The 72,089-nt window shown below is 34.9% G+C and overlaps 3 protein-coding genes across 4 annotated transcripts in view; all 3 read left to right on the top strand.

The window, feature by feature from the left end:
• LOC128237972 (uncharacterized) overlaps positions 1-1,034 on the top strand; it is a 2,736-nt gene extending 1,702 nt beyond the window's left edge. The window contains exon 3 of the mRNA XM_052953546.1: positions 990-1,034. Coding sequence (XP_052809506.1) covers positions 990-1,034 — 45 coding nt within the window. The remainder of the gene's footprint in view (positions 1-989) is intronic.
• Positions 1,035-18,874: 17,840 nt separating this feature from the next.
• Positions 18,875-32,717, top strand: LOC128237047 (multiple epidermal growth factor-like domains protein 10). The gene is made up of 5 exons (XM_052952233.1): positions 18,875-18,980; positions 26,683-28,227; positions 28,420-28,540; positions 28,785-28,810; positions 28,948-32,717. Exons 1-5 carry the CDS (start codon positions 18,923-18,925, stop codon positions 29,046-29,048), a joined length of 1,851 nt encoding a protein of 616 aa, XP_052808193.1. The 5' UTR covers positions 18,875-18,922; the 3' UTR covers positions 29,049-32,717.
• A 12,198-nt stretch (positions 32,718-44,915) lies between these two features.
• On the top strand, positions 44,916-69,057 carry LOC128236978 (disintegrin and metalloproteinase domain-containing protein 10-like). 2 transcript variants are annotated; one of them, XM_052952143.1, is made up of 18 exons: positions 44,916-45,116; positions 54,923-55,058; positions 55,410-55,525; positions 58,506-58,668; positions 59,260-59,317; positions 59,622-59,804; positions 60,056-60,211; positions 61,360-61,456; positions 63,158-63,388; positions 63,692-63,831; positions 64,104-64,287; positions 65,109-65,250; positions 65,487-65,594; positions 65,913-66,015; positions 66,306-66,417; positions 66,648-66,782; positions 67,799-67,941; positions 68,232-69,057. In XM_052952143.1, the coding sequence occupies exons 1-18, from the start codon at positions 45,047-45,049 to the stop codon at positions 68,562-68,564; spliced, it is 2,610 nt and encodes an 869-aa protein (XP_052808103.1). In that variant the 5' UTR covers positions 44,916-45,046; the 3' UTR covers positions 68,565-69,057. The 2 variants fall into 2 exon arrangements, with proteins under 2 accessions (XP_052808103.1, XP_052808102.1); XM_052952142.1 differs by lacking the exon at positions 44,916-45,116 and adding an exon at positions 49,145-49,418.
• Positions 69,058-72,089: the final 3,032 nt, after the last annotated feature.

Raw genomic sequence — 72,089 nt, 5'->3', positions numbered from 1 at the left:
TGATGAATATGCATTTCCATCTGATTATTAAAACGACATTTCCCTGTCGAAATAAACACTCATGTCCGTCACTCTTTGTTTCTGTAGCTTTTTGCATAAACACTGAGTGAAACTTGAGAAATCCACAATGCCAGGTGAATGAACACAATACTTCTTTTTGTGTTTCGTTGTTTTGATATATAAAGCCAGTTTGAGTGATTTAATACAAATAAATTGTTATGCACAAAACAAAATTATGGCTGATTGTATTGATTTGTGATAAATAAATAAGAGTATAAAAATATAATGAAGAACAAGAACGAGGAATTGACGAATTTCGTTTTATAAGAAACGAACAAGAGAGGGAAATAGTCTTCCTACATAATGTTGTAAACGTGCATAATAAACAAGCATAAAACTCTCTTAATGTGGAAGGTAGAACCCTGCGCAATAACCTCATATTTAGGGGTTTCATAGAAAACATGAGTAAAAACTGCACACAAATCTTGATAGACGTTTTAAAAAGTCTTATGGTCATTGATTCGCATAGTCTATACATCACCCGGGCACACAGACTTGGCCAGATAAACCCTCGACAGACAGGACAAAGTCCGGATTAAAACTACTCAAGTTGTTCTTTTTTTGTGCATCATACCCTTTGAGGAGGATAAGTATAATGACCTCTATCCATATACCAAGAATTATTAACCTAGCATGCACACGTCTTGAATTACCGCAGGCTCAAGGCTAAAAGTGATATTTTCTTTGTTTTTGTGGCCATAGCAACTATAAAGTTTGTGTTGCGATTTTTTTTTGATCATCTGTTTGCAATCTATCCACAAACTAACTTTAATGAAATTAACTCTTGCATAATTTTACTAGATATCAAGATCAAATAAAAACGGTATGTTAACCATTTAAGTTGCTATAGCTAGTTAACTACATAATGGTCCTCTATAAACATACATAGTTTTTATAAGCTAGTTTGAATGCATACGGTGTTATTGCAGCGTCCAGCTTTCATAACGAACATAGACGACCATAAGGAAACCTAAAACATACTTTTCTTATAAAAGAGCCTACAAAATACTCAAGCTTGTATTGATTAATCGAAATCCGGTCGAACACGGGCATACTGATGAAGCATGGACAAGATTTATGTGGGCGTATATGTATGGATAGATTAGGGTAAGGTCGGTTGCAAGGATTCGGGTCAGTAGGATGTTTGAGTTGCAAACAAGGGTAATGCTTAAAGTAAAAGTGTGATAACATAACACAAACTCACACCGCAGGAGCAACTTATACGTTCAAGAAAATGCGTAGTATACACATAAAACTATACAAAGAAAATGACAGCGACCCTGTTTAGAGGCACAAGGTTCAACAATTTACAGGAATTAATTCAACAATATACACATATCGTCACAAAATAACAAGAAGAGAAAACACATATATTAAATTGTTGCGAATGTGTCGCTTGTCGGATTGTCTATTACTGTTCCCAAAACATTGCAATGACCCTGATAATCGGCGTTACTGATCCAAAAATCAACAAAGGTCATTTACTGGCCATGACCAATGAGAATACTCTGTTTAAAAACTATTTACCAAGTCTTTTAAAAGTTGCTGGATCCGTTTTCACTCACATCGTGAGTCTGAACTTATTAAGACTTAAAAATGCATTTTTTAAACTCGTTGTAAAATTGCTTTTGAAGAGCAATAATATTTAAAAAAAACTTCACATGTTTAAAATAACAGGTTTTACAAAAATCTCATCAATTGTAAAAAATAATTTTATTAAAGATATTATGTAACTTTTTACACGTAAGTGAATACGGACCGATATCGGAAACGAAAGATTAACGATAAAGTGGACAACGACGCCGGACAAAGTAATCCCTACGTTTTTGCATTGCTTTGCATGTGACACAAAATGTAACAATGTCTTGAGGAGAAAAAACTTGTGCTGACGCTGTTTCGAAACATGACTGTCTTGTAAATGAAAGTTTCATTAAAATAGCTTCTCTTCAAGGTAACGTCGGGTGAATATTTAAAGGCCGGGATGCCTGACCCCAAATATCCTACCGGACAGCAATTAAGCCTATTTGGCAGAGGAGGCGTGGTTAATCGGATTTATGAGGTCTGCTCTGGTCAGCAGTTTTGATTGTAAACATGCACATGGCTTGTGGTCATTCAGGACAGAGTGGTACATAAGAATTCATCCATTGGTTTTTCATTTGAGATGAGATAAATAAAGTTTCGTATACCATGACCAATACTTCTACGAATTGTGTTATAATAAGCCATCTCAAACTATCAAACTATGATAGTAAACCTGTAGTAAATAGGAAATGGTAGTGAAATTCAGTTGGCTGTTAGAGGGTCATGAACTTTCAAGATCTGTCAATCAACATTGCTGGGAAATTTGAATTTGTTTGATAGTTACAAAAAGATATTTGAAAGTTGAAAGTTGTATTTATAACTGTCTGAGAGACTTGAAATTCACAAAATATGTTTTTGATACATTTAATGAACAATCTTGCAAATTTTAGGTTTTTTTGTTTGTTAATTATTTGTATATTTGAAAAAATGTACTGGCAGTCTGTACTAGCAGACAGCTCTGTGAGGTCAAGTGAAGTGGGCATTTTTTCTGACTGTCTGCCTTTTATACTATTACCCCTGCCTTTAATTAAGTAAAAAATAGCAGCATTTTCACCCCATTAATATGAATCTGAAATAGTTGTTTCCATAGTGCGTGCTTGCGAAAATAAACAGTTCTACAGAATTCTTCCATTTATAAGTTTTATGTAGCCATGGAATGTGATCTTAATTACGTGGTTTATGTGACAAGATTTCCCCCAGTACCAATGAAGTTATCTTTAAATAAACCTACATGAATCGAGATATTTAATTTTTATTTTTGCCGTAAACTTGACCAATAAGTCACGTGGGTTTTATCTCTTATTCATAAATAAGACGGCAGTATATCGCCGTATTATCAAATTTGATGACATCACGTTAAATGTTATCTTGTACCTTCTGTTTAAACAGTTCAATTGGAGACGTTAACATATTCTTTTTGACACAATGTTTTTTCCCCCAATATTTGAAGTATGCCCCCATTCGAAGATGAAGGGATATATTGCTTTCCAAATGTCGTCGGTCGGTAGGTCGGTCGATCGGTATGTCGGCCGGTCGGTAGATCGGTAGACCAAAGTTTGTCCGAGTGATAACTCGACAATGCCTTGCCATATTGTCCGCAAACTTGACTTTGAGATTTGGCATGACTAGTGCATGATCGAGATTGATTTTAACGTCATCGATTCGAAGGTCAAGGTCACAGCTTGTCAAAGTTATATGCCTGGACCTAAGGTCTTCAATCTTGACATTGAGGATGGGCCTGACTAGAAAATTTATTGAGGTCATCAGGCCAATGGTCAATGCCACAGTGATCTTGACTGCGAAAACGATAGTCCAAGTGATATTTGACAAAACCTGCACCCATGGCCCCCAAACTTTAAATGGAGGCTGGGCGTGATCAGCACATGGCCCTTTTTGATTTGAGGTCATCAGGTCAAAGATCAAGGTGACATTGACCTTGAATGCGATAACCTTGTTCTAGTGATAACTAGACAATGCATATACGGATGGTCCGCAAACTTTAGATGGAGATTGGGTGTGACTAGTAGATGACTCTATTGATAATAAGGTTATGAGCTCAAATCTGCTGGCATTTCGATTCATGCATATTTGATTTTATTGTCCAAATTTTGCTGACAACATGGCGCTCAGGAGGGCATTAGGTTTTATTTTTATTGAAATTATCAAGTTGTCATCCCTTCATAAATTAACAGTTTATTTGATCTGACAATAATAGTGACACTGTAGATATTTTCACATTTTGCTTACTCAGGTGAATAATGGATGAAGTTCCTGGCAAGAAACTCCAGGCAGATAGCTCTGCTCTTGACGTGACCTATTGCCAGCCCTTCTCCCAGGATGATGAAACACTCTCAGCGGAGGCATACTGTACTGTTTGCAAGGAATTTATGTGCTCTACCTGCACGAAAGTGCACAAGAAACAAAGAATGACAAAGTCCCATACACTTCTTGACAAGAGTTCAATGCCTTTTACCATGAGACACTCTCTTATCGAAGAAGAAAGGACAGAGGCTTGCGCAATCCACCCTGGCGAATTTATCAAATATTTCTGTCTAACCCACTCTGTCTGACTCTTAACTGCGGACATTGTTCAGTTCTTAATCATAAATCATGCACTCAACAGATCATTTTTGAAATAGCAGAAGCCTTCAAAAATGGCCCGGGTTATGAAGACATCAAACAATTGCTTGCCGAGTTACTGAATGACATCGAAGCATGTGCTTCGAATGTTGAAGACAACATAAAGCTAGTAGAACAGTTTAGTGAACGGGAGATAACGAAACTACGATAATATCGAAACCAAATCAACAAATACTATGACGAACGTGAAAAGGCTCTTCTGAACATTATTACCCAGATGGAAAACATGGATAAAACATTACTGGACACCCTGAAACCAAGATGTGACAAGCTTAAGTCCCTGGTCAATGAAATAAAACCAAAACTAGAAGCACAAGAACGCAATGCTAGCCAGTTGTTTATAGAGGCCCAAAAAGCTAAGATCTTGCTGAAAGGAATGCAATCAACCCTCGCTGAGATAAACAAGGAGAAGAAAATACAAATGTATCAGTTTAGGAAGGACCCTGTCTCTGAGAGGATACTGGCATCAAAGACTTGGTACTATTGCAGAGATGGGTATAACAGAAGGGCTAGGTATTTGTTTTGTTATTTGGATAATTTATTTATATGATTTCAGATTTCTTAATATATCTTTCCAATGATAACACATATTTGATACATTTTAGAGAGCATTTTTATTACTAAATGTTTTTATCTATAGACCAAAGGTGTGAGCGATCAATTTTCACAAAACAAGACAAAGGCAAGACGAATGCTACTTTATCTGATGCGATAGTATAGAACAAGTAGTGGGGGATTTGCATACTGCTAAATCAGATGCTGTTACCAACGTTAACGTAGTTGGTGATCTTCATGTTAACCTAACTCAAAATATCACAGCCAACACAACGGCAACAGATATTGGAAAACAGAAATCTTCAAAGGGAAGGAAAAAGAAAAGTAAACTTGCTTGTTAAGCTAAACTGATACATTTATTGCATTTCTTCTTTGTTTGAATGGAAATGCTCATAAATAATTTGATCATGATCAAATTATCTTAAATCAGATGATAAATAAAACATCAGTGAGATATTATTCAATTCATAAAATTGTTGAAACTTGAAAGTTTTCTTACCACAGACAAAGGCAGAAAAAGAACCATTACATCTGATGCTGCCATCAACGTACAAGCAGGTGGAGATACACAGATTGTCCAAAGAAACAAGGTCTCGGATGATACAGTGCACACAGGACTACGATATAACCCAATCCATTACAAAGTAAATATATTTACTTTTTAAAGAAACAGCTAGAGTTGTATATTGTTTTTATCTTCAGTGCATAATGCTGTTCATTTAAGAGGCACCAATACGGTTTGAAAACATGATATCATTTAAATAATTTCATAAATAGAATTGGTATTGTATACAATTACAAAAGCATATCGATAATGTCTACTTGTTGTGCGATTTTGTCACTAATTTCCAAAGAATTACATACACAAGAAGCAGTTAGACATATCTAAAAGCTGTTTGATTCCAATGTCGGGATAACCAATACACAAGAAGCAGTTAGACATATCTAAAAGATGTTTTATTCCAATGTCGGGATAACTATGTAAGCCACTTGCTGGAAAAGAAATAGTTTACAAACATTTAAGCTACTTTTAAAAAAATAATTATTGCGTGCTACGATTCAATATTGCCATGATGCCAATGAAGGACATTGTTATTATTTATGTTGTTGTTGTTTTTGTTTTAGAATATTTTAGTCGAATCTGATCCTGAGCATACTACAAAAGCTTAATTTAAAAGCTATGTCGCAGTTCAGCTGAACTAGGTTTTGGTATATGTCTTACATGCTTCGGAGCATTTTTTGGAATGGTCACCTGCAGAAAATGTTAGTTAAGGGGTCGAATTTATCTGTTTTTGATACTCGCATTTTTAAGTCAACCCTTTATGTTCGCCCGGAAAAGAAATATTGTATGGAAAGCACTGATTTTACGCAGAGTTTTATTGTTTTAATGAATAACCGTGTAACTGTATATTATCTGATCCACTATCTGTTTACTGCATGTTGTGGATTGAAGTTACCATTGGCATTAATGTTTATTCTCATCAACTGATTCATTCGCTTAGTACTTAGTGAGCACGTTCAGTCAGCTATAACGCATTTCATCACAGAAAAGGCTTGCTCGCAAGCAGCGTTGCTAAGTGGGTAAAGGCCAGGCCAGTTAAGTGAATGATCAGCAAATGTTTTTTGTTCTCTCCCCTTTCGATATCCTCCTTGCTAACCCTCCGCCAAACATTCAAAGGATATTTACCTCTAACGTGCTGATTTCTGGATACATACAGAAGATCACATCCCGCATGAACCAAAGGTGTTTCAAAGTGATAATATAATGCCTGCAAATCACCATCACCATACAAAGTCAAAGTTTGCCTCCCTTTATCGTTTGGTCAAATTTTCGGATCAAACTCATGACAGCTTAGAAATCGGGGATCTGCTTCAACATTGTCAAGCCTCCTTTGGATACAGTCTGTAACTGATTACAATTCCCCTCCTCTCTCCTGCTAGGATTTCACTGTCAAAAATCTTCAACAAAGCTTCACCTTTGTACTCATTTCCATTTAGATTTTCTCAAATTTCTGTCATACAATCTCCAAGTGTCCTAAACATTCGTTTGCAATTTGCAGTTTAGTTTCGTGCTTTTTTTCCATGTTTCTTGTTTGTGATTTTTTGTTTTATGTTCTATGTCTTTAGCGTTTACCCAGTACCATTGGACCGGGTTTATGTTTGAACGTTTTTCTACTGAGCTTGTTTCTGTAGTTGTTCTGTTGTTGTAGCACTTGAAAAAGTTAGATCTTCTCGTTGAAACTGAAGAGATTGTTTTGATATTTGTTTTAAAAAATCGTTCATAAAATGAATGTACCAGACAAATTTGTACTGCATGACCTTTCTCAGTAAGCCTTCCCTCTTGGCTTTATACCCAACCCTGTTGGTAGCATAGCACTTTAACTCATCATATGCATGACAAGAACATTCCGTTTTTTATCAGTTAAGATATTGCCCTCAATTTGTGGTCCACCCGCATTGTGCCATTGCATCTTTCTGGTTTTGTGAACTGGGTTTACATAATGTCCGGAGTTTCACCGGCTTCCTTTATCCTCTCAGCAGAACCTTTATTAAAGTAAAAGACACTTGTCAGTACATCACCCACTGTTTCAAGATACTCCCCACTCTGCAAGACACCGCACGGCTAAAATCCAAGGAGCCTGGCCCTGATCCTGAACCTTTTGAATAACACCCCGTGTCTTATCCATCATGATGCGCCATCTGAACAAAAACCTATTGTCTTGTTTTTGTAATCAGGCATTTCAAACTCATCAAATGCAGCGTCAATAGCAGCTACAGTACCATCAGCCTTTGTATTTGGAGGTTCTACAAGTTTTATGTAGCAAACCTTTGGTTGAAAGTCATCGAGAACACTTACCATTATGACCTCTTTCTCAGATGTTGAATTGTCAGTTGAACCATCACAGTATGTACTTAGGAATAGAGAATTATTTAACAAAGTTTTCATGTTTGACAAACATACAACCTGCTATCTGAGAAATAAACTCAACACATGCCTTATCATTTAGGTAGGTATCACCTAAAGAAACCTTTCTAGTGCATAATAAATGATAAGGGTTTGATATATAACCCAGTAGTAAATGCTTTTTCAGTGTTAACAAAAATCACAATCTAAAGACGTAAGGTGCATAAACATGGTAAACGTATCGAGTCAGTCTAGTGTTTGACGCAGTCTGTGCAAAATATTTTGCAAACGTTCCCATCATCGTTTGTGTTGAGGGTCAGTTTAATGCATCCCGATCTGGCCACTTCAGATGATCTTATGGCTTTTGGATCATTCTCTGATCTTCGGCCAAAAGACGATATTTTTGGTACGTTATTTTAAGATACTGTACATAAGGTTTTATTGAAGATACATTTAATAGACGTATCTGAACGATCTTTTAAGACAGTTTTAGATAAAAGTTATTTCGAAAGTGCTTAGACGTTTTCTTTAACATTTAATTGTATTATAAATTCAGATAGGCAACTAATGAATACTAAAATATGATTTATTTCAGAATTTGATAATGGTATTTATCAATCTTTGCTACAGCTGGATGGAACGATACCAGTCTTATTCAAAGGTGAGTGAGACTTACAGTTGAGTTGAAAATTATTAACATTACACTATAAGTAGTCTTAATAGTGAAACTCAGTCAACGCAATCTTGCCAGGAAAAAGAACGAAACATATTTACAGCACATTTAAATTTCTTCCAATAATGTAACTTAAACCAAATATTTAGAAAGATCACTGGCGCATCTAATGCATGGGCTCTCAAGTTTTTATTATAATAATTTGTACCCTCTAATATCTGTATTTTATCTTTACCGGTAAAACAGAACAGATTATAAAATTCATATTAATTATATTGAATTTCACATGAAAATGTTATTTGCTTAATCACATATGCCTTCACTACTTAAATAGAACTAATTTTCCCAGGTTAGACATTCAATATGGTAAATAATAGAAACTTTATTTTATAAAGGTTACATAAACTTTGTTACACTTTAAAACAAGCGGTTTTGAATTATGCTGAGTATTCGTACATGTCTATTAAAATTAGATTTGGACAGTTGAATACATATTTTAAAGAGTATCAAACCAATGTATCGAAATGAACAATTAGATCATTAAAACACACACACAAAAAAACAACATATTTTAAAGAGTGTTTTGGGGACTTAAAATTACAGATAATAAAATTATTTCCTGAAAGTTACAAGTAAAATAATTTAGGTTGTGAAATTTGTAATATTCACATTATAACCTACGTTTTAGTTACTGATAAACGTTGGTGTACTTAGCAATACAGTTGGTAGACCGGACACAGCCGGGCGCCATTTTAATTGTTTAGTAGAACAAAAAGAAGTCTAACCTTCCTTGTGTTGAGCGCGAAATGCCCCAAAAACATGTAATCATGATCCAGCCCGCATGCTCGAGCTTCTTTAAAACAAATTAATGTCATTATTGAATATGGCGATTGCAATAGAATTTTGGTTGTAAGAATAGAATATATGGTTATTATAAATATGGTTATTAATATTGGTTGTTTAAATTATTAAATTTGAACGAGTCCGCCAATTCAATTGGCCTTGGGTTGAGTCGGAACTATAATAAGTTTCATCTAAACATATTTATTACCTTTTTTAACGAAAAATGGATTATAAGAATGAGGATGTCACTGGGCGTGCGTGCGGACTAGCGGCATCATACATTAGTTACCGCCCAATAACTTAGTTGACTGTCCGGTTGGCGCAGTGTCTAGCAGTCTAGTTTCTCACCTAATCTACCCGTCTTTGATTTCTGGCCTGGGCAAATGTGAGTTTGGTTTGAGGTCATCAAATCCGACAAGTGGGTTTCCTTCTTGTACTCCGGTCCCCCCCTACAACACCAAGACCATAGTCTCGAAAAAAGCGTGCCAGCGAGAGTAATTATGATACTGTTGGAATATCTTGTTCAACAATCGTTGTAAATATAAAGTTTAAATCAATTTAATGATACAAGTATTGATAAAAACATTTATTTATAAGAATACGACCTAATCGTCTGTATTCTTTCAATCAATGTTCATCATTGACTGTTTTTGTGTCGCCTGAAAAGACGACATATAGGGGTTACTTTTGTCGGCGGCGTCGGTGGCGGCGTCGGCGGCGTCGGCGGCGTCGGCGGCGACGTCCGCGTCCCATTTTCGCTTGTCCGGGGTATATCTCGTGAACTTTAGGAGGTATCAACCTGAAACTTATTTCGTAGGTATATCTGATTGAGGGAAAGTGCAGTGCACAAAAACCGTAACTCTTGCATCAATATGTTTAGAGTTATTGCGCTTTAATGTCGACAGTAAAGAATTCGTCAGGCGACACATCCGACTCGCGGAGTTCTAGTTATTATTTAAAGCTGTTTTATATTTGAAGGTAAATACTTTTCGAAGATAGGACGCTACGTGATACTTTTGCCCGAGTACCTCATTATGGTCTCCGAGACGTAGTCGTGCTTACATGTTAGGATAGCATTCCTAGGTTTATCATAATATATTTGAAAACCATTTTTAATAATCAAGGGTAATGCGACAACTATATTGTGGTGAGGATTTGCACCAACAATTGACTTGATAATGGAAAAAGTGACATTACACGAATTCTTAAGGCTTTTTTTATTAAACTGAGTTCGAAGACCAGTCTTCATGTGTGTTTAAATCAACTATAGTTAACTGTGTAATGTTTAGTAGAACTGCAGAAATAAAATTATACTGTAAAGTATGTTTTCAAATTATAATTAGCTATGCATTCACCTTTTCACTCCAGGGAATGTATACAACATCCCAATCTGTATCTGGTTGATGGAAGATCATCCATACAGTGCTCCGATGGTGTTTTTTTAAAACCAACAACCACCATGCGTATCAATTCAGGAACAAATGTTGCCATGGATGGGAAAATATCGCTGACATACTTACGGGATAATATGTGCGTTCATTGAATGTTATTTGCATGTTGGTAGTTTTCATCAATTTGTTATGGCTTTGATACCTTCATCATAGTGGGTCAATATATATTGTAAAGATTGTCTTCAGACGTAAATGATATAAAAAAAACCAATATGTAGAAGACTTTAGGATTAGTATGCATTTATTTTTGAAATAAGTATATTGGATGTCACCACGCGGGACAAGTTGTGTTTTCTGCAAGGCACTGTTGTATAGCATTTTTGATTTCAGCCCGGCTCTGACCTCTGTGGGATGATCGAGAGCTTGACAGTTGTATTTGAGGAAAAAACTCCTGTCTACAGAGTTAAGATGAACATTGATGCCATGGTGGAGACAGTTTAAATGTTACAATACAGTTAAGTGAAATCATGGATCAAAGAAAAATGGGACACAAATACGTATATATGTCCGGCACACTTAAATGATGCATTGAGTATATAACAGAGTGTTATTTATTTAAGTGTACTTAATGTTGAGAGTTAACAAACGAAATCCATGAAATCCCCGACATTGATTGCCTAAAAAGCATGATCGTACTCAGCTTTAGGAAAGACATTCAACGTTAGCTAAAAAACTAGTTGCCCAAATACAGCTCACTTCCTGTAATCTACTTTGTATATGTCTACATGTATCTATATCAGTGCAAAGTTTGATGTAGCAAAAATTGCTCAGACACCGCTCCACTCTGCCTTTCCTTCTTGCGCCCAACAAGCCATAATTCGAATTATACAACCACATTATCGATGTTCGATATAATGTTATTGACAATAATGATCAAACATGAGCATACAGTTTTGAAATAACTCGTTATAAATGGTTATGGTATTATATTATTAACGTTAGGTTTGACATATGGTGACCAATATAAGTATATAAGGAGAGATTATTAAGACCATTCATTTGACCCCTAGGGACAAGGTCAAGGTAACTGCTTATAAAATAGAAAATGGTTGGTACTGAATATCTTTAGTTCGGGTTATATCGCAACCGAACTTATATAGGAAAGAGCTCATTGAGACCTTTCATGGATTTTTTTCGAACTCCGAGAGTCACGATGAAGATCAAGGTCACTGCTACTAGAAATAAAAAATGGTTAGTATGAATAACTTAAGTTGGGTTGGCATATTGTGACTTAACATGATATATAGGAAAGGTTTATTGAGAACTTTCAAGGGATTGTGTGTGGGGCCCCTTATGATCAAGATCAGTGCAACTTGAATTAAAAAATAACCATAGTTAGGGTTGAAATATTGCATCCAAACTTGGTATGTAGGAAGAGTTGATGTAGTACTTTCATGGGATTAATTTGGGGCCTCCATGGTGAAGATAAAGGTAACTGTTATTAAAAAACAAACAGAATTGAACCGCACAGCGAAGACTGAAGCTCTTCTGTCAATCATTTTAAAACTGGTCTCATCGAATCTTATCGTTACTATTTTAATTCGTCTTTTTTGCCTCTGACAGGCACATATTACATCATTATTGTTTTCATTTCTTAGACAAAGCGGCATTTAGTCGAGCGTGCTGTCCTACGACAGGAAATCAAATATTCCCAAAATAAATTATTCATACCTTTTGATGGCGTGGTTCAGCCAGTTAGTGTTATGGAGCGCAGATGTGAGGTTATAGGTATATCAATACCATAGACACAGTTCTAACGATTTTTTATGATACCTTTACGAAATAAAACACTATAAATACATGAGTAACTCTTGGTGAATATGGACGTCCACCCGTTAGTGTTACTTACTTTGTTTATTGTATTTAATTAATTGTGTTAGTGCTATTAACCATGTCTGATCATAGTTGCTGTTGCTTTTCAATCCACTTTCAATCGTTCATGACTCAGTAAGGAATTGTTGTGCTACCAAAATAATTTTTTATTCGCGTAAAGTTTTGGATACATTTGGTTTGACCAACATGTAGGATCGATAGATTTATTTATATGTTCATTGAGACAACGTATAATTGTCTGTTTTGTCCAAAGCTAGCACAATAATATAAACAGAAATTCTCCAGAGGTCACTATTGAACAAATATAAAACAATAAGGACATTTGCGACATTCACTTATTATTTAAAGTTCTTGACCTGTAGATATTTAAGCGTTCGCATGTTGTTATGATAGCTCTATCATATTTACTCTGTATTCATCTGTAAACTATACCAATGATTTCTTCTCACTAATGACTTCTGAAAATGATGGAACGATATTACAATTAGCAATAAACATGTAAATATTTGTGTTATTTGTTTTAGTAATATTGTATTATAATGCATGCATTGCAACTGCAACTATTATGATTGATGTAAATAGCGTGTACTTGGAGAACCATATCCTTTGTCAACTTCAATACAATTGGATAAGCTAAGTTGAGTTAAATAAAATAGTAATCCCCATTTTTCGAGAGATGTCGAAATTTCTTTGTAATTAATGTGTAATGATTGGTTATTAAAATAATCGCCTCATTTCGGAACTCCAATTTTGCAAGAGAAGTACGCGACGGGTTATCTTGCGATGCTTAATTACAGAAAACTATAAAACTGAAAAAAAATAATTTCAGTTTGAAACGCTAACTTTAAAAAACAACTACATATATACTGAATATGGCTCTACTGGAATTTCGTGTCAATACAATCAAGATTTGAGATTCATGTACAAAATATGCACAATGAAGTGCTATATGGTGATTTAACGTGTATACATGTATATGTAATACAAAATCAAGCAATTGACCAAAATAAGACTTCAACGTTCGCGCGTGTTTAAAGGTTCGCCTACTGGCAATCATCTGATACACACTCCCTGTGTCAGAGTTTGCGTCGGCAATGTATCAGCCAATAAGTTTTAAGAAGGCCTCGTTCGCTAAGCTCACTCCGCCCATTCTTAATAATTAAGAATTCACTTCATGTCATCTAACTTTTAATTAACAGTGACAGTATACCACGTGATAAATTGCGTCATAAATGCCACGTCATGAAGTAAGATTAATAAAATAGTAAGCTTATTATATATGTACGAAATAACTTTTCCAAATTCTTTTTCGATATGATGGCATGTTTTCAACTTCGTCATAACTAAATTGATTCGGTTTACTTCTTGTAATACCTTACACACTCCTTCATATGTAATCAATGTATTTGCGCTACGGCATTGTCTTAAAAAAAGATTTCACTTCCATAATTATGAAAGGGAAGAATAAGCTTTTCAAATAAATATAACTTACGTTTAACAGAAATGTTCGTAAATTTGTACAATCACATCGTTCATCTTAAAAATTGCTTTTCACTCTAAACCTATTTTGGGCATCTGAAAATAAGCCACCTGGAGTAAAAACCGTTCCCAGATAAGTAAACTGATTAAAAATCTGAGTTTAATTACAATCGATTTTCCTTTGCCGGGAGTTTTACTTCCTTCCTTAAAGTCATTAGAGTTTGTTTTTCGCAATATTCACAACCTATGTCCATTTTGAAAATAAAAATGAAAATAAACACATTCTGACCGAATATGTCAGACCCAACAGCAAATGTATGACAAGCCAGTCAGAATATAACGGTAGGGGCGGGGTCACAAATATGTCTCAAATTCGAGTTCATAGTTTTATATGTCCACAGACTCCGCTTGATCGGCAATCAATTTTTCCAAACCAAAAATAGGGTTACATATTTGCATAACGTAGCTATGTTTTTTTTAAACCCCAACATTTGTAAGGCTTGATAAGTTCCCTCAAGGTAATGCATACTTTGATAAGAATTACCTTTTGCGTTTTATCTTTATTAAGGATTGTTGGGATAAGAGTGAGGTTTGTGCACATAAACTGGTTTACACCCCCAGTAAATTTACATTTTACTGACCGTTCCAAGGCGGTACCTAACAATTCTTAATAAACATAACTATATTTTTTTACATATAGTATATATGCACTCTGCTGTTTGTGGAGTGTCGTGCTCTTCTTTCATGTTTCTTGTATGTGATTTTGTGTTTTATGTCTTTGGCGTTTGCCCAGTGCCACTAAATATTTATGTTAAAACTTTTTCTACTGAGCTTGTTTCTGTAGCTTTTTTGTTGTAATTATCTATATTGTGCGCCATTAAAGGAACATAAACATGATCTGAACATCGAAGTTAACAACATGAAAGAACAACTTTCGACTATATCTCTTTTTCATGGAAATCTTCAGCAACCATGAAAACCTGACCAGCTGACACTGTTCGCCACACTCCGAGATACTTCAGAATAACAGATACTTTATACATATGTTTTCATTAGTCTCTTTGGTTAAACTTAGAGCAGAAATAAAGCAGAAACATAAAAAACATCCTTAAAACAGGGATTAAACGGTGTTTAAATCAATCGTCTCATTTATTGATGTCATTGTTTTAGACGCTGATTAAAAAGTGCAAATTTGGTCAAATCATCTTTATTAAAATAAGTTTGACAGTTTGTTAGTGTTTATTGTTTTGAGAATTACATTCAATTAAGCTTTGTAAGTCGATATATTATAGGGTCTAATCACAATTTGGAATTGAAAATAGAGATAATTTGTCCTTTTGTAAACCAAAAAATAATATACCTAAGATAATATTCAATTGTTCCGTGAAATGAGTGTGAAATGAACTCAAACACGCTGTTACATGTTTACTGTGTTAAGTACGATTTACAAGTGCTATTAAAGTGCACAACACCATTTTATAATAAACAATACATGCAATAGAATTTATGATAAAATGGAAGTAATGCAATTTAACAAATTGTATATCGAAGTGTAAGTAGTGAATGTATTCTTGCACACCGGACGTGTGTTTCCGGTTTTGTGACCAGTGCTGGAAAACCCAATCGTACACCCCTATTTAAGATGAGTCACGCGCAACAACGCGCCACATCTTATTTCTTTTATTGTATGGTTTATGAAAAGTATATTATGCCATTTCAATAAAAATTAAAAATAAATAATCGTAAAAAACGCGATATTTAGTTTTTAAAGTTACTACGCTTTATGGCGTAGTAAACAACGTCGCTTTTTGGTGAAATGTACCGAAGTTCGTTTTCTACGTCTTTTTTTCATAAATTAATATTTAAATATGCAAGAAAAAATATCAATCATGTTTTTTCCGTCCGGATCGAAAAATCCTACCCTCGGGTACGCTGGGTGGCAAGCCTCGTCACCCGCTTACACTCGCGCCTCGGCCGGATTTTTCTATCCGTGCCGGAAACACATACTATCATTCCAACATCTCTCTCTCTCTCTCTCTCTCTCTCTCTCTCTCTCTCTTCACGATTTAATTTTGTTATATTTTCACTTTAGAAAGCAGATTAAAGTTCTGCCTTATACAAAAGAGAAACATTTATTTCAACCAGCTCTGTTTTTGTATGAACTACCTAGCTTTGCCTTACAGTGATAACAAGTGATAAGATATCAGGTGTGCTTGGAGAGGAATTGTTTCTGGGTGTTCCCTGATAGATCAAAGTCCCGGTAATTGCTCAAGTTTTCTCAATAGGTTGTAGGTCTGAATAATTCTGGCTGACCCTTTATTTTTTCACCCGTTGAGCAGATTATCACTTGAAACATTCGAATAAGTGTTAAATGAACACGTGTGTTTAATGTTATTATAAATCCATTGCAGAGTTTATCTAGTTCACACATAACAAATAAAAACAGATTATATAAATCACACAATATAAATAAGTACAAACTAACTGCAGAAGAAGCACTGTTTTCATTAATTAACTTGTCATACTTAACAAATCCAGCCGCTTAGTTTTCCTGATTTGTCTTCCTAGTACGAGTGAATCATCAATTTTATAATTATTATAATAAAGAGTTGCCTTTGCAGTATGTTCGGCTTAATAATTGGCAAAGTCAACGGTTGTGATGTCATTGACATTTGTTTCATAATTTCTGGCGTTTGCGATGATGTACTATTATGTGATGGTATTTGAGCAGGTAATTTCTGATCAGGAATGTTCGGACTGGGTGACTGTGTATAATGTGATTGTGGTGTGTGTACTGAAGTTTTGTTTTATCGGAAATGGCTTTTTATAAGACTTAAGCAAGTGCCTTCGAATTCATCGATACGAACCTCCTTCGGCAGTCAGTCTCAACAATGTATGATGTACCGTCAACTATTTTCCTTACAAAAGATGGACCCATTTCTCACCTTGTCTAAGGCTCATTTGTTTTGATTTTGTTTTTGTCGTGAGTTTTGTCGTGAGTAGGTAATCTGTTGTTAATGGTAATATTGACCTTAGTTGGCGTGACATCAGTAGTTCGGCAGGGCTACTACCAGATGAACATGGCGAGTTGTAGTACTCAAGTATGGCTATATATGGATTTTTTTTCATCATTTTGGCTTTTGTGAACATGCCCTTGACAGTCTGCATCGTTCAGCTACGACATTGCCTTGTGAATACAATGGTGAAGATGTAATATGCCAAAAATTGCAAATTGTTCAAACTCTTCGCTAGTGTATGATATGGCATTATCAGATATTAGTTATATATTATCAGTTTTATTGTGTATTTTTGTTGACTCGAGAAAATGTAAAATGATGGAATCGCCGTATTAGTATAAAACGGTAAAAAGAGTCTTGAAATGTAAAACATTCATATTTGATTACTAAGCAGATTTCAGATTTTAAGAATAACAATAGATCTATCTATCCAACCATCTATCTACATACCTACCTAACTACCCACCCACCCAAAATCCCAAAACCCCACCTACCTACCTGCCTGCCTGCCTGTCTACTTGCCTGCCTGCCCGTCTGCCTTCACAGCCATAAAGTGCTTTTGATTTGACTATATTCCTATATAGATCACTAGAGATCAGTGGGTTGATTCCATGGGGACTAACCCCCTGCGCAGCTATGGAAAAAATGCGTTTCTCGCAGGACGCAGAACGTCAAAAGGATCGGATCTTTCACTCTTATCACACATTTCAGGTCCTTGTACAAGCGCAATAAAAGTCTAAGAATTTTCCCAGTGTATCCCTACGTACCAAACGGAGTCAAAGGCAGCTTTCTTGTCCAAGCAGACAGTGTAAGCATTGCTTACACTTTCAAATTGATGGTAATTCGTCTCTTGAAGGTTAAACGAGGTAGTTATACAACTGAGGTATTTATGGAATATTTATGCGAAAAGCTACAGAAACAAGCTCAGTAGCAAAAAGGTTAAACATAAACCAGGTTTAATGGCACTGGGTAAACGCCAAAGACATAGAACATAAAATCACAAACAAATAACGTGGAAGATCAGTACAAAACTCCATAAACAGCACAGTGCATACATACTATTGCTGCTTTGGACACCTTGCTGCTGAGCTGATGGAAATTGTTGACTGTACAGATTGATACCTGTGTATAAAGAAGTATAGTTTCAAACAATTTACAAGAAGCGGTATTAATGAAATCAGCCAATAACTGCTTGGACATGTTTTGTCTTTTCCTTTCCCTTGCAGAGTGGTACTAAAATAATATATGGGATAATATTGCATTAAATAGCTGAACTAGCGCCTCTTGAATGATTTGTCCTCCCTTAATTACGTGCTCGTTGTCGATCCCCGGCGATTTCTGTGTTTTTGTAGCTTATGGGACTTCAGTCAATGTGATTGTAATGTTTAAATGTTTGTGTATATAGTTCATTGTCGTTTGGGCGCTTGCCTTTCGCATCTTTGAAATTTCGACTATTGGGCTTATCCCTGTAGTTATTTCTTGTATTATTAAAAACAAAAAAAGAAAACTTTGTAACGAGCCGAACCCAAGTTGTTTATGAATTTAGTACCTACGTCAGGTTTCAAATATTGGTGTAATTAAAAAAAAAACTGTTTCGACCTGTGCTGGACATAGACATATTTTGATTAAAATTGAATCTCAAATGCTCAGAGTTAATTACATGTAAATGTGGTATGCCGTGAGAATGAGTTGGAGTGCGTTTTCATTGACATTGAGTGTTTGATAGTACTTCTTGAGAGTAATACTTATGGTAAGTACATCTCAATGACAGTCACGTGATTATATAGTATAATACAAGTGGACATCATCTCATCGCTTGTAAAATCAGAGTTTTTAACTCTTCCTGCCTCATGTTTAAAAATCGTCATTTAAGATTTCGTGCAAAATGGCGACAAGGTCATTGAAGGATATTGCTACTATTCTCATTCTCCTGGTGGCTTACGGTAAGTTATAATATACATGTATAATTCGAATGTTTCTAAAATCACAAAACGATGACGAGGTTAATACAAACATGTCAAATGTAATTCATAATTCTCCGGTTTCTTACGTAACGAGTATTGCTAATATTGATCGCTATAGCGATGGAACTCTCCTGCTGAAATCGGCGTACATGACATTTTGTCATTACTCTTATACTGGCCACATCACCGAATAACCAGTAATAAAATGCATCTAAGTAAAACGCTCCACATTAAATCGAGGTTTTGTATTTATTCAACTTTTCTCAATTTACTTTAAATTGGTTTGTCCTTTTAGAAAGACTTTCACATAACAATATAATTGTGATGTGTTGTAATTGCTTAACAAAAATTAAAGAATTTTGAAGCTGTTCTTCTATAGTAACCCTACTACAATATTTCCATATCCAGGTGTTCTCTTGGGTTGGATTGTTTAAACTTTGATTTTGAATGGAAGTTATTTGATGAAAAAGTATTTCTAGATACAATTATATAGCTATAAACAAGGTTCGTAAAAGTTTCTTAATATCAAGTGAGTGGCACAATTCAAACTTTCAAAACCTAGATTAATCCCAAGGAAGATCGAAATACATATTATAAATATTCAGAAACATTAGTTCTGAAAAGCGATCCGATGATACGTGCATTGGTGTGATGGGCCCTGTACATTTCTCGGGACGTGTCTCCTTATATCTCTCTGTTTCTCTCTCTCCCTCTTTTCTCTCCCTCCCTTCCCCATCTCTCTCTCTCTCTCTCTCTCTCTCTCTCTCTCTCTCTCTCTCTCTCTCTCTCTCTCTCTCTCTCTCTCTCTCTCTCTCTCTCTCTCTCTCTCTCTCTCTATCTCTCTCTCTCTCATTCTCTCTCTTTCTTTCTGTCCCTCCCTCACCCCCCCCCCCCAACCTCTCTTTCCCTCCGTCCCTATCGATCTCTTCCTCTCATCTCTCTATCTCGCTTTCGCTCCCCCCTTTTTCTCCTCTCTCTCTCTCTCTCTCTCTCTCTCTCTCTCTCTCTCTCTCTCGCTCTCCTCCCTCTCTCTCTTTCTCTCCCTCCGTCCCCATCTCTCCCTGTCTCTCTCCGTCCCCCCTCTCTCTCTCTCTCACCAACAAAACCGCTAAACACAGCTTCAACAATTATGACGTTAATGCAAATGTTTTACGAGTTAAAATGAAGTTCGTTACTTTTTAAACTCGTATAATATCAAATGTGAATATTATTTGTATAATGATTGATTAAACAGCATTTCAGTTTGATCAATATTCACATAAAAAAAGTTTTATGCAGATGGGTTTGCGCTAAAAAAGGACTGATGAGAGAAAATGTCATTTGCCGTTTTTTGACCGCATTTTACTTGCCAGGGTCCTACTCTCAAGTTTTTTAAATTGATTTTAGGTTGTCCCTAATATAGCTTTTTGGCAATGTTCTAAAACGTTGCTATAAACAAGGTGGCTATTCTTACCACAATTTATTGATGAAAAAATATCATTTGACCTCATTGAGATGCTTCGCCTTGCTTTGTCTGATAAAATTTTAACTGCGATTAGCTAGAGGATATACTTTGTAGAAGCTATAAATACAAACTATAAGTCCACATGTGCCCGTTCATGACCTTTCGGTACATATAACTGGTGAGTGTGTTTTTTGTTGAGGTTACAATGAATTGTTCAATTAAGACACTGCAATTGCAATTAAGCATACTGTTGTGAATATATGCACATAAAATATAAATATGAAATCTCGATAATATGGTTTGTATTCATGGATTTGATTATTTGTTTCAGTTTTGGAAAGGACAGGCTTATCATTAAGATATGGTTTTAATTCATTTATATTGTCATCAATACTGCACATTTTGAGATTAAGATAAATACACATAGTGTTGCAGGATTAAGTGTTAACAGTCGAATGATATGCATGCACTATTTGAAAGAATTTTATCCAGATTACGGAAAGACAATATAAAGATTTATTCTTGACATGTACATTAATCCTTAAATGAGTATAAAATATTGCATGACCATTTGTTTATTGCTGGATTGAATCGGTTCTTTTCCCACTGCATCAACATATATAATCTTCCGGCTTTGCATGTGATTATCAAAAGCAACTTCCGTATCAACAAATTCTCTTCCTGATTCACTCGCCACTGGTTTCTGACTTTAATAGGACAACCTTATCTTCATGACTTCGTATATTATAATGCATCATTATTCGTTTGATAAACGCAACATTTTATTATATTCTTTCCGGTGGTTTATAGAAATTTAACAGTGAAATAAAATTGACACTCAACCGAACAAATTGAAAAAAAAATCGTTCTCAAGTCGAGATCAAACATCAGTGAGCACAGAAGTGGGCAACCAATTCTTTTTAAGGCATATTCAAAATAAGAAAAAAGAGAGTTTATTTCAGCGTGCGATCGCAAATATTTCACCTCGTTAACATCAAAAGTAAATCAAAGTGCTGAAAGCACTGATGGACTAGGGCTTCATTCAGGGGAATGTTGACAACCATGTTCTAAGCATTGACAAAATCGGCTCACATCACAAGGGGTCACTGTTTGATGGGCTAGCTTAAACTTTAGACTAAAACTATTTGCAAGCTGCAAAGGTTATTTGAAAAATCTAGTTAAGTGTGCGTAGAGTGAGGAGGGTGTGTGTGTGTGTGTGGGGGGGGGGGCTAAAGCGTTAATTCAGATAAAGTCATAGTTCTTTTGAATTTCTCAAAGTCGTTAAACAGACTTGTACAAATTAATTTACGTGGTTGGCACACATACCTCTTTAATTTGATCAAATCCTTTTATATCAAAGGTCTGTTATTTGAGTTTCAGAGAAGATTTTCAATGATGTAATTATATACTATATAGAAAACCTGGCACCTCTTTTTCAGGGGAGCTTTAAACCACAGGGCTGTACTTTGAACAATCTTTGTAAAATACATTGTACACCTATGTCAGACTACACAATGCTATTAGGAAGTAGTTTTTATTTAAAAAGTGAAGAATTATTTTCTCCCTCTTAATTTGTGCTTGGTATTCAATTCATATAACATGTTACCATGATAACTAAGTGCTTTTGATGAATATCGTTTTTAAAGTATGAAATATTGAAATGTCTTTTAAATACTTTGACCATCAAATTTCACTGCTAGTGAGAATGGAATACCAAACATAATTTTATTCTTTATTATATACCCATCATCAATCCACATGCAATACATATCACAAAATACTTTAACCCATATTCCGCTCCAGTGCAATACGGCCATATATACCACTCTTGTGACGTCAAGTCATAACAAGTATGTTGCGCAATATTAAATTGACGTCATTAAAGCAATGAGTGCATCCTTAAAATGAAATTTATTATGCAAAGATGTGGCTTCTAAGTGATCTTATCAGTAATGTGTATAATAAAAGGGTTATTAGTACTGCGTTTTGATCCGGATATGGCCGAATGTCATATTTGATTCTGGTAGTTTTTTTTGTAGATTTTGATTTTACTCGGCTTGTGCCTTGTGAAATCCAAATCTGCAAAAATCTACTTGAGTTGAATACAACCTCCTGGATCAAAATGCAGTACTTATAACCCTATTATGTACAAAACAAGTTACCCCGTGGACAGATCATCTTTAACCCACATGGCCATTGTAACTTTGAACAATCATTGTAATAGTCAACTACATACAAGATGCTTAAGGAAGTATTTTGGAAAAATTAAGAATTATTTTCTCCGTTTGTATGCATTAGATAACTCAATAAATGCAGCAGTTGGCCATTCTTGTATTGTCCTCTGTCACTGTCATGAACGCTCCCTATCTCAATAGATTCAAAAGGTTGTAGGTTCGTGATTCTCCTGGTCCAATATATCATATGTCATTTAGATGGCAGATTTTTATATGAAAGTTAAAAAAATGATGTTTTAAGCATTATTCTTAAACTGTTAGTAACGGTTTAAGCCATAAATTTTTTTCGAAAGGAAATATGACAAACTACGAGCTGATTGTTTGTCAGCAATCTGATATCATTGTTTGAAGACGTTAACGCAAAAATTTGCTCTTTCCAAGACAAAAAAAGTTGTAAAAACGGTAAATCTGTGAAAGTGGAGCTTTAAACTATGACAGGAATAATTCAATGGAATGATTTTTTGTGATTTCTAGCATTAAAATTGTCTGAATCGCATGCACATTTATAAATTATGTAAGGTATTCTCACATTAGTCACACTTTTTGAACTTTGTGCTGTCTTCTTTTTGTTTGTCTCAAATTCATACAGCATTGGCTTCACTTGTTGTTTATGAAAGGGACTGTACACCAGATTGCACCAAAAAAGTTGTTTTTTCCTGTAACAAATCTAAGGACACTTTTTTAATAACATATTTTACTCTTTGATATCGTTATTGTAAATAAAATACCAAAATGAAAAAAAATGCAGTGAAGTGTCGTATCTACTATGCTATGAAGACTTACTTTTACTGGGTGTATACAGATGTATACCTAACACGATAATATCATGTAATAACATCAACGGCAGATCACGCATAAGGAATGAATTCTACTCGGTAGACATACCTAGTAATCTTTTTTTAATGGAAAAACACGAAATAACTGATATTAATAAATCATTTGTAAACTATGGGGATTATCAGTTAGTAAGTTTCAATGCATTACTTGTACACATCATTACCAAGTTTATGTCAATTTTCTACAATTTTCTTTACATTTTTGCTTTTTCATCATTAACTGAGTACAGCCCCTTTAAACTGTACCTTATAATGTCTGTGACTTATCAAATATTTAATAGTTATGGTCTACAACCAAGATTTGTTTTAATTATCCGGGTTTCAAACTGCATTGTGTATGCGATTGGAAAGGTAATCTTGAAAGCTCACTTAGTATAATTTTAACAAATAACATTCACCCTGCAAGGTACTCATATTTGGATGATACATAAAGATTTGCACAGTCATTTATGTATACTTGCATTTATTGATACAGGATACCTTTTTCAAATCTTTGATTTAGATTGCAAAGTATAACTTATATAAATAAATATATATTCTTAACTTTATCTGAATACACAAGCTAATGCATCAGTCAATTGTAACCATGCCCCCCCCCCCCCCGGTCCCGGAATAGCAAGGACTTTTACTTACGGTCCAGCCAACCCCAGCTAAAATCCCCGCCCTATGGAGATAATCTGATGGTAAAGTCCCCACCAAATGCCCCCGCACCCAAGGGACATTAGGTTAAACCCCATCCACACTGTATTATCCGGGAAGACCCGGCACTGCGGGGCCACCTGAAAGGTAAAAACATGGCCCATTTCGCCGGCTATCCCCGGTATACCCCTGGATGTAAGACCCGTATTTACAATTGACTGCATAATGATCCATAGTGATCCAATCTCATGCCAAGATGATTTCTGGTCTGACATCGCGAGGTTAGTTATTCTTAAGCATACAAAAACCTGGACAGCATTTGAGAAAGACTGTTGTGAGGTTAAATCTCCATTACTTCACTTTTCCACAACATTGGGTGATAAGGGAACTTTATTGAATATTTTGATTTTAATTTTGTTCCCTAAACGCCACAAGTCAACTGATTAATGACTTTATAGTCGAGGGATTATTGTTAAGCATATATATTTTTATAGTAATTGGTTTGCATGATATTGTCTTAAACAGAGTCCAACGGTAATGAATAAGTTATCGGTGTTTGTTCGTTGTTATTGTTGTTTTCATACCAAATAATACTCGAATTTGCTCAACAAAACAAAGCTAAAATATCAAATAATTGGAAAGAAGCTCGTTAAATAATATGATTTTCGCACATATCCACTGATTTATAGCCTGCATTCTGCGGATGCTTTGAAACGGTTCTGCATAACTGGTGTCCATGTGTCCAGAATATGTTTTCCCCAGTAAATAGGGCCCACTTCATTATTCTTAAACCGCTTGAAGGATATTGAAATAACTCCCCACTAACTTTATCACATTGAAACGATGTGCAGAGCTCATATAGCAAACTCGGTTCCAGGTTAAAGTCACACTTTGAGGTCAATGGTCATACATGACTATTTTTCGTATCCACTCCATCGCCCATGTACCCCTTGAAAGATTTTGAAATAACTCGCTACAAATGTTCACAATATGTAGACAATGTGCAGAGCGCTCGGTTCAAGGTCAAGGTCGCACATTGAGGTAAAAGGCAAAATGACTATAATTTATAATATATCATTTGACTTTTTGTAGTGCCAGCTGCATATGTCTGAAAGCTCTTGAAGGATTTTAAGATATCTCGCGACTAATGTTCACCATAATAAGACGATGTGCAAAGCGCATATTTTAAATAGCTGGTTTCGAGGTCAAGATTGCACGTACAGATCAAAGGTTATACTTATTCAATATAACTTATATTCGTGCTCACTCCATATCTCTTGAATCCCTTGAATGATTTTGAAATTTCTCGCCATAAATGTTCACCATATTGAGACGATGTGCAGAGCGCTTGGCTTAAGCTTAATGTCAATGTCACACTTCACGGTCTTGATTAGTGTTGGGAATCGGACAGAAAAAATACTATCGATAATCGTTTCTGAAAAACCGATCAATGATCGATTATTAAACGATTTAATCATTATTTAACTATCTTTGGTCATGCTAGTTAAGGCATACAGATGCAGTACATGCACCAGTTTTAAGTACCAATGTTCACTTTCAATATTTATGTACATTTCTTTGTATAAGTTACACACTATTTATTCAGAACTCAACTATCTTCTAGTGTTAACAAGTTACTTTTACAGATAATGAGACCACAGACTCTTGTTTTTGTCTTATATTTAGTACTGTATACATGTGTAAAATTAACATAAAGCATGATATAAATTTCTTTTTAATTATCAGTCAGTAACAAGTACAACAAGCAGTTGAATAGTCTATATGTTTTAAACGAGTATATTCTTTCAGAAAACTCAGAAAACCGAATTCTTATATGGTAATAAGTAAACGGTAACATATTTTAAAAATCACATTTAAACAACAAACATGAGAAGTTGAAAACTTATGCTTGAGCAGTTAAATTACAAAGAAAATTTGTAATAAGGTAATGTAGGGATATACTGACATGATAAGACTAGATAAACATTAACTGGCATTCACCAAAAATAGAAAATTAGCCGGCAGCGGTTTGGTCCATTGTTTTTATAATCAATTGTTCAAAATTCACTATCGATGCTCGCCGACGCAGGCCTTTCCGACCAATTGTCGATTATAATCGATCATCGGCACAACACTAGTCTTGACTTTTGTGTCCGCTCCATATTTTTCGGTGTTTTCTCCGGAAAATGCATTTGCATGGAAGACATTAGAAAAATAAGTACATGAAGTGTATGGCACGATTAACACAAGTACAAGTTGCTGAATAAGGATACAAATAACCCTAATTGTAAAACAAAACAATATATTCACAGAACAATTAAATCTGCATTCTTTCTTTTGCAACTGAGTGTATGTGCATTTATGAGACAATATTTTATATTTGTTAAATACGTTTATTTTTTGAAATTGCAAGTTGAAAAATGGCAATGTTAAGATAAAAAGGGAATTGTTCTTGTATTTTAAATCACATTTATTTTTCTATTTAAGTATTGCAGTTTAGTTTTAAAAGTTATTTTATATATCGCTAGCTGGTGCGACTTGCCTCCATGAAAACTGCGCTACATGTACCGACCCGACCCAGTGTAACTCATACAATGATGGCTGGTGGGGTCCACAGTGCACATACAACTGTAGAGCGAATACCGCGTGTCCGGGTTCATGCCAGATGGATAACGGATATTGCACATCCTGCTCTGATGGGACTTATACCAAGAAAACTTGTCAAGACTGCTCCTACGGTTGTAAGACATGTAGAACTGCATCCTATTGTCAGAACTGTTTTGATGGTTACTTCCTAGTAGATGGAACATGTCATAATCAATGTTTTGAAGGGTGTTCTCATGCATGCGACATGTCAACTGGACATTGTGCTTGTAAAGGCGGATACTGGGGTAGTCGATGTCAGGAAAAGTGCGGAAACTGTTCAGGAGGGACATGTGTACAATCCACTGGGTATTGCCAATGTAGTGACGGCTTCTATGGGAGCCGATGCACGTCTGTTTGTGGATCTGGCTGCCTTGATGGTAAATGTGACGCAAGTACAGGCCACTGTCAATGCCAGCCATCCGGATTATGCAAGTGTAAAGATGGTTATTACGGTGAACAATGTTCCTTACAATGTCATCCGTATTGTGCTGTCTGTGTGACGAGTAGGATGCACTGTAGTACATGTATACCAGGACAATGGGGATTACCATACTGCATTAACAGATGTAATGCTGGTTGTAAAAATAGAACGTGTGACGAGATATCTGGACACTGTGAATGCGCACTAGGGTATTGGGGGCGTACGGAAGCCCCATGTATAAACAAATGTAGTAAAGGCTGTCTTAATGGTAAATGTGATGACGGTACTGGCTATTGTCATTGTATTGATGGTTATTATGGTGATAAATGCTCCTCAAAATGTTATCCAAGATGCACTGCCTGTGTCACTAGTTATACCAATTGCAGCGATTGTAAACCAGGATATTGGGGAGCATCTTGCTATAAAAGGTGTAATACTTACTGTCAATATGGTATGTGTGACCATTATTCTGGACAATGCGACTGTAAACGAGGTCATTGGGGACCTTTACAATCTCCGTGTTCGAACAAGTGTAGCAATGGGTGCAGAAATTATAGATGTGATGCTTTAACGGGACAATGTGACTGCAATCTTGGTTATTGGGGACCATCATGTACAAACAGATGCAATGTGAATTGCAAAGACGAAACATGTGACGCCTCATCTGGGCAATGTGAATGTAAACAAAATTATTTTGGAATATTATGTAAAAATAGGTGTAACGAGGGTTGCGAAATTGAAACTTGTGATTTAAAATCTGGCCAATGTGACTGCAAGCCGGGTTATTGGGGGCATTTGGCCAACCCTTGTACAAACGTTTGTAATTATGGCTGCAAAAATAGAACTTGTGATTTAGATTCTGGATATTGTGATTGTATTATAGGCTATTTCGGCAAAACATGTAACAACTCTTGTCCAGTTGGTTGCGCCCTGTTGGAATGTGACAAGGAAACAGGACGTTGCAACGATTGCTTGGAAGGGTATTATGGAGAACGTTGTTTGCCAGGTAGGTTAGTCGGCACACTAGCAAAGACACATCTTCAACTGATAAAACTGTTTTAATGGACCTTCCTTTTTTATTAAGCTCATTTTGTTCAAACTCATAACCTCAGACAAGTAGCATCTATGTATTGGTATTTCTGATAACGCTTGTGTATGTTCAAAGCAACGGGACTATGTCTTTTAATATATTTTAAAGGAGGTATCGAAAGTCAAATCGCCATCCAAAAGCACGTTGTGATTACAGCCGTATCGGGAGCAGTTGTGTCGGTATTTATTTTGACAGCTGGTGCGATAGTCATAGTCTGGATTCTTAAGAGGTATGGTTATGTTTAAGGGATTCAAAAGTTAGTCAAAAACATTTTTATGCTAACATTAATTATTTTAGTCAAGTTACAAAGTTACAATACGTCCGAGTCAAGTCGAATTACTCATTCAAAATCATAAGAAAATGTCTAAATAATAATTCTAATTAAACATCGTGTTTCCAATGAAGCAAATGATACCAAACATACACATGCAATATTTTCAATTCATATTATTAACCTATGTACTGTATTCCAGGAAAAGGGATAAGAAAAAACATAACGGTAAGAATGAATAAATGCAATATAAACTCAGTCTTTAGGTTAGTCATATTTTCTTGAATTTAATGACTTGTTAACGAATTGTTTTTAACGATAAATGATTAATTGTTTTTAAAGTTTTACAACACATTTGTACACAGAAACGAACAATGAGGCGACTAGAAGTCAGGAAGACCGATACGAACAACTACAGCGGAGGAATGGGGGTATTGGGATGTATGAGATTATTCACGTGGGTTAACTACTCAATACACAAGCATTTCTTAAGCGACTTCCTCAAAGATATTGTATACGAGTATCTCTCGTTGAGTGTATGCTGAGTCTGTAGTTCCGTCGTATTGGTATTGTTGTGATATCTTTTACTGTAAAAATTATTAACATTCTCAAGTGTAAATTAAACCCTTTTCTCACAATCTTGTCCTATTTATTTTTAAAGGACCATTCACTTCGTTAATTGATTTTGCTTTACCTAATCTATTTAAAAATACCACTGATTTCGACAATACTGATTAACGATTGTGGCTTTAGGCAGGAACAGGCTGTTATGTCCGTAACGTATTCGGTATTAAAGGCATCTATCTATTTGGGAATAGAAATGAGTATTTGTCATGATATATGTTTTATTTCAAGCTGATAAGGAAATAAATAAATACTCTATTATGTATTAGTTTGATTTTAAGCAATTTAAAGCATTAACTATCCGTGCTCTTTGTACGTTAAAATGCATGCTTTCTGTTAAAATTGGCAAGGTTTTATAAGAATGGTTCTCACAAATTGCAAGCAGAATAGCCGTAATGTTATATACATTACCAGAAAAATGTGATCTATTAAAAATTATAGATGCTTTTTTTGGAAACGTTATTTTTGCAATTTTGTAGTATGTTTTGCAATTTATGGTGAACAATAATATATTTCAAGCAAAACAAAACATTTAATACCCGAAACTTTTTCGTCAGCTAATGTAAGTAACCTAAAATATATGTTTCCTACAGAAAATAGTTTATGGATTTTTGTGAAAGAGATTTGAATATAATCATATGTCCATCAAGATCCTAACATTTTCACTACCTATGTGACCAATTATGATGATGTACACAAGCAATACATTGATAATAGTGTGTATTCCTGACTAACATGTATCTTTTTAAAAGGTTGTTTGAATTATTTTATTATCCTTATTCATTTTTAAAATCGTAATACATTATTTTATAGTTCTTATAATAAACATATTGTTTTAAAATCAGAAAATAGCATTTCCATCCATTTTTTATAATATAATTATTCTTTAATACTATACATGCTACTTTTTTTATAATCTTTCTATTTGGGACTTTTGAGTGGGTGGAAGGGGACATTGTTTTTGTTGTTATAGGTCACAATTTTATTTGTAGAGCACCGCAAGAATTTAGGTTGAGTTGTAACGAGCTTGATGGTTATTTGATAGACATAATATTGACTTTTATGGCACTAAAATTGTTATATTATTCAGCCAAGGCCATGAATCACCACGCAATAATTGAGTGGAAGTTGATGTTTTTGTCTGCAACCACATCTCGATTAATTGGACACTTTAGGAATCTGGAGCCGTATTCAATAAGCATCTTAGTGAATATTTTCAACTTAGTGAGAATTTCGTAATATTTGACATTGATTATTTTAAATACCCACTACTTTTCATCCGATTTATTCATATGCATATATTGTTTAGACCATTTTCTTGCTTATTTTCATACTTTTGGTGTACAAACATTGTTCGTTTTCTTAAAATTCAAATTAGAAAAAAGGCAATTTTTCACTAAGTTGAAAATTGTTACTAAGATGCTTATTGAATACGGCCCCAGGACAACAAATAGCTTTTTTAGAAAAAGTTGAGCGTTGTCTATGTGTGCTGTTTATAATATGTGTTGAAAAAGAATTTGATATGGATTACAGTGTGATTATTTGGCATTCAGTTCAAACGTAGTTGTTTTGCTTACCTGTTTTATAATAATTGGTGCACAGCTGTAGATTAATGCATTTGGCTACATCTTTTATAGATTAGGCCTTTGTAACTCTGAGGCAATGTTATTTAATTAGCTTTGCTTTTGTTTTATTTTTATTTGCTTTCTTATTTGATAAGGATGTATCGATATCATGTTAAAGCTTATAAAATATCGTGCCTAACGACAATTTGTTTACCAAGTTTATATAATTCCCATCTTTATGTATCATACGTCATTGCTTATACCACTTCAAATCCACTGTTAATATGTCTCACCCGTACATGATATTAACATTCATTTTGCTATATAATGAATATTTACATATTTCTAACCTGATGCATTGCACTTAATATTTCATTATACAAATTAAATACTGTGATGCTGTGATGTCGTTGATGCTTTTATAGAACAGAACACTCAAAACAGCCCGAAAAGAGTTTCAACCTCTAAGTCGTGCTCGCACTTTTCTATACATACCCAGCACAATTTCAATACCTTGCTACGAATTCCCAATTTATATAACTTAGCTATAGCCCAGTTCTATATATACCATCAAAAGCTTGTTTTTTTATCAAGAAATACAGATAATATTTTTCATTAAGAATAGTACTTACAATAGCGCTTAGTACAAAAAAAATCCTCCACTGTTGATGTACCTTTTCTTTCTAAATCATATTTTGCATCACTTAGAATGTTGTTTGTTCAACCCAATCAGATTTTCAGTTATTAATAATTTCAGTGAATATTTTCGAAAATAGCTTAGAATGGTAATACTTCTATGTTTGTTAACATCGGTAGGATCATGTTTTTAAAATAAAGGTACTTGAAGACTATCCGTCCACTAATCGGGAAAGAAACCAGCATCGAATATATATGTCATAGATAGGTCCACGAGGTGCGGCAGGAATAATGTTGTTCTCCTCTGATTTTTTCATTATATTTTAATGATCTAGAAGAAATTGTCTTACTAAATGGCTATCAAGGGATTAAGTTGTATGTATTCTAAATATGTTTGCTATTATATGACGATGATATTGTTCTATTTTCTCAAACGCCAGATGGTTTTTAGGTTTCCTGTTTGTGATTGTATGTTCTATATCTTTGGCGTTTACCCAGTGCCAATAAACAGGGTTTATGTTTAAACGTTTTGCTACTGAGCTTGTTTCTGTAGCTTTTCGCATAAATATTAAATTTTAATAATATTACTTTTTCGTCTAGCTACGCCTACGATATGTTAGTTGTTTGATTTTGTAAGTTTCTATGGTTACCAAAAATTATTTTGTCTATTTCATGCTCAATACTTCTATCAAATATCAAACTATATCAAACTATATCTGCTGTCATATATATGATATTTTAATAAGATCAAACATGGTTGACCATGATTTTTGGTTGATAATTGCCACAGTGAGAAAAATAATTGCCCGAGTCATTTGTCAATGATTTATACTGGTTTTGAAAAATAAACCGTGGAACAACATAGAATATGAGAAGCAGGAAGTCTGAACGAAAAGAAAATGAAACGCAATAAATTTGTTTTAAATGGCATTAGCTATTTAGAATAACGAGTGCATTGAAATTAAAACGTAAAACCCTTTATCACGTGTTTTCGGAATAAGATGCAATATTTCATTTTTAAAAAAAAACATATTTCTTATTTTTACTTCGGCTGATTTTGCCATTCATCTCAATATGTGAAGACAGCTAGGGTCGATCAATCCCAGGAGCAGTTTTATAAGATATTGGACTTGAATGACCCTAGCCATTTTGCTGGAATAATGAACATTTCTCAGCAGAAAAGGTAAAACAAAACGTTGCGACAAAACAACTTTTTCTTACGTTAGATTTTTTCTCATTAATTCGCATTGAAATTACTAAGACTTAGTGTCTTTTGTTGGATATCTAATGATTTCTGATCCGAAATAAAGAATTGATCCAAATAGACTATCAAAATATTCGCCTTTTCTTTTATATTAAGGTTTAGTTGATTATAAACAGTACACAAATTTTGAAAAGGGAAGGTTGTGGTATGTGTTCTTGTGTCCTTTTCAAGTTTACGTTCTTGAACTACGTTAAACATTGAAATGATTCTACTAGATTTGTGTTATTTAAGTTGAGAGTGTAACTAGTTTTTCTCCCTCTTTTGAATATCATTGCTTGAGTTTTTGATGTATTTACGTTTAGGTCCCATAATACGCAATAGACATGTAGATCAATGAAAATTGATTGTAAGGCTTGTGGTGTATGAGCAAAATTAATAGCGAAATCGACAAATAAAAGCAAATATAGTTCAACATCAGTGTTTGCGCAAATACCATTTTTTATTAAAATTTGATAATGTACCTTTCACAAAAAATAAAAAAACATCAGACTGGAACTGGGGTCCTCCTGTTTCACGTTGAAGTTCGATGTAAAAGGGGAAATAGGTTTGCTTTATATCGGAGACATGCCTATTCCGTATTATACGCCGCCTGGATAGTGAGTACTTCTATTTCGGTTATTAGTTAATTGAATAGATGGGATCTTGTAACTTTATCGAAACAGTTTCCATAATCGATCAAACAAAAAGACAACTTCCTCCTTGAGGAAAGGGATTTTGCAATAATTGACGGCGGGCGGCGCTCGCCGCCGCCCGTGGCCCGCTCTCACCTTGTCAGGCGGGGAGTTTGACTGGGGCGGTACATCTGTCAAACGGTAACGTAGGTGTCCTAAGGTGGCCTAAGCGAGGACGGAAACCTCGCGTAGAGCAAAAGGGCACCTGACAACAGGAGTTCAATAAACCTATTAGGGATTGAAAGTATTTTAGTTTTTGCTTTTTGACTTTATTGGAGAAAAGTGTCCTCAATTTTCCGAGCTTGTCGATGGGAATACGAGCTTCCATCAACTAGTTCTAGCCCCATGAATGTAATTATAGGACAGGCAGATTCAGTCTGTAGGGCTTTGATGGGGACAACAATTAAGTTGGTAAGAAGCGCTCAAGGGAGGGCCTAATAACAGGAAATCGTCCAAAATATGAATCATTTGACCAATATTAAGGTGTTGCTTAGATATTCATAGAAGGGCTGTACTAATGCGCTCGAAAATGGCGCAAGCCATAGAAGGGCTGTACTAATGCGCTCGAAGACGGCGCAAGCCATAGAAGGGCTGTACTAATGCGCTCGAAGACGGCGCAAGCCATAGAAGGGCTGTACTAATGCGCTCGAAGACGGCGCAAGCCATAGAAGGGCTGTACTAATGCGCTCGAAGACGGCGCAAGCCATAGAAGGGCTGTACTAATGCGCTCGAAGATGGCGCAAGCCATAGAAGGGCTGTACTAATGCGCTCGAAGATGGCGCAAGCCATAGAAGGGCTGTACTAATGCGCTCGAAGACGGCGCAAGCCGATCTGACACCCATTACAGGTATCACAGTAATATTTGTCATCGAAGCTGAAAGCTAACAGGTCGAAATCATAATCGTAATGTGTTTCGATGTGATACGATAGGCATTGACAATGTAAGTTGTGTAAGTAAAACACCCCTACATAAGCGCAGAAGCAATTGTACTACGTCGTCAAATATAGCATACGACACTCTAGACAAGATACTTTTTTCTTCTTAATCAGTAATAGAAATACTTCTTGGGTAACTAAGGTGGTGGATAAAACGATATTCAATCTTTGACCTAACTGTGTCATGAAGTTCGTGACAGGACTTTAAATTTGGGGAACGAGTTGCTAAATGCTGACCAGTGTAGCCAAATTTGAAGCAATTGGGTGAAAGCGTGTACTAAGTAGTCAGCTAACTGATGGCTTATGAGAAACTCGCTTATACATTGGTTTTCATGAGAGTGGTGATTACCTATCGTTATTGATATTTTTGTTTGAATGACCCTGTTTTGGCATTGAAAGTGGCAGCATGGGCTTAGCTTGTGAAGACACGCTGATATGCTGGGTGTTGTCCACGAGATTAACCGCAGATGTGTGGGCGCGTGCACATGGTGTTGTGGCACTTTGACCTTCGGTTTAAAGTCCAGCATGCGTTTTCAAGAAACCGACTGGGGCGATTGGACTGTCTAGCTTTTGACTGGGGGAAGGGCTTAGACGAAAAAATGAGTAGGCTGGGACACTGTGGAGGCCAAGAGCCAGAACTCCATATGAATATTTCCCATGGAATAGGGCATTGTTCTCGGAACATCGGAAATTATGTGTCGTATTGAATGAAAGCTATGGGCCGTTTTGACGCTGATCGAGCACTAGTACTTCATTTATTTAGGCCCTTCAGTTGGTTGTTTTGTTAATTAAATAGAGGAGAAACGAAGAAAAGCGGTCGTCCACTGTTCCATTGAATGGATCATTTTCGTGTTGTATTGTAGAAAAGTGCGTAGTTAGGCATTATTGTCCATTTGAAAGGCGAACTGGTTAGTTGCCAGACTGAAGGGCGTTAGCAGGGTCAACAAATTTATTTTTCCATATTTTCTTTGTAATATAATGTTTCACTTGTGAACGAATTGGTGCACGAAATGGTGCACTAAAAGTTTGAGCCGTACCAGGTGGCAACAGAGCGTTTAAGTTGGCGGCCACTGTGCCATACAGCAAATCCTCACTCTCATAACTCGAGATATGTAATATGTGATGTGGCACTGTGGAGGCATAGACCGAGCGGCAGGCACTGCTGGGCTCGGTGGCAGGCCTCTGGTTGTGGAATGGATATTGTATGTGTTGACCCTATGGACCAGTCGGCCGGTGGCTGCACCTGTACCTTCTTTGTATTAGCCAGTGGCATGACTCGAGCTGAGCGTTTCATCTCCTGAGAGCGAAGTAGTTGGGATAAAACCAACAGAAATAAAAGATAAAATTGCATAAGGCCACGGGCAGTCCCAACTCTGCCTCAGTGTGGCAGGGTGGTATAACCCAAACGATAGAAACAGTCGGTTAAATCGAAAGCCAAGCAGTGCATGCCTTAACAAAGGCACAATTATGACATGCACTTATGTAATTGGCAACAATACGGACTCACTGTGGATACACAGTAAAATGTTGAAAATGCTAACCTTAAAAGTACGGGAAATATCACTGGGAAACAATGTCAGCACATGATTACCATGGTTACATGGGAAAGAAAAACAAGAAACATCACCATGACTTCACATGGGAAAATATAACGTATAATCGTGTATGACCAAGATGTCACCAGAAATAGCAAGGTAAAAAGGGCTACAGTAAGTCACAAAATGAAGCTCTGCCAGATTTACTGCCGAAACATAGAACACTTAGAACACATTTAGGCACGTACAAGGAAGCAGGCCTTATATTCTTATTCAATGGGAATGACATCTCGGACATGGAGACATTATAGCCTCCTGTGCGTACCAAACACAATGACATGTGCGGGGTTCCCCCCTTTATTAGACAGGCAACTAAGCCAGCACATTATTGTTTGCTGAGACCCCGTAAAGTCATTTATGAAATCAGGCCAACTTTTAGCTTATGATATCAAATATAAAAATCATAGCCTTCTATGTGTACGAGACATAATAATACGACACATAATGTACGAGACATAATAATGACCATCTGAATTGCGGGGGTATCCCCTATATTACACACCTTAACTGGTTCACAGTGCATTTTGGACTGCGACAATGGCTACACGCAGATTGTGGTAAAGCTTTCTGTGCCATCCTCGGAAAACGCGCTCGCCTTGGCTTTCTGGCTCCAAAACCAATCTACAACACCAGAAACGTAAATGTTCAGTTCGCGCACAATGAGCAGAAATCACAATGTTGCAAGTATTGACTGGAGAGTTAAACCAGTCAATATCCACAGGGTACCTGGTGTACACTATCGGTTCTATACGATGTGCCATTTGTGGGTAAATAAACTGTTTAATATGACAGCCAAAATGTATATCCTGCATCAATGCAAGGATGTCCGTAGCGATAGCATCAGGAAGGTACATGGATGGTACAGGTCACTCGAACCCACAAATAAAACGACGATGTTCTGTTGAAACCGGTAATCACTTTTATCACGGATATACTAGCTTCGGGGTTCCGAATAGCGAACCGAACAAGCCTACCGGAACAGAAAATTTGGATCGTAGTCGATGGACCGGTATAGATACTTCCTTATACATAAGAATGACCGAAAATCTGGATTCGGTGATCCGCCATCTTGCTGATCTATGCGTGATCAAACACTGAAGGTCAAGTACGCAACGTTCTCCGAAGATTTTGCACACTTTGCAAGCAGTTTACGAAGAATGTAATCGTAATAATTTTCTCAATATTCGACTTTTGTAGAGCACTCTTTGAACGAAAAATATAAAAAAAATATTGGGTTCACGCGATGTTCATTCGCGGAAGACAAAGAAACAATGGTTAATGATATTCATCAGCTGGAAATAGCACGTGATGACTATCAGGCAATTTGATTGGCTACCGCTGTCCGATAAATATAGACGGATACTTTCAGCCCGACAACAGTCCGCCCGGTTAGCTCAATCGGTAGAGCGTTGGACTCTGAATCGGACAACCCAGGTTCGATTCCCGGGCGGACCAGGTCACTTCGGTTGTGATTGGTTATGAAATCCTTTCTACGACCATTCGCACCGTACCACTGCCCATGGCATGTACAGAAGATGTCAGTTCCTTGCAGAGGTGAAGGCACCTAGTACTGGTTCTGCCCAGGATATGTGTGCGGTGGTTGAACTGTCACTCTGGGACCCTTCAATGTGCTCACGTCGGCACCTGCAGTATAAACTACTAATACCACCACCAGTCCGACAACAAGACAAATAACCAATCCAGTTCACCTAAAACTACATAAATTCATTTATGTACCATTCAATTTAATTTCTCTAAACAGTTTTCATAATCAATAAAACAAAAAGACAATTTCATCCTTGAGGAAAGGGTTTTTGCAATAATTGAATGATATATACATAATCTATCATAGACTCTCCGTTTGAAAGCTAAACTGATTTTCAATAATTCTATTATTAGAATACCTCCAATTTGTCAGTCTATTAAGTAATATTTAAGAGTAAATCTTCGAAAGAATATTAATGAGAGTTATTATTCTGTAGTTCTTCGGATCGTCCACATTGCTCCTTGTAAAAACAGACCTTCAATATCACTCTCAAAGGATTTGGGAAATCCTCCTATAGAAAAAGTTGCATAGTATTGATAGAAATGGTTTTATATCGGTAATTACTGTTTTATAAATTTCTGCAACTATACTATCCAAACCGCTACTTTATTGTTATTTTGGGAAAAAAACTGCTTCCTTTATCTCTTCTAATGTAATTTCTTTATCAAGATAATTATCGCTAACATTTGCCATTAATTCTGGGTTGTCATTACCATTGGAAGTACTATATAGTGTTTTAAAATGATCGTATAAATCCGACACATTTAAATTCTCAGAAACGGGGGTTGTTTTGATTTACTCAGATTTGCCAAACAATGTTTGGTTCTTATTTGGATGTGAGTTACTGTTTGTTCTATTGGTCTGTGTTTGGATAGACATACAAGTAGACGAGTCTTGAATAATCCGTATGAACGAATTCGTAATATCATCAATATCCGTATTAGAGTTTATTTGTTCTACAAGTAACGACAATTGCTCACATTTAAATAAGACATATCTTTTAAGTTCCTCATGTTTTAAACGATTTCATTTCCATTATCATTATTATTATTATCATTATTAATTATTATTATTCGATCCGAAAATTCGTTTGGTTTGTATTTGGAATTAAAAAAAATGAACGCAATTGTGTGGCTTAAGTGGTAAATAATCCACTACGCTTGACCTATTCATTGATTGAAAACCATGATCGCCCACATCTAGATAGCATGCAGTCGACCATTATCAATAATATAAGAGGTGGATTGACATAATTCGACCACGCGTTTACCGTGTGTATCTAGCACTTGATCTTTCGAAACACTTGGTTAAATGTAAACAAAATCTGACAGCTGGTTTTAATTGATAATATATCTGTCAAATGAAAGGTAATCTATGATATTAGAGCTTCTATTATTACGGTCCCCTTCAAAAAAAACATATGCCAAGTGGAGAATCTTCTCAACTTCCAAGTTGAAGTTATTCAAAAAATCAAATTGATCACTTCTTATTATTTAAGAGTTACTTGGATATATGTATTACAAATATATACATCTTCATTAAAGCTAAAACGTCGTTATTTAACTTGACACCATGTTGAGTTTCTCAGCAATTTCAAAATTCTTGCTTGTTGATAAATGACAATAAATTGATAAGCCACCGCTTAAACGGCCTTTCTTTGTGTTGTTTGACTTATTCCCATTTAAGCAAATATGTTTAATTAGAAGCCCAAGTTTCTCGAAAGACCATTCATAGTACATGATATGAAACTTAGGTCTGACCTCTCTTGACTGTTCGGAGCACTATAGATTTTGTCGTCACCTAGTTTACCGTTTGCAAATTTTTTCGTTAATTTTATGTTGATGTAAAGTTTATTTCCGGTGATACGAGTGGTGTTTCCACGTTCTTCAGCGTCCTTCACGATGGAGTAGAATGCATTTCGAGCGTACGCTACTCATGTGGGGATTGGACTCCGATGCGGTGGCCCTTATTTTTCAGAGTAGTTTTTATGTCCAAAATTCGAGGGATTTAACTCTTACTGCCTTTCGGGAGTTGTAGTTGTGGAATTTAACCACAATCGCTACATACGATTTGGAATTATTGACGAAATCCGGTAGAGCACACCGGAAGGCGATAGTACGATAATAAAAACAAGACAGTACGATGATGAAAATGCGACAGTACGATGATGAAAATGCGACAGTACGATGATGAAAATGCGACAGTACGATGATGAAAACACGAAAGTACGATGATGATAATACCGACAGAACGATGATGAAAACACGATAGTACGATGGTGAGAAAGCGACAGTACAATGATAAAAACACGACAGTACGATGATGTAAACAAGAAATCACGATATTACAATGGTGAAAATGCGACAATCCGAGTGTTAAAACACGTTGGTATATCGCATTATCATCATCGTACTGTCGTATTGTCGAGCTTTCGTCATCGTTCGGTCGCGTTTTCATCATCGTTCTGTCGCGTGTTCGTTATCGTAGTTTCGTGATTTCGCGTATTCAGCATCGTACTATGAAGTATTGCGTTTCAGAATGACACATTTACAGGTTATGGCCATAACGGCATTCTGTACAATAAACCTTCCTATGTGCCTTCATATGGCTGAACCATTCATCAATTATATATAATTTATTTACAACATGAGTGTTTTAACTTCTTCTGCAATATGTTATGCAGTGCAACATATTAATTTAAAGCATTAAAATCAAGACGACCGTATACATTTCTGGTGTACGTAAACATCTTTTATTACAACTAGCATGAATTTAAAGCAAAAAGCGTAATAATTAAATTGAAAATGACATATCAATCAATTCAAGTCCAATTTTGTCGCTTGAGGTTTTCTTTCTGCGATCATTTTGCACTTGGTTTGCAAAGTTCTTAAACATTAAAAAAGGAATCTTATTCTTTGAAAAAGATACCAATACCCATACGAAAGCATATACATGTATAAATAAGATACTCTGTCAACTAAAGTCGATTAATACAGTCTCAAGGAAAAAAGGCGATTGTTAGGCCTTATATGTTGTCATATATATAACAGGATACGTATCTCGAGTACGTTTGCTTTATTTTCTAATCTTAGTCCACCTTATTAATATTGGATTTATTACGGTAATGCCACTAATGCGTATGCTGAACACTTATGTTGAGCCTTGTTTGTCTAAGAGAAAGCCTTCAACGTTCAGCAGGATATTTGTACTGTTGAACTCATTAGTTAAATATTTGCCATCCAATTCAAACAGTCTCCGATCCATGCCCCCTTCACCTACACTTATTATCGCCATTCAGTCATAAAACTGACCATTAGTTCTTTTATTGCTTATTAGTCTAAACTTCTCGCAAACACTTCCTCGAGAAATCGTAAACTCTCAAAAAACATTTCATAAACAATTTATGTCACTTAGTTAGAAGTGTAAGGTTAAACAGTTCCTAATTCTACAAGTAGAAGGAACAGGAAAACATGCCTGCATAAAATTACCTGAGCGTCACTTATTTTTTTGTAAAAAGTTGGGATCTCGCTGTTTTATAGTCGAATATCAAAATAGTTCTTTCAAACTAAATTTTTCGTTAAGACGTTTTGCAACACATGTTATGGGAGACGACAAGATCTACCCGGACATTGGCCAGGATCAGCATTGCCGGAAACGTCTTTCCAATCCCATTATAGTCTCTCGCCGAACGCTGACGCCATGTTATCCTTAAGAGAGGTTTGGGGTTTGCGTAAAGTAACGGGCAAAATTTACAATAATTTCCTTAAGCTATTTGTATTGAAATGCTATTTTACGCTAAAAACGGAATTACACCAGAAAGTTACGATCTGAGGCCTAAATATCTTAATGGAAACGGAGCCCCGGGCTCTCAGTTTAGTTGTTGATTCAGTTGATTATGTCCATGAATAATACACATAAGCCGCATCGCGAGATTTTTGGCCTTCGGACATACATTTGCTTTTATTATCTTATTCAGTATTTCATTAAATGACATTTCATGAGGTAATACTGAAACTATCCTAGTGATATCACTTAAATTACGTAAGATACATGCTTGCAAGCGAGACGATGTATTGCGTATATTGAATACTACTAAAATTGACGTCATGTCCGTGGTTGCTATGGAAACATAAGTAAGCTAATGGTCATAAATCATCGAGAGAATGATGCGCCAATGAAAATCCTTTCACAGAATGAAGTTTGGAAGAAATTAATAAATCAATACCTTTTGCAGTTTTTATTTATGAGTTTTTCATGTGTAATAAGTATGTCCGCAGGCCCAAAATCGCACAAGGCGGCTCAAATAAGAAGTACTGTTCAATATAGACTCCGTACCAACATATGAATATATGTTTCATATTCATTCTTAGATCGAAAAAATGAACTTTAACATATACTAAGTTTAGTTTTTTTTTTTAAACGATTGTGAAACAAGTTATAACAACATTTTAGTAATCAGTCTCGTTGGGCGTGATGTTACGCGAGAGTGTAGTCTTGTGTTGAGGGCTAAGCCGGAGTACCAAGAGGTAACCTACTTGTTCGGCTTGATGACCACAAACAAAACTCACATTTGAGTGTAACTTGTATTCTTGTTCATTCGCAGTTCACTCACATTTATTGCATATCGGCCTCACAATTGAATATTCCTGTTTCAGACCAGCTTTTGACTACTCGTCGCTGAAAAATAATTCTTAATCTCCACAGAAAAAAACCCTCACTGGTACAAATATCACTGACACATATGCAGAATAAACAATAATGTATATAGACTATACTTTGCACCCTTTTTCAATCATTCTTTTATTTGAATAAGAAAATATCCTCCTTAAAAGGGACTGTGTCACAGATTGGCACCAAAAAAGTTTTTTTTTTCTGTAACGAATCTCAGGACAATTATCTAATAGAATGTGTTACGCTTTGATGTCATAATTGTAAAAAAGTACCAAAATGTGAAAAAAAAAATGTGTCGGAGACCGGGTTCGAACCCGCGTCGCCAAAATTGAAATCCAGCGTCTTACTCACTGAGCTACAAAGGCTTATTCGGGTGACATAATTAAGCTATACACCTACCTCGATAATATCACGTGATAACACCGACTAGCCAATCACGCATAAGGAATGAATTCTACCTGGTAGACATACCCAGTAAACTTTTTTTAATGGAAAAATACGAAATAACTGCTAAACTTAAATCAATTGTAAACTATGTGGTACTTCAGTTAGTAAGTTTCAATGCATTGTACACATCGATGCCAAGTTTATGTCAGTTTTCGACATTTTTTCCGCTTTTTTATCATACGTGAGACAGCCCCTTCAAAGCTTGAAATAAATCTGTTCTCAATATTATCAATGCTGTTTTGAAGTTATTTTTTTTCTACATTTATAGCAAAATTAAAATAAACCAAGATTTTAATTTTGACATACCTTAAAGCTGCACTCTCACAGAAAACCATTTTTACAACTTTTTTATTTTTTTGTCTTGGAAAGAGCCATTTTTTTGCGTAAATATCTGAAAACCAGTGATATAAGATTACTGACAAAAAAATCAGAGCGTAGATTTGCCTATTTTCGTTTGAAAATTAAGGTTTTATGGTTTACTAACGGTTTAAGAAAAATGCATAAAACATCAATTTTTGAACCTAAATATAAAAATCTGCGATCTAATTTTTTGTCAGCGCTTTTATATAACTGCTTCTCATAGATTTATGCAAAAATTGGCTCGTTCCAAGACAAAAAATAAAAAGTTGTCAAAACGTTCAATCTGTGAGACTGCAGCTTTAATATCTATTTTTTTGACACACCAGGCGATTAGACGTTTCTGAAATACAGTTTGCAGCCGAAAGTCTGAAAACAATATATATATATATATGATTGATCATTTTAAAAGAGTTAATGAAGTCTGTGAACGAACTTTGTTTCGTTTTAAATGGTGACGTCACATCCATCATAACTTGTACTAGATTGGTGTCGTCATTTCCTGTTTTATTACAAAAGTGACATTTAAGCATGTTTTTCATGCATCAAGAGAAAATATCACGTTTTCCTCCTATTATTCAAATTTGAAAATAAATCTTTATCATTAAATTAAAATCAGATATAATCGCATGTCTTGCTGGAATGTCATCAATTATTAACCAATAGTGACTGTGTCCAATTAAATTGTTTACATGCGTGCGGAGTGATATTGTTAAATTACTCATTTGTAATACAGAACAATACGTGATAGTTATATTAAACCGGAAGCAAGGTATAACATGTGACCTACATATATTGTGCCACAACAACCCACTGTGTTTTGGGTTTAGCCATTATTAAAAATAATGCGTTAATAAACGAATGACATGGTATACTTCAATTAACTTTAAATGTTAATCTGTTCAATCCCAAGTTTATCGACAATATTTAGTATGTAAAGCTCTTCTTATCTGATGTATTTGAACACTAAAGTGGGTGTCGGGATCAACGATAGAGATAATTTCAGATATGCGTGAACAAATTTATACGACCAATGACACAATGTACTCGACAAACCCCTTTTGACAGTATTTGAAAACTTGAAGATTACTTTAATGTCACACAAGAACAACAAGGATCCTTCATGTCATACTAAAACTCTTAAATATCAATCTTCTCCTCTTTACATGTTAAACTGTTTAGAATAAAAGAATGTCGTCCAGATAAATTATAAATCAAACAAAAAGAATTGGGTTTATGTGTGGGTTTAAACTGTACCTAACGCACCTGCTTCGGAGTTCTTCTAATGTATATTTTATAAGAGAAGCTACCTTATTTTTCCAATTTTTTTAAACACTTAAAACGCTCCCGTGTACAAAAAAAAAACCCGACTATAAATCCATATAACCGGCCTATGTTGATTGCTATGCCTCTACAAAAATCTACATAACCTGTCCACAATTGTTCTATATATTCACAGTATTGAATGATATCAAACATCCATTTGTTTAAACTACAGTCGAACCCCGCTGGCTCGAACTCCAAGGAACCGGCGAAAATACCTCGAGCCTCGGAAAATTCGAGCCAAGCGGAATTGTTTACCTTCAGTATAAATAAATAGGTCATTTACATATAGTTCGAGCCAACGAGAAATTCGAGCCAAGCGAGTTCGAGCCAACGGGGTTCGACTATATATAATAAAACTAAGCTGCAAGAAGCATACATTGATCGTTATATATGTACACCCATAAAGAAATCTGTAAACCAATACCGCAATGTTTGGAGTTGAAGTATTACCTATTCTTACAAATTATCTTCACCAGAGTCGGATAATTCTTTAAGTTTTATGCAGCACAGTGACTAATTTTATCACGATCCCGAGTCCGACCTACTGCGTTGCCCGACCGCAGAGGATATTTTCTAGAAGACAAGAGCAGTAAATCACATTGACTCAATCATAGCTGAGTCAGTATATAAACATCATACCTGACATAGGTAGTCTCATCGGACTGCAGAAATTGTAAACCGGTTAAAGTGGGTTATTGAATTTTTACCCGAAAGGAGTTTTATCAGTAGAGAAGAAACCAGGTCATGACAGAAGACAGTGAAAAACTGCAGATAGTTTATTTCTGAATATTATGATCAGTTTAGTTAATGCAGTTAGTGACACACTATGGTATTAATCAGTGCTGTTAAATGCGTTATTATTATTTTCCAAATACTGTTACCGGATATTTTAGCAGGTAAGCACACTTATGTTTTTTCTTTGCTACTGCAAAGATGAATATATAAGGATAATTTCATTTGTACTGCATGTAATAACCACTTGCTTTCTATTGATCAATCTTAATTGTATGAAGTTGTGTATATTTCCGATAGTTGCAAATTTTATAAACGTCTTAATTGAATTTTTATTTGTAATAGAAACAATTACGGAAATCGTTTTGACATTTCGGATGTTTCTACATTGTGAACGATATAAAAATAAACGCGGTGTCATTTCATTTCGTTGCTACTATCATGATTATTATAAACACATTGGTATACTTGACCAACCGCAGTATTTGATACACGTTACAATCCTATATTAATATCAAGCTAATTGGTAATGAAGCATTAATTTGTTGAACGTTTTTTAGATGCTTGAACTTTTATTGTCTGTTGACCTCTTTTTAAACCCTTAAACCAGTTGACGCCAATAATCAAAACAAAAACGCTTAAAGGATTGATAAAGGAAACAAATATTAGCTGTAAGTAATGAGGATTTCAATTTCCCAACTAAATAAGCGCAAAAAATATCGCGTATGGTTTTCCAGGGTACTCAGATCATATGCTTTATTTGTTTAATTATGGAAACACAATTTAACGAGGCATTAAAATTAATATGTTTCTTTTGTGCATCTTTCAAGTGTGAGCTTAATAATTATTAAGAACATTCTTGTTTGATGTCTTTCAAACACCTGGAGTCATTCTTGTTTATTTGATATGCATTATTACCTACCAGCTATTACCTATTTATTCATTTATTAAAGGGACTGTACACCAGATTGGTCGGAGAATGGTTCGAACCGGTGTCGCCAAAATTTCAGTTCAGAACTGTATCTACTGTGCTACGAAGGCTTACCCAATACGGTTGAAATATCTAAACTATATACCTAACTTGGTAATATCACGTGAAAACATCGACCATCCAATCACGCATAAGGAATGAATTCTACTAGGTAGACATACCTAGTAATCTTTTTTAATGGAAAAATACGAAAAAAAAACGAAAAAATAAATTCATTGTAAACTATGTGGTACTTCCGTTAGAAAGTTTCAATGCATTGTACACATCGATACCAAGTTTATGTCAGTTTTCGACAATTTTCCTTTTTTCATCATACGGAGTACAGCCCCTTTAAATCAGAAAAGATTCATCAAAAAATGTATCCCTGTAAGAAATATAGAACAAAAGAATTAAATCTAGGATCAAATGGTAAGATTTGTTTCTAAAAACCACATTACACGTAAAAGTTTCTTAAACATATGATCATTGAGTCTAAAAAAACGCATAAATGTTAACCAATAGTTACTATCTTATAATACCGCAAATGTGTTATCCCCACCTACAGTAGGTGCCCTAAATCCCGCATATATGTTATCCCCACCTACAGAAGGTGCCCTAAATCCCGCATATATGTTATCCCCACCTACAGAAGGTGCCCTAAATCCCGCATATATGTTATCCCCACCTACAGAAGGTACCCTTAAACCTTACAGTATCTGCCCTAAATCCCGCATATATGTTATCCCCACCTACAATAGGTGCCCTAAATTCCGCATATTTGTTATCCCCAGCTACAGTAGGTGCCCTAAATCCCGCATATAGGTTATCCCCACCTACAGTAAGTGCCCTAAATCCCGCATAAATGTTATCCCCACCTACAGAAGGTACCCTTATACCTTACAGTATCTGCCCTAAATCCCACATATATGTTATCCCCTTCTACTGTAGGTACCCTAAATCCCGCATATAGGTTATCCCCACCTACAGTAGGTGCCCTAAATCCCGCATATAGGTTATCCCCACCTACAGTAGGTGCCCTAAATCCCGCATATATGTTATCCCAACCTACAGTAGGTGCCCTAAATCCCGCATATATGTTATCCCAACTACAGTAGGTACCCTAAATCTCACATATATGTTATCCCCACCTACAGTAGGTGCCTTAAATCTCGCATATAGGTTATCCCCACCTACAGGAGGTGCCCTAAATCCCGTATATATGGTATCCTCACCTACAGTAGGTGCCCTAAATTCGCATATATGTTATCCCCAGCTACAGTAAGTACCCTAAATTCGCATATATGTTATCCCCAGCTACAGTAGGTGCCCTAAATCCCGCAAATATGTTATCCCCACATACAGTAGGTGCCCTAAATCCCGCATATATGTTATCCCCAGCTACAGTAGGTGCCCTAAATCCCGCATATATGTTATTTCCTCCTACAGTAGGTGCCCTTAATCCCGCATATATGTTATCCTCAGCTACAGTAGGTGCCCTAAATCCCGCATATATGTTATCCCCACCTACAGTAAGTGCCCTAAATGCCGCATATATGTTATCCCCACCTACAGTAAGTACCCTAAATGCCGCATATATGTTATCCCCACCTACAGTAGGTGCCCTAAATGCCGCATATATGTTATCCCAACCTACAGTAAGTACCCTAAATGCCGCATATATGTTATCCCCACCTGCAGTAAGTACCCTAAATGCCGCATATATGTTATCCCCACCTACAGTAGGTGCCCTAAATGCCGCATATATGTTATCCCCACCTACAGTAAGTACCCTAAATTCCGCATATATGTTATCCCCACCTACAGTAGGTGCCCTTTATCCCGCATATATGTCATCCCCACCTACAGTCGGTGCCCTAAATCCCGCATATATGTTATCCCCTCCTACAGTAAGTACCCTAAATCCCGCATATATGTTATCCCCACCTACAGTCGGTGCCCTATATCCCGCATATATGTTATCCCCACCTACAGTCGGTGCCCTAAATCCCGCATATATGTTATCCCCACCTACAGTAAGTACCCTAAATCCCGCATATATGTTATCCCCACCTACAGTAGGTGCCCTTTATTCCGCATAAATGTTATCCCCACCTACAGAAGGTATCCTAAATCCCGTATATATGTTATCCCCACTTACAGTAGGTGCCCTAAATTCGCATATATGTTATCCCCAGCTACAGTAGGTGCCCTAAATTCCGCATATATGTTAGCCCCACCTACAGTAAGTACCCTAAATTCCGCATATATGTTATCCCCACCTACAGTAGGTGCCCTTTATCCCGCATAAATGTTATCCTTACCTATAGTAGATACTCTAAATCTCTCAAATATGTTATTCCCACCTACAGTAGGTACTCTGAATCCCGCAAATATGTCATCCCCACCTACAGTCGGTGCCCTAAATCCCGCAAATATGTCATCCCCACCTACAGTCGATGCCCTAAATCCCGCATATATGTTATCCCCACCTACAGAAGGTACCCTAAATCAGCGTCACGCTTCCAGCATAGAGAGATACTAGCGTCCTCCCTGCTAAAAAGCTCCCCCGCCCAAAAGCTCTCCCCCGGCCAAAGGCTCTTCCCGATTAGTAGTAAAGCCGACCTTTATATACCACACCGTCCTAAACAGGTTATGCAAGTACCAGACGGGTTATGTTATTTAAGTACATACCTGTGCCTGGGATGTGGTATCAGTAACACTATGTAATACGTTACACTGCACAGACAGACTGTAACCCGATTAGACCTAACCTGGTTCTTTAGCGTGCACCAGTGTATAGCACTGTCACACGGGACCCCATTTCATGTCCCTCCCGGAAGACGATTATTTGTTTTAGTGGTGCGGTGGGGAATCGAACCTGCGACCCCTGGATTGACAGTCAAGTGTATTACCGCTACGGATCATCCATTGTTGTACCGCCGCTGTGTCAGTATTAAAACCTCATACCGGACTTGGTGGTCGCATACTGTCAGGGCCAATGACAAGGGTTTTCCCAATTTACCAGACATAGGTGGTCTCACAACGTTAATCATATTCGGTAGAAGTGAACATCTGGCCTAACAGAATATTGTTTGATTAAAATAGTATTCATAAATACATGCATAGGTCGAACATATGCCCCATTAAAAGATGAAGGCTAACTATCTTTAATTAAGATTCACTGTTAAACTGAAAAGGGGCAAAATCTATAAAGCTGTAAAATTTACTCGATGTTTATAAACAAAGCCTTTATCAACAATGTCATCAAACTGCAGAAATTGTAAATCAGTCTAAGTACTTAACTGAATGTTCAACCGAAAAGTTGAACAGGTAGAGAATAAACGAGGTCGTGAAAGAGGACACTGAACATTTTGTGGATATCTTATTTCTGAAAATCATGTAAAGAATAGTTTTCAGTGATACACTATGGTATTATTCATACCTGTAAGATGCCTTATTACTGTTGTTCAAATATTGTTAACGGATATTTCAGCAGGTAAAGATTTCTATGTTTAATTGCTTTTGCACAGTTGAATTCATTTCATTCTGCATGTATTGCATTCAACTTTATTTCTATTGATCAAACTAAATTGAATGAAGTTGTTTATATTTCGAATATTTGCACAATTGATAAACGTCTCAAATATTTTTAACAAGCCTCAAGTAAAAAGAAAGGAAATCTTTTTTTTGCTTTTCGGCATGCTTCTAAATTGTAAACGATTAAACACTAAACGCGGGGTCATTACCATTTTATGTTATTATTAAGTGTTTGCCTATCATGATTATAATATACACATTAGTATACTCGACCGCTTGCACTTTTTGATAATTGTAACACCCATATAAATATTACTTAAATCAAGCAAATGGTTAATGAAGTATTAACGTGTTGGACGTTTTGATAAATGCTTGAACTTTGGTACTTTTTAGCCCCGTCAGTTAACCTGTTATTGCACTCGTTATACAAAACATGTTATTTTAAGTAACTTATCATTAATTATAACACCTTTCACTATTTAATCTTTAAAGGTCTAATGATACTGTTTAAGAAACCCATTAAGACATTCTTAAAGTTGCGTTCTCACGGAATGGACGTTTTGACAATTATTTTTATTTTTTGTCTTGTAATGAGCTATTTTATGCGAAAATGCATGACAACCATTGATATAAGACTGCTGACAAAAATCAGATCGCAGATTTTCAAATTTAAGTTAAAAAAATCGATGTTTTATGCATTTTTCTTAAACCGTAAGTAACGATTTTATTCATAAATCATAAATTTTCGAACGGAAATATAAAATCTACGATCTGATCTTTTGTCAGCAGTCTTATATCACTAGTTTGCAGATATCTACGCAAGAACTGGCTCATTCCAAGAAAAAAAGGTTGTCAAAACGGTAAATCTTTGAGAGTGCAGGTTTAAGGCAAAAGAACCCAAATTAGTTCCTTTTATCTTAATGTTTACTTATTAATTTATTTAATAAATCTGAATCAGATCCATTGCATGAGGTATCCGTGCAAGAAATTCAGAAGGAAAGTTAAGTAAAGGCTCTGATGGTAAAAATATGATACTAAAGACCACATTTTACGTCAGAGTCTATTATAAATATAAACAATAAAAATAAAATAAATAAAGATAAAATATTAACCCGACTAACAGAACCTAGCCTAAGTGTTGATGCTTGAGGAACCAAATACTAATTTTTGCCCACGTTTATAAGTAAGATAGCAAATGGTATTATTTTGATTTTAGGTAAATATCTTTTTTTAAATTCAATAGATATCATATTTAACTAATTTCTTAATCAAATACGAATTTTAGCGATGAAAAATAAATGACGCTTTGTATTAAGTGAAATTTGCTGATGTTTATTTAGCTTCTGCTATTTCAAAAGACCTGCTCGCTGACTTTGATATTTATAAAAGGGCAAGCCAACCTGTTCCTTAATTATTTACCAGATGAACTATTTCAACGCACTTTTTGTCAGATCTATGGCTTGGTAAATATTTAATGTGTAGTTTTACTGTTTTTGTTATAGTCAACACTGGTCAAGCTGACCATTAACCGTAAAACGTAGTTAAATATTATGTGTGTGTCATTTTTATCGCATATGTCCGAAGTAAATTGATACAGCCGTGGTATCGTAGTGGTGTAAAAATATGTTTTAATTATAATGATAATGGTATTCAAAACTTTGAAACCAATATATATATATATATTATGAAACATTAAGTAATGATTAAAAGTTGTTGGTGTACGTAGACGCATGACGATGGATTTTGAGTATGTATATACTAACAACATTTAACTTTTAGTGGTCTACATTATAGTGTGTAAACTATTCAAAAAAATTGCGCCAGTCATTGGTTTTATCTACCGGTTCACATGATTGAAATCAATAACGGCTGACTGCTAATTTTCTGAAATAAATGCATTGGTAAATTTCTGATTGGATAAAAATAATTTTCATCACTTTAAGTGCGTTTTATTTTTTGGTTTTCTTGACAAATGTTGGCAATAAGTGCGGTTCTCATTTGAAATTTAGTGCTTACGATTACCTATTTATTTTCTAGCACACACATGTTCCTGTTAACATTTTTTTTCACTGTTAAATTTCATTTGATATAATTCCCCTACTATCATACTGTATGCCATATTGCTATTATATCAAATATTTTGTTTTTTTATAGTATAGATCTTCTGATTTTGTCTCAGCTGAAATTGTTTCATTTTTTTTATATTGTACACTAATCTTAAATGACAATTTTGGCAGTTAGCGGTGTGTAAGTAATGCTTTAGTTCAAATTGTTTCCCTATTCACGTCTTTGCCAGGTTGTGTAACGAAAGCTGTTAAACTTTTGAAAGTTTTTTCAAATTACAGTTACAGTTCTATAGAAAATTGCCGTGGGAGTATTGCTTTACCAGGTTAGAAATCAAATTAAAAATTAAACTAGAATCCTTCTGTTGTGCGATCTGCAATGTTGCCGGATCTTAAAAGGTTCAAGGTGTAAGAATAAGGTCAGAGTAAAGTCCTAGCAGGTGCGTAGCTGCCTATGCAAGAGTACGCGGCTGAATCCACATGATTCCGACCAAAAAATCAGCCAAAGTTGCAGTGTGCGTACATGACTACATGATCCTAAAACTGTCCATTTCCCAATACTAAATAAAGCACCCCAGAACGCTCAGAATGCATCAGATTGCACAATGGTTTTTCAAAAACCTCCGAGGGAGCATGCCCCAGACCCCATTAGCACAATTATGAATCTACATGAATAGAGGGCTAGCTACGCACCTGCCTAAGGTCATATAGCAACCATACGTTTTGGAAAGATGATAACTTTGTACATGTTTGTAATACGTGTGCAAAACCAAAACTATTGAAAAGGACAATAAATATCCCAAACAGATAGTTATCGATATTTTTAACGAGGTAGTTATTTAATCACCTTTTGTCTTCCTTATATTCAAAATGTATATAATGGCAGTATGCAGACAAACACATTTGAAATAGCTACATATAAAGTGCAAAGTATGAAAGAGAACAATATCTTTAAAGTGACTATCTAATTCATAATTAATACGTACACATGTATAACCAACATATATTTTGAGTGATAACTATATACTTAAATAACAATGCAGTAATGGAACATTTTAATTTCTGAAACAAGATTGTAATCGTGTATTAAATAGTTGAAAACGAAAACAATATTAAATGATTGGTGAGTGCTAAAAGATTTACTTTGATCTGCTATCGTTGCATAAGGTAAAATACCGTGTTTTCTGCCACTTTCTTTCAAATTAAACTCGGTATCCTTCATAAGAACAATTGTTTTCGACATGAATTCATCATTTTTGATTCATTAAAACAAATTAATTGGTGAAAATCTTGTTTGGAACTAAGAGTGCATCTTTAATAAGATTGTAATAAACTTAAGCTCTGTTGTCTCGACCAAACTCATTAAAACAACAAACAACTTGATATTAAAATCTTACGATTGGTTCTCTCTATAGAAATTCACACAGAATAGATAACCCCGTTTGTTGCGATTTTGATCCGTGTTTCTTTGATATGCCAATAATGATAATGCTTTTTTTGTATGGTTATTCAAATGGTTTGGATCAGATGTTGCTTGATTATCAACTTGCATAAATTGCTAACAGCTGCAGCCTGTACTGAAATGCGAAACGTTAAGACTTATGATATAACGATTTATAAAAAATGCACCACACATCGTTTGTGCTTCTACAGATATATCAATGTACCTTTAGCGCTAGATACACGGAGGTCTGCGTGTGAGATAATAGCTTCGTCTTATGATCAGAAAAGGCCTAAATCGGCCGATGCTTGACGTCGTTTTACATATTTACTATTGGTGTCAATGAATAATTTGAATTGAATAGATATTACTGGTATAATTAAAAGATGTTATTTGAATGATATATCGATGTTTCTTAAAATAGTTCAAGCTGATTTATTTACAAACGATTGTGAAAAAGGTTTTACAATAATATGACAATCACACTTGTCGGCGCGGTGCTAAACTAAAAAAAACAACTTAGTTACAACTTGATCATCGTTACTGGCTATTTAATGCGTATGCTGTTATGACTTATAATTCTTTAAGTATCAACTTGAATTCCCACGCATTTTAGTTATTAATAACTCTGATCAACGTTCATTTACTATTTTTATTGTAAGGAAAATATCTTGTTGTTTTTAGTTGTTTTTCTAGTTTGTTTTAAGTGTTTGTTAAGAAATAGCGGTGATGACTATTCACTTTTACGTACTTGGTATATACACTTAACTATCATGCGAGTATAATATTGTAATGGTATACTGACTACTAGCGACATTTAGTGACGGGATATTAATTATCGCTCTCTTTCCAAAGTGTCTACAAAATACATTGTTCAGATGTCAAATAGAAAATACCTTCATTATAAATCACTCATGCTGAGTTTTGTTCGTTGGTAAAATATTATTAACAATAATATACAATAATGTTTTTGAATGTTCTTTATTAGAAAAAATGGCATGTAGTCCAATATGTAAGTGAACTCATTATAAGGTTTTGGGGATAAACTGCATTATACCGTGTCAGTACTTTCTCTTAAAACTGCAGAAAAAAAACTGATATCGTCGATCGAATCAAATGCTTTGAAAAACTCATGTGATTAGAAAGGGCCACACAGCTTTTCAGATAAGACACCCCAAATGGGTAGATCCATTTGTTATATCCCTCAAATGGGTAGATTTCGACTATGCTTTTAGAAATATCCATTTGATTATTCCGCTTTGAATGGTGATGCATTTCTGCATTTTTAAATATCTATTTATTTCTCTATTCATAAGTATCTATAAAATTCATTAAAAGTCTTAACGGTTGTTGCCATTCCAAATTGCCATTTCTTTGCTTTAACTATATTTTGTATAAATATTTTGACTGCTTAACTTTATTTTTGAATTCCTACATAAACGCTAACATTATACTGTACATGGAATCTCCTCTGCTGTTATTTATTTAGTGATCATTTTCCTGCTATTTGATAATACATCTTGTTACGAACATTATCAGATGATGCATGTAAGTTTCTAGTTGAAGGAAGAAAAACAGAAATACCCCATTCATATGTCTTCATGATTATGTTCTGTTGACCTTCAAAGAACCGTTTTCAGGTTTTTTTTGTTTGTGTGGTGTTGTTTTATTATGGCTGTAAGCGTATTTACATGTTTGGCATTTTATAACACATGATATGAACTAAATTGTGAGAGGTTTTAAATAATAATATCCACCATTAAATATGTAAATAACTTAGGCATTCGTAACACATCAAAAATAATGTAACATGAATGGCTATACTGATTGTGATACTGATATTTATGCCTTCTTGGTTCACACCTACGGTTTTATCGGTATTTTGTTTGTAGGTTAGCTAATATGCGTGGACTGGTTTTAAATAATAATGTCATTTCTTTGTCATTCATTTATTTTCAGCTCGTCTTTCATACCAAGACGAACAAGGATGGCGGTTCAAGCCGATCTATTACAACCGAGAAGAATTGCAGTTGAACTATACCCGATATAAATCACACAACACATCCTTGAATATTTCATTTCATGCGCTTAACAGGTAAGATAGTCAGATAAAAGTTATTTTACAATTAACTTTTTGTCACTCAAATTACGAAAACACGACTTAAATTACGAACAACGTTTCATCAAGTTAACAACACTCACACAATTATGTCAGACTAATTTGTCATTTTACCACCGAAAATGTCATTATGTAACTCATTATCCTACCCTATTCTTTTCCATTCTACATTTTTCGTTGGCAAAAGTACATTATCATAAAAATACCTCAAGGCTGAATATAACAATCAAAAATGTGAGTTACAGAGTAAAACAAAAAATGTACGTCTATCCTGATTGGCACATTCTGCACAAATCTGTTCTATTAAATGTCGAATATATTTTTTAGGGACTTCTTCCTGAACCTACATGCGATTCAGCCATCCAGCATAGAATACACCGTAAATGAGAATCATACGAAATCCTCTTCATATAAATCATCAATACTTGTTGGACAAGTCACAGGTAGGTGAAGACGATACAAGATTTTCTTTCACTGTGGAAAATTATCATCGTTTTGCCATTAGGTGGTTTTATGTGATGAGTTAGGAACGAGTCCATAGAGAATGTTGTAGGATTGGGATAAAGAACTAGTCTGTTTTCCGATCAACTATGCATGCATTTTAAAATAAAACAAAAACATATAAAAAGTTTTCAGTATTTTCAAAAATCGTCATTCATTTTAGCGTTAAAATCATAGAAGTTGAGGAGTCGAATAACCTTTAAACGTGTATTTAAAGTTACAGCCTTATTCGAAATCAATACATACATATGTATAACAAGCATCATTTTCGAGTGATAATCCTTTAACTACTGCATTTAGTGCATTTACGAAAACTATTAATTACTGACAACAAGATTGTAACCGTGTATTTAATAGCTGAAAACGCAAAATTATTAAATGATTGGTGAACGCTAAAAGATTTACTGTGATCTACTATCGTTTAGTAAGGTAGAAATACCGTGTTTTCCACATCTGTTTTTTTAATTTTAACTCGGTATCTTTCATAAGAACCATTGTTTTCGATATTTATTCATCTTTATAGTTTATTTAAACAAATGTTTTAATGTGGAAAATCTTATGTAGGAGTAAGAGTGCATCTTTTAACAATTCAAAAAAATCTAGCCACATTGCAAAACTGATAAAAAATACTCTGAAATTGACTTTTAGACGAAGAAATCCGCATCTTCTCTTTGTTACAATAATGAAATGTTTCCTTACTACAATCCATATGAAAAATAAATACCTCTATCAAACGATTCAGCGAAACAATGCATGAATGATGACTTCCAATTGATTTACCAGAAAGTTCACCTTTGCGAGTAGCTAATGGTGTTTTGACCCTACCTATATAGTTTATGTAATCTTCGATCTAAACAATTTGCCCTCGTTCTAGACAAAAACCTAACATGTGATCCCATCAAATGATAAAAAGCTTCCATTTTGGCAAAACACGCTGACACTCACAGTTTTATTAATGATGATTTGTCAGTTGTTTAACTAGGGAACAGATAAGATACAGATAAGTGACGATTCGTAACAAATAATCTGTTATTGATGGGAACAGATGAAAGAGAGATTTTGTTGAGCGTCCATCGTGTGTTTAGGTTGTATTTTATAAATCGTTTGGGAAGGCTACATATTCCGTTTAAAAATTCCAATCACGTGTATTGAAGAGCTTCTAGTATATTATACATGAGTAATGCAGTTGTGTAATATTTTGCCGATTATGTCTTTAAATTTTTCGATTTCGTCCGTTTCTTTCCCGATTATGTCCGTAGATTGTTCGATTATGTCCGTAGATTTTCCGATTTGTAAATTAATTTACCTGTTCGGTTCGTAAATTTATCACTTATTCCAATATATTTCCAAATAATATATTCCGTCTCAATTTAATCAGTTTTAAACATTTTCCCGATTACTACTGCTATCGATCAAATTTTAAATGTCTTAATTTCGTGATGTATCCTTCCCGAATTCGTCGGCAGATTTTAACATTTCATATTGCATACTGTAATGCTTAACGATTGTAATTCTCATTCATGTCATAACACATGGTTCGGAATTACAATTGAATAAGCGAGATCCACAATTACAACTTAATAAGGCGATAAACTAAACCCATAACCTTCAAACAGCTTAAGTTTGATTTATCTACTAAACTATAAACAACGACTGGAAAACTACAACCACCATTCATTCTACTACATTTACTGATACAACAAATGTTGCTACTTTGACAAACCAGCACACGCCACGCCGTTCGTTTCGCGATTTGCCACGGTTACCACAACTGGTCAAGGTCGAATTATGTCTAGGTCGTGTATAAGGGGAGCTGATGTAATGCCGGTTTTGTTTGGGATTGGCGTATTTTCTTCGAATTTAATAACCAGACCTTGTTGAAACAGTATTGCAAATTAGCCATACATTCGTGGTTTGATCTGAAGAAACTATTTTTGAGACCTGTTTTTATTACGTTATCACAGGTGCAAATCTGTAAAGTTTATCTATTAGCAACAATTAGCCATGCTTCTGCTCTCCAATAGTGCGCTTGTGTGTGTTATTATCTTTACACATTCTGAGAATGATTTGCTGATTGTATGCCATCCGAACGATCATCAGTTTGTGAATTTTGTTAAATTCATTCGTCTGGAAATGACGATTCAAGATAGAATATCTTCATTAATAAATTATATATTCTGATATGTTTTCTTAGTAAGAACAGATGTATGTAATACCTCGTATTTTTACAAGCACTTCCCGTTTTTTTTATTGCTTATCTAATCATATACGAGCTAATCATTTTGCTGTTAATGAAGAGTTTTTTTGCAAGGTAAAGCAAAAATTAGCCTGATTCATTGTCAATATTATCACAAATAATATCTTTCATTAGATATTTTAGACAAAACAAATATGGAAAAAGCATTAAGCTCTTCAAACATTGCGAAGGCCAACTACATATTTTGCATTCCAAACTTGTAAAAGCACATTTTAAAGACTGTTTCCCACCGAAATATATTTGGCTTTCCGGGCGATTCAGTCGCAATAAGAGTTCTTTTATTGCTGTCAATTTTAAAATGACCGTCACAAAATCAACCATGACCGGCGATTGATCCGTACTCCCCGATGTGCCTTCAAAATCTTGACCACAAGAGACCTTCACTTTAAAAACCTCTATAGCTTTTGGTGATATTCATAGTTATATTCCAACAATAGGTAAACATAAAACTAACCTTTTAGATGGCTGTTATATATTGAGCGTATGGCAGGTCGGAGAAGTTGACCATTGGGTAGTACAATTAAAAACATTTTTGCTTGTTAAGGCCAGCCAAGGTGGTCACTAGTTCAGGAAGTAGTTGCTGTCATTAAATTATTCTTAATATTTAATAATAAAGAAAAAAAAAACTATCATCTCTTTTTATGATAATCATTATATTTTTGCAGGCCTTCGGGACAGTCTCGTTACATGCACCGTCCAGAATGGAATTTTGCAGGGTATTATTTCATCAAAAGGGCAGGAAACATTTTACATCCTTCCCACATCTTGGGTTTTCAAAAGCCCAGCAATCTTTTTGTCTGTAATATACTCAGATCATGATTTTAAAAGGTAATACACACTTTTAAGACATTCATCGGTTTCTATGTAATCCTTATTGATTAATATTGATATCAATATTGAGTTAAGAATCCAACATCTCAACAGTCTCATTCGTAAAGTCCGAAAGCGGCAACCCCATTTCAATTGAAAAATGACTGCATTGATCTGTTGATAAGTACTCCATGCATCGTATGTGTTAGTGCACCTTTCAAACTAAATTGGTATTTAAGTTTAAGTGTATCCTGGTTTGAAAGAAATGGAAAAGAATAGTTCATAAACAATCAATGAAAACTAATCAATTAATGAGAAATTAAATAAAGTGGATGTGGAAATACTAGATGGCTATTATGAATTACAGGAATCTCTTATGGATACAACGTTCAATGTTTGTTTCGAGACAGAAAGTAGTAATATTGTTTATTTTGAAACAAGTTGCTTAATTGATGTTCCAATAACGAGGTCTAAATTATCAAAAATCAGTCCTCTTTTTAGGGGCGGCAACAGTTTTGATACAGTATGGAAAGCGCATTTATTTAACGGTATATTGTGGTACGGTTGTTTCTAGTTATATAATTAACATTGTTTTCTTTATTTTTCAAGAGATTCTTCATTACATCAGTTCATCAAAACCCCTCCTAAGTCATTTATATCATTACAGGTAGGTACAAAAAATCCTTTAACTGTTTATTTTTACAAGCGTTTAAGTAATTTAATATTAGATAGAAATTATCGTTTTAAAGAATTTATTATCATAATCTAATGCTATCAAACATACGGTTCAAATAAATCATCTTATCATGAAACGCACTGTATAATGTTTTTGTTATCGCCGAAATCATACAATAAAAAACGAATCGCTCAACCTGTCGACTAAAAATAACTTGCAAAAATATCATTAAACACGTACTATCCAGTATGTTACATAACTCATAACCTTCTTTTAATTTTTCACTTGGTTTAAGCACTGCCATGAAGGTCGAAAACCTAACTTCTCACGAGGAATGGGTATGCCACGGGAAAGAAGGTCAATCGCAGAAGAAACAAGTAGTAAAAATACAGTAGGTAGTTTTCAGAAACGCGTCTGTACAATCAAATTTACCACTGACCCGTTCGTTTGGAGGCATGTCATGGACAAACATGGACAGGTATTTCTGAACTATTTATCTATGTGACATATAGATAGTTTTATAGAATGTGGTTTAACGCTATGATGTTCCAACGGAAAATTGTATATCGTCTTGCATTTAAAATACAATGGGCACTTCTTTATCTTACAAGTTCGATCTGAAATCTTATAAAAAAAGACAAAATTGTTTGAGAAGTAACCCATGCAATATCTCTCCCATCTGGATCAAAATAAGTCTGGGTAATTATTTTGTGTCATATTTGTTTTTAGAATAAGATACGAGCGGTTAATGAAATCCATTACATGATAAGAGACCACATGAAAGTGCTGAACGACGTTTTTGAAGGAACAAAGTTTACTGTCAATCATGGGAAGGCTGATGAGTTTACAATTAATGGCTTCCAGTTTGAAGTTGGTGAAATTGTGGTATGTACTAAAAGTTAACGCTTTCGCAAATAACAATATTATTTTTATTAATTGAAACAATGAATACATAAAATACAAATTTATGTTCAAACTCAGTTCGTCATAAGAGAAATATGAAAAAATATAAATAATGTATCCTACGTACAATAATGACCATTTTGGATGCATGGTCACTCCATATTATTTTGGTATAATATGAAAGGATACTTTCAAACAATTATCCAGATAAAAGAAAACAATGAAAACAAGTTTGTTGGCCTTGGAAAGTTGCAAAATTGGCCATATCACGTCCATTTTATTTGAAGAACAATACAAACTTCGTTTATTAGAGATTTATATGGCATTTATATAACATATACGTCATCAGCAGTTAATAACAGAAGAGCCCTTCAAATGATACCAGGATAATACGAGGTCATCAGATATCAACTTATAACATGATTGTCAATGGTTCGATGAAACAATAAGACCACTTGTACAAAAGATTCCTTAACATTATTCTGAATGTGGACAAAATAATAACATATTTTGTTTCATCTAATAAGCTACTGGAAACGGATGTTAACCACAAATTGGATTTGTTTTGCTGCCAGCTATTTATCTATTAATTCACACAAAGAAATCTCACTGCAATTTGAACATTTTTGAAGTACTCAACTTTTGTTCTAAAAGTTAAAAATGAAAACAAAGAATAATCAATGCAAGGAACAAAATGGAATGACCCTGAAATGTTAATGAAATTTATAATTGAACATACAAGCATCCTAAATATTTATATGAAAAACTACAGAAACAAGCACAGTGCCCGATAGTTTAATTTATGGACGAGTTGGTTGACTTGTCCAAGTTTTGTCATAGAAATTTCGGATGTGAATAGAAACTTAAAGTAATGTTGTTGTTCTGTTTTAATTCGCTGCGTCCTTTAGAATAACACTGTAAGATTAGCAATTATGGGGCATAATGAATATGGAAAATTAAACATGGAATCTTACAATTCAATTTCTCAATAAACACAACATAATTCCGTCAAGATATTACAGTTTAACTCCCATTGAAGAATACGAAAGCTCGAAACAACTATCACAGACTTATTAAAGTTGTTGTATTTAACTTGATATTGCATATTGTTAACCTTTGTCTCGTTTAAGATTTGGAATGAACGTCACTGTACAGATGACATAAATTTGTGCACAGATAAATTGACACATATTGAGCTTCTGGATTTGTTCCATGTTATACAATATGGTATGTATTGCTTTAACAGTTTGGTTACTCTATGTAAGTGTCTGGAGCTTCAGGATTTGTTCCATGTTATACAATATGGTATGCACTGCTTTAACAGCTTGGTTACTCTATCTAAGTGTCTGGAGCTTCTGGATTTGTTCCATGTTATACAATATGGTATGTACTGCTTTAACAATTTGGTTACTCTATGTAAGTGTCAGGAGCTACTGGATTTGTTCCATGTTATACAATATGGTATGTACTGCTTTAACAGTTTGGTTATTCTATGTAAGTGTCTGGAGCTTCTGGATTTGTTCCATTTTATACAATATGGTATGTACTGCTTTACCAGTTTGGTTACTCTTTGTAAGTGTCTGGAGCTTCTGGATTTGTTCCATTTTATACAATATGGTATGTACTGCTTTACCAGTTTGGTTACTCTTTGTAATTGTCTGGAGCTTCTGGATTTGTTCCATTTTATACAATATGGTATGTACTGCTTCAACAGTTTGGTTACTCTATGTAAGTGTCTGGAGCTTCTGGATTTGTTCCATTTTATACAATATGGTATGTACTGCTTTACCAGTTTGGTTACTCTTTGTAAGTGTCTGGAGCTTCTGGATTTGTTCCATTTTATACAATATGGTATGTACTGCTTCAACAGTTTGGTTACTCTATGTAAGCGTCTGGAGCTTCTGGATTTGTTCCATTTTATACAATATGGTATGTACTGCTTTAACGGTTTGGTTACTCTTTGTAAGTGTCTGGAGATTCTGGATTTGTTCCTTGTTATACAATATAGTATGCACCGCTTTAACAGTTTGGTTACTCTATGTAAGTGTCTGGAGCTTCTGGATTTGTTCCATTTTATACAATATGGTATGCACCGCTTTAACAGTTTGGTTACTCTATGTAAGTGTCTGGAGCTTTCTGGATTTGTTCCATGTTATACAATATGGTATGTACTGCTTTAACAGTTTGGTTACTCTATGTAAGTGTCTGGAGCTTCTGGATTTGTTCAATGTTATACAATATGGTATGCACCGCTTTAACAGTTTGGTTACTCTATCTAAGTGTCTGGAGCTTCTGGTTTTGTTCCTTTTTATACAATATGGTATGCACTGCTTTAACAGCTTGGTTACTCTATCTAAGTGTCTGGAGCTTCTGGATTTGTTCCATGTTATACAATATGGTATGCACTGCTTTAACAGCTTGGTTACTCTATGTAAGTGTCTGGAGCTTCTGGATTTGTTCTTTGTTATACAATATGGTATGTACTGCTTTAACAGCTTGGTTACTCTATGTAAGTGTCTAGAGCTTCTGGATTTGTTCTTTGTTATACAATATGATATGTACTGCTTTAACAGCTTGGTTACTCTATGTAAGTGTCTAGAGCTTCTGGTTTTGTTCCTTGTTATACAATATGGTATGTACTGCTTTAACAGCTTGGTTACTCTATGTAAGTGTCTAGAGCTTTTGGATATGTTTTTGTTATACAATATGGTATGTACTGCTTTAACAGCTTGGTTACTCTATCTAAGTGTCTAGAGCTTTTGGATATGTTTTTTGTTATACAATATGGTATGTACTGCTTTAACAGTTTGGTTACTCTTACCATGATCTTAATGCAATTTTTAATTTAGAAATAAAAGGAACGATAATATACTGATAACAAGATGTTTTAAAGAGGAACACAATACCACCTACAACTGTCTCTTTCAGACCATAACTTTAATGATTACGACTACGAGTATCCAGATTACAACTATACCGACGGCGATTACAACACAAATACAGATCACAATTTCACTGATTACAAAGACAGCGACTATCCGGCGACGTCAAATATCCAAAAGCAACACTACTGCCTTTCAGTATTATTCACGGCTCGTTCGATCACCCATGGCCTTACGCCGGTGCCCATTTATGGGCTAGCATACTCACCCAACGACGGTTTGTCTTTACCTTTTCGAAATGAATTTTAATATACAGAGATGGCGTTCAATCACTCATGTACATACTATACACATACCTTGTCACAAGCATCTGTTTTTAGGCTGTAGGTCACAAGGCCTGCAGACTTTTATTTATTATTGCATTTTAAACACCGATCTGGACCGTTCCAAAATGTATTATTATGGAATACGTTTTACAATATGATACAATTATGATGCATGTCTAACTGTCAGTCGTTCTTATCAATACATTTCCATTTTTATGATATCGTCAGTTCACTATAATTCTTCTTTATTTCAGAAAATCCACACACAGGAATTTGTAGTCCCGTCAATGTTGCCTTTGTTAATCTGTATGTCAGTGAAAAGGTCCCTTACCAACCCAATACAATGACAAAACTGGTGTTTGCTCACGAAGTCGCCCACACATTTGGTGCTCCGGTAAATTTTCTTTAAGCATCTCTAAAAATTTACAGAATTGAAGATCCTTCTTCAAGCTTTTTGAACACCTGTTTTTCTATATATTTTCATAAACTAACATTTCATCATACATTCACTGTTAGAAGCCTTCCGCTGTAATGAATGCAAAAATGTAGAAATTATGCCACTTAATATCAATATGATATATCATGTGGACCTTCAGTAAAATGATATATTAGTGATGATATGGAATGATAGAATATTTGATAAATGCACATCGCTTATTTTTCCAGCATGATAATAATAAAACCGCATGCGGCGAATATTCGGTTCTAAAGGAGTCAGATGCAGGCTACTTTCTCATGCACGAAGTTGCGGTGACAGGAGACCTGAGAAACAATTTCAAGTTTTCCAATTGTAGTTTTGATAAAATCGAAACTGTTCTGGCTAGAGAAACTTCAACATCGTGTTTCAAAGGTATTACTGAGTTTGCTTGTCTTTACTATCCGGAAAATACGTGGTAATCTATGCTAGTTGAAGGTTGTACACAGCATGTCCACATAAGTACCAAGAATTAATGATCGTGCGACCTCCCTGATATTGTATTTGATTTGGATTGATTCTGATTCAAGCGTTTAAATGTATTTTATTAACTAAAATTACGTGTGAGTTTTTTATTGGCTTAGGTAAAAACTTTTACGCAATAGTTTATATTTTAACCCGTTTTGCATTTAAATCGATGTCAATGTAACCTATAATTAAAGAGTCTGTACACCAGATTGGCACCAATAACGAATCTCAGGACAATTATTTAATAGAATGTGTTACGCTTTGATATCATAATTGTAAAAAAAGTAACAAAAGTAAAAAAAAAATTGTGTCGGAGACCGGGGTTCGAACCTGTGTCGCCAAAAATTGCAGTCCAGCGTCGTATCCACTTAGCTACGACGGCTTACTCTAATTGGGTGACATAATTAAGGTATAGACCTAACTCGGTAATATCACGTGATAACAAAGCCTAGCCACTTACGCGTAATGAATGAATTTTATTAGGTAGACATACCCGGTAAAAAAATTAATGAAAAAATACGAAATAACTGCTAAACTTAGTAAAATTGTAAACTGTGTGGTACTTCAGTTAGTAAGTTTCAATGCATTGTACACATGTATACCAAGTTAATGACAGTTTTCGACAATTTTCTTTTTCTTTTGCAAATTGATCATCTGGTGCACAGTTACTTTAACATTTATATATATATTGGTATGGCAATTAATTGATAAGTAAGAAATGCTTTCAGAACACAAAATATCAATATGCGGAAACGGAATTGTTGAGGAAGGGGAGCAGTGTGATTGTGGTTCCAGATGCCACCTTGACAACTGTTGTCATGGCAGGGGAACTAAACACGAATGTGCTCTTAAACAAGATGCACAGTGCAGGTTCACAGGAGACTAATTTATTTAATCTTACAGTTGAAGTAGCAAACAATAATGCCTAAAACAACAAGTTCAAAAAAACAATCATACTAGTTTTACAGAAACATCAAATATCCATATGCCTTTTATTTTAAGAATAACAGGTTCTTGCTGATTAATCTGTACAAATATGGATGGCTTAAATAGGTATTTTTATTACCCTTATACGCCCAAAACAACATCTATTTCTTTTGTTTTAGTCCAAGCCAAGGACCTTGCTGTAGTAGAGATACCTGTCAGTACTTTAGGGAATCTGAAAACATGGTTTGCGAGAATGCTGCCTCGTGTGTTGACACTCTGTACTGCGAATATCCTATTTTATCATTTGTTATTCTTTATCTATCGTGAAGTATATCGATTATTGAGATATTTGATCAGTTTTATAATTAGCTTTATAATTAATCAGAACATTTAGAATTGTAAGCGTACATTTACTAACACACGTTCAGGAAACAACATCCAGCCTATTAGAGCGTTTGAAAAATACCTGTTTAGAAAATATCTCTATTGAAAGAGATATACATATTTAAAAAATAGTAGACATAAAGACAACGCAAAGAACAAAATGTATTTCTAATGACTTGTAACATATCTGACATGACAAATATATCCCTTAACAATCTTACTGGTGAGAGTGCTACATGTCCAATGCCGTTTGACAACCAGATAAGTCCAGATAATACAACATGTAGAACAGACAACGCCAGAATAGGGGTGTGCAATCAAGGGGTACGTACTCTTAATTCTTTAAAAGACTTGTCATTGTAAGGTCAATTTTTTGCTTCTGGGTGTACGTAGTCTTAAATCGTTTAAGGACTTGTCCTTGTGAGGTAAATAGTGTGCACATATTTATAATTTGGTACATATATACGCAATCACAAACTTATTCTTAATTATCGTATGTTAATTCACGATAAAAATGACTATATTGTATACATGTGTATGTATGGTATAGTGAATTTTATTTTTCAGTGTAAACTACGATATAAAATTGAATACGTATATGATTTTTTTTTCAGAATTGTAATAGATCTGTGTGCGATTTGATTGGATGGCACGAATGCGAGTTGGCAAATGGTGCAACGAAACTGACTATAAAGGAAAAGGAAGAACTATGTTATGTCGGATGTCGTATGTATAATTACATAATAATACAACAAAAGTTACACATCATCATATCGCGCATTGCCTCGTCTTTAACTAAACAGTTCACTTTGACGCAGTAAATTCAATTAAGTACGTGTAATGTATGTAGACTATAGCTTTGATGAGATGTAATAACTAAAAGCTCAAGACGAAAGTTTATTAATTTGTAAAGCACTTCTATATCTTAAAATATGTTTTGTTGCTGACATTTTTAGAGAAGACGAAGTCATCGCAATGTATCAGCACAAATGACGCCAGTGCACGTGCGCAGTTCCCCGAACTAGACCATCTTTTGACAACGATTGCTGAGCGGGATGGATGGGAGGACACCAGCATCCGTGTACCCGTGGGTAAGAATGAATGGAGTTTGATTATCCGAATAAGGACTTATGACAATTCAAGTGACCGACCAAAAATGTCTGATTGAGCTATTGAATCATACTTTTAAATTAATATGCAGATTCCTTTTATCCGATTTGTTTTCAAAATGTAATAATGAAAACAAATGAAATATTAAATCTATATTGAAATGCTAAGGCTGTCATATTCGTTTATCGTTTAGTGTCTATAAGGTTTTAGTTTTGGGCTTGTTTCTGTACCTTTTCGCATACATATTGTGTCTTTAACACGGTAATTGGTTACTGTTTGGCTAGTAGCTTTTACAAGGTAGAACAGCTACTCCCTCTTGATATAATCGTGTAAAAGTGATGTCTTTATCCGTTCGTTGAGTTCTCGAAATCAATTTAACATATTATAGGTTTATTTTAGTTAATACTTTTAAATTATTGTTATCTAATTGATACTCGTTACGATGAGGCTTGCATTTTTAATTTTGCAATAATTGATAAATGTTTGGCCACGTCTGGGGTTATATAAATATAAACTAGTTTTAACCCATTGACATTTAGTTCAAGTGAATTCGTGTTTCACTGACCGTTCCGGGTCTGTAATCCCATCATTTATTGAAAAGAAAATATATAAAGGCATGTTTTGTCAGTTTGTGGTGTTTGTATGACCTCTCCCTTGATCAGCGTCGTTTGGCCCTTTTAGCCTCTAAACAGGAGTTATTCTTGAAAATGTATGACTACTGGGCTTGTCCCTGTAGTTTTAGTTGTTTCCTTGTCCTGTATAATATTATTCAATTGCAATATTGTATTGCGAACAATAAGTTTTGGTTACTGCATGTATCTCTGCAGTTTCAATGCACTATCACTTAAAAAAGGGATTAAAGCCATTGGCTTAATCTTACACATGCATTGTACGTTTTATATGTTATTTTGGTAATAAATGCGTCGTTATACATTAAATTGTAACAAATCATTACGATCAATACATGACACACTTATTAACTATCTTATGTGTAAAGGTACACCGTGTAACCGTATGACGGGATACTGCGACGTGTTCCAACGTTGTAGAGGAGTGGACCCCGACACACCTCTCAGCAAGTTGAAAAGGTGTTTCAAGCAAGGTGGAGATTGTATCTCTGTGTTACTTGACTTTTTATCGGTACGTACACATTATCCGATAACCACCGTAAGACCAACCTTTGTCAATTGCATTGTTATTGAATAAATATGTAAAATTTAAATCAATTACTTATGCTAAATACATTAATAAAATCACCACAGTCAATTAAAATCGAATTCTAGTATAAAATTAAGCCTATGATATTATCTATAGCATTTGATTCAAAAGAATGCGTCTGTATTTTGTTTTGAAACCATGTACATTCAATATGACATGTAATATGATTTGCCCATGTTTGAAGTGCAATTTGTTTCGTTTTTTGATTTCAGAGTAAAAGTGGTCTTATTATACTGGCCATTGTTGCTGGTGTCATATTGACATTTACTTGTTTGGTGAAATGTTTGTCTATTCACACCAAGAGCAGTAACCCACACTTAGAACTCAAACATCCACACAAATCTGTTCGAGAGTCGGCTATAGGTGTAAGACATTCTGTCGTCCGCATGGGCGGCTCAGTCAGATATTCAGCATCTCATATGAGGAATTCAATGAGAAACTCGTTTAGAAATTCACGGAGACAAAGTCAGACACTTTCGAGAGAAAATAACAGAAATGTGAACGATGAGGATGTGCAGGAGTTAAAACAATTAAGACCAGAGTAGGAACTTTTTGTAAATCAAAGGCCGCAAAACACGTAATTATGTGTTTATGTGTTCTTTTCCAAGAACAGAAATTGTTAAAAAGAAATCCAAGGCTCTCATTTGTCATGACCAGGAATGTTGGCAATGACACAAATACTTATGCGTTTTAGCTTCGTTACACTAAATTTGTATGTACTAAACTATGACCTTTGTCAAAGTGGTAGTGTGACTTAACTTGCTTTCCATTTTTTTGTTTATCAAATACATATAATATTAAAATGAAAACTACAAAGAAAATAACTGTAATAAACACTAAGCCAAAACGAGAAACACAAAATATCATCGCACAAATACATGGCAAAATAATAGGCATGAGTATGACATTTTTAGAAATTTCAAACATTATGCATGTTTAACATGAATAAAACGTTTACAAACCATATACTCATTTTTTATAAACAATGATATGTGTTACTTATAGAATAAAACATGGTTGACCATGGCTTTTTGATGATAATTGCCCCAGTGGAAGGAATAATTGCCCCGAGGGCAATTATTTTCACGGGGGCAATTATCAACCAAAAGCCATGGTCAACCATGTATTATCCTGTATAAAACATATGTTTTGTCATTTGTCAATGATTTCAAATGGATTTAAAACATGATTTTGTGGAATAACGAAGGATATGTCATATAATTAGCATGTTGTCTGAAAGTCTTAAAACTGAGATGTAACAAAATGGTTTTAAATGGCATTAGCTGCAAACATAACGAGTGACTGGAAATCAAAATAGCAAACCATTTTGTACGTGTTTCAGAATAAGCCTGCAGTTCTTCAATTCTTCAAATATCTCCTGTTTTACATCGGCTGTTTTTGATGTTCATTTCAATAAGTGAGCACAGCTAGGGTCGATCAAGCCTAGGAGCAGTTTCATAAGAATCTGGGCTTAAATGACCCTAGCCATTTCGCTGGAATAATAAACATTTCTCAGCGATTAAACTAATACAAAACGTTTCAACAACACATTCCCTTGTCTCACTGCTTTATGACCTTTACCGAATGTAAACATCTGGTACGGTTTCGGGTAGTACTCGTTACTGAAACACGGAATGTGTCATTAATGGTAAAACTAATTTCACTATAATTGCCCGATAGTTTCATTTTAAACCTTTTAAAGCTTTTAATGTTTAAATGTTTGCCTACCAAGTATACGGCGGTCATTTTTATTTTCGTGAATATGACGTCAGTGTGCCCGTTTTTGTCATCGTCAGGCAAATATGCCATAATCGCCCTGACGTGCCGTGATAATCTCACGGGTGGAGACGATACTCATTATTGCGAGAACGAATTTCTATAGTAAGATGTTACTATTTATAGTAACATGTGTATTATATGTATTTAATTATATATGAAACTTTACTGAAACGTTAAGTCAAACTTAGAAATATCAGTAATAGGCTTCAAGAGTTTGCTTAAATAAAAATTAATATGCTACTGTTTTAATGAGTTAAAGCCACAACATATGAATGCAATTTTCTTGATTAATCGTGACAAATGTGCATGTACTGTTTGATGGTGACATATAACTGAAATGTAAAGCCAGTTGCCATCTTTGTCTACTTCGTCATCAGAAATACAGTTACTTAAATACAACCGCATTTATTGAAAATAAACATACATAGAAAATAAGAAGCAACTTTACAGTTATGAAAGCAACTCGAAAATGACTGCTTTTCCTTTGCCGAACATGATTTTTATTTTCAATTCTTATCCTATTATGTTAATTTTGAAATTTCCACGGCTGTTTTCTGTTTTATGTATATAATGCAATTGCACATACTTGTCCATTTTGTATGGTTTCAGAACAAACATAAATATATTTTTACATGTATCTGACAAACCTTAATTTATACAATGTGATTCAAGGCAAGAATATGCGTAATTGATATTTACTAAAGATATTTCGTATTGAAGGTTTTGTTTTTTTAAACATGAATGGCTTTTTGCAAACGATATGCTTTTTTCCAATCATACAATTGAGCAAAGTCTATATCAAATATGGTAAAAACTTTATATTTTTATTTTGTTTCTTTGCATATGATTTTTGAATGAAATGTTACTTTACATTTTTATACAATTATTTTGTAGTAAAAATAGAAACTATCCTGTGTTGTAAAGATATATTGCATTGGACAGCACAACGTTTGTAATGCAAAAGGCTATGTTTGTATATAATAATTCGTTATAATAATGCTGCAATTAATATGTTGATATTGTATTACCCATATGCACTTTGCAAAAAGAGAACAAAAAAGGCTGTGACCAAGAATCATCTAGAGCTTCGAAACCTAGAATAGTTGAATTTTTTTTGACAAAGACAAGTTCAAGGGCGTTTATATGTGAAAAGGTTTTCGAGCGATTTGCACTAAATTATCGTAGAATGTTCCTGAAAGTTTATGTATTTTCTAAGCATTAAATTGATTTGAGATGAACCGATTTATTTCTTTATATAAGAATATAAACAAATTATTCGAACAGCACGCAGAATGCTGCTTTAAAATGGTCACATTGTTTAATTTATCTTTATTTTATTGTTTACGCATCATATGTCTTCGAGATATACATATAGTAACAGCTAACGTCAAATGAACGCCAACGAAATGCTATTCATAACGTTATAACATGTCTTACATGTGATTAACACAATCAAATATTCATAATATAACCGTATTCGACTGGAATTTTACAGTTTTTGATTTAACCCGGCTAGCATCTCGTGAAATCCAAATGTACAAAATCTACTTGAGTCGAAAAAAACCTCCTTGATCCAAACTCAGTACTGATAACCCTATTACAATCGTCGGATGTTATGCGAGAGTACACAAACACACATAATACAGCTTACGTCAAGATCATGATATTTTAGGTATACCTATATAACCGCTTGTGTGATTTCTAATACAATGTCGTAAACTACTACCCAAACAATCGGTAAATATGTGAAGGAAAATATAAGTTTAAATAGTGCAATACAAATGAAAACGCAGCGACAAAAGTTTTCAACATAAATTATTGAATGTGTAATTTTACCAATTAGAGAAAATTCATCAAAACTTATTGGTGGAATTATTTTTATCTCGCCTGATAAAATTTCAAGCACTGCCTTTTATTACGAGGAGGAATCCACATAACCAGGTAAACTGAAAACATTATAACAACTATGAAAGAAATCATCCGCCGTCCTAAACAGCCACATATGTGAGTGAAAAAGATGATTCCAAAGATTCTTAGAGTCGAAAGAAGTTTTACTTGAAACTGTTTAATTCGAAACTGTGTAAATCGTGTTGTTAACACACACAGTCTAGACAAACATTTTACCTTCGTGATTATAAACATAACCAGAGTAGATATTGAAAATATGTTGCTAAATCCAAGTGAACAAAATGCGATGAACATCAAGTCTAGATTTCCAGCATTGGTCTGTTGGCACTGATCTTTGTAATGCACCAATTTAACCCAATCTGATCTTGCAATTTCTTCCACAA

This window comes from Mya arenaria, chromosome 6 (genome assembly GCF_026914265.1).
Source record: "Mya arenaria isolate MELC-2E11 chromosome 6, ASM2691426v1".
NCBI classification, from domain to species: domain Eukaryota; kingdom Metazoa; phylum Mollusca; class Bivalvia; order Myida; family Myidae; genus Mya; species Mya arenaria.
Note: the sequence above shows the minus strand (reverse complement) of the source record. Positions and strands in the feature narration are given on the sequence as shown.

Bases quoted from the DNA above. Each gene is read 5' to 3' on its own strand.
- LOC128237047 (XM_052952233.1), top strand. From the start codon at position 18,923: ATGGCGACAAGGTCATTGAAGGATATTGCTACTATTCTCATTCTCCTG. The intron at 28,228-28,419 runs GTAGGTTAGTCG...TATATTTTAAAG, and splicing joins TGGAGAACGTTGTTTGCCAG to GAGGTATCGAAAGTCAAATC. The intron at 28,541-28,784 runs GTATGGTTATGT...ACTGTATTCCAG, and splicing joins ATAGTCTGGATTCTTAAGAG to GAAAAGGGATAAGAAAAAAC.
- LOC128236978 (XM_052952143.1), top strand. From the start codon at position 45,047: ATGGTATTAATCAGTGCTGTTAAATGCGTTATTATTATTTTCCAAATA. The intron at 64,288-65,108 runs GTATTACTGAGT...AAATGCTTTCAG, and splicing joins TTCAACATCGTGTTTCAAAG to AACACAAAATATCAATATGC. The intron at 66,016-66,305 runs GTACGTACTCTT...TTTTTTTTTCAG, and splicing joins TAGGGGTGTGCAATCAAGGG to AATTGTAATAGATCTGTGTG.